The following is a 60,948-nucleotide window of genomic DNA, read 5'->3' as shown; positions in this document are numbered from 1 at the left end:
CTATCTAATCCCCCTTGGGTTGTAACTTCAATTTAGTTGTCATCGCGGTCATCTAACGGTAGACCCAGGAAACGTGCTGTTTTGAAGGGGTCGAACTATAGGGATATGTTTGGTGTGCCGGGGTCGGCCGATTGCCTTGTATGATGCCAATAAGTTTTCTTGTCTTTTGCCCATGAGATGTCGGCGACTTATGGATTTTGTTGCGGCTCTGTACTTTTTCATATACCCGGAGAAATGAAGGAGCACAAATTGTCTAGTATTACACCTAAAATCTTTGAATTATTCACAGTCGCGAATATGGTCGCTGTGGATTTGAGAGAGTTTAGGTTCCGATTGTAGAGAAGAAGTGAGAAAAGTTGGAGAGATAACCGTTTCCTTTGAGCACATGAAGTCGGTTTCACTTCCTCAGCGTACGAGGTGATCCGGCTATAAGTGGTATATATATGTATGTATAAAGAATTATTTCAACGTAAATTAGTCATAAAAAATATACATACATACATATGTATGTATGTATGTATATGAATAAAGCATTAATGCATCCTCTTACATATTTTTTATTTTTATTTGAAATATATTTAACTCTTGGCCCAAATTTGAGCCATAGTGAATTAATAATAATATTTCCGTAACAACTAATATTTATGTATATCTATGTCTTACTTTCGATACCGTGCGGACCCACAATAATTTCTCGCTTAACGTAGAAATTTCCGCAACGTTATCGCCATGCCGCTTTTGTATTATTTGCTTTGTTGAACCTTTCTTCCGCATATATGGCAACACCACAGGCGTGTTGATGGGGAAAAAATGAAGTGTGTTACGATCAGCAGGCAAAGCAAAAAATTTTAGTGATTAAAAAGTTATTCAATTAAAAACTGGATGAAAAAATCGCGCAAATATATAAATGAAAAATAATTGTAGCCGATGAAAGATCCCAGAAATCATATAATAACACTAGAAAATACCGAGAAAGTAAAAAAGTTGATCTCAAGCCGAAGACAGTGGATTGCTCCCCCTTGCTTGTGATAAGATCTGTGCATGATTGCTAAGCGCTTGAGAAAATTACCGAAACTTGTCAAAAATCGTCAGAAAGTGCAATCTTAACGCTTACAAAGGCTATAATTAAGTCACCGCAGTACGGTGTAGTAATAACAAACGTCGAAGTATTAGCAGCAACACGAATGACAGAAAAATTGAAATTAAGTAAAAATGTAAACTAGAAGTAGCGCTCTGCATGCGTACGTGGAGCTCATAATTGTAAAAGAAAAGAATAATAAGTGATTAAAACAAATATTTAGCAACCGGCATCCAAACAACCGTGAGTGCATTTCTAGTCCAGCTATTGAATTAAATATACAACGAAAGAGCGGACGCTGTGTCCCAACGCCATTGCAGCAAAGTGCAGACCAATATAGCATATATGCGATGGAAATACAAATACATCAACACTTCTCAACTGATGATAGCAATAACAACAATAACATTAATACTAACAACAAAAAAAGTAACTTAGAACAAACCCTAGTTGCAGCAACAACACATTCTGTGACAGCCAATAATAGCATTTTAATGCCACCTTTAGATACTAAATTGTTGGCCAACAAACAGGGATTACACACCAATAACGAGGCTAATAATATCAATATGGATGTGGACACCGCTGACGGTGAAGTGTCAGTACTGCTGGCTAACAAGAATTTTCACTATGACGCACTCTCCAACCCAGAGCAGTCATTTGAAGCCGATGTCAACGTAGACGGCAATGGCGGCGCCAAATTTGTAGCCGGTGATGAAGCAAAACAATTGCTCAGTGAGCAAACACATGCACAAGTGACATGGCTAGATAGTGAACAAATTGATGCACTGGATCTAACAACATTGGACATTGGCAATATGTTCTTTAATCGCGTCGATAGTGCGGAGATAATTTATCAAAAGAAAAAGAAGGAAATCAAAATGGTTGGGAAATATGTAATGGGTGATGTGCTGGGCGAAGGCTCATATGGCAAAGTGAAAGAGGTGCTCGATTCGGAAAATCTCTGCCGACGTGCAGTAAAGATACTAACAAAACGAAAACTGCGACGCATTCCGAATGGAGAACAGAATGTTCAGCGTGAAATACAACTATTAAAACACCTACAGCACAAAAATGTGGTGGCGCTTTTGGATGTTTTGTACAACGAAGAAAAGCAAAAGATGTACATGATTATGGAATACTGCGTAGGCGGGCTCCAGGTTTGTGCCGTAGATTCTTCATTTATTATAAATAAAATATACACAAATATTTATGTTTTTAACATTTATTTTTATTTTTAAAAAGGAACTTGTGGATAGCGCACCCGAAAAAAAACTACCTCTATTCCAGGCACATCGCTATTTTTGCCAATTAATTAGTGGCCTGGAGTATCTTCATGGTTGTCGGATAATACATAAAGATATTAAACCCGGAAATCTATTGCTTTCACTAGATCAAATATTAAAAATTTCCGATTTCGGCGTCGCTGAGCAATTAGATTTATTTGCTGCAGACGATACATGCACCACCGGGCAGGGATCACCTGCATTTCAACCGCCTGAAATTGCCAACGGTCATGAGTCATTCTCAGGCACCAAAGTGGATATTTGGAGCTGCGGTGTTACGCTGTGAGTACATTGGAATTACCCATTAAGTAAAAATATAAATCTATAAATCTTGCAATTTTATTGTGTGCCCACAGCTATAACATATGTACAGGCCAGTATCCATTCGAAGGTGATAATATTTATAGGCTATTTGAGAATATCGGGCGTGGGCAATGGCAGGCACCTGACTGGCTATACAAATTAGACGCACAATTAGCGGGTCTCATATTGGGTATGCTACAAGCTGAACCAACCAAGCGATACTCTATACAACAAATACGCTGTGATCCGTAAGTTTTTGTTTAAATATATTATAATTCATATATGATAAAATAATAAACATTTACACACAGCTGGTTCATTTCGGCACCGGAAGAGAAGGGCCCACCAATACCCATACCGCCACTAAAGCACGATGTTTATCGCCGTTCCACGGTACTGCCTTATTTAGATGCTTATCACTATGAAACTGAGCGTGATTTGGAAGAGGTCTACTTTACCGAACACGATCTCAATCGTGAGTACGCGCGCTGAATAAATACAAATTCCTAAAATCGCATATTTATTTAATATTTTTGCTAAACTAGGTGAACTTGCACGTCAGGCAGCCGCTGCCGCTGCCGAAATCAAAGCACAACAGCAGCAAAAACAATTGGCGGCTGCAAATGCAACAGGGCCTTCAACAAGCGCGGACGCGTCTACTTCCAACAGCATTAGCAAGGAGAAAAAATCCTCGTCACTCAAAAGACGCGCCAAAAAACTAACATCATGTATATCTGTAAAGAAGCTTTCCAATTGTCGACCATCGTAATAAGCCGTTATGTATCTGTGCGCACATGCGCAATGCAAGTAGTCATTGGAAATGGAAAAAAAAAAAAACAAACAAAAAATAACATAGTTTTAATATTATGTAAACAAAATTAAGAATTTTCAACTCTGAACATTTCATTAGTTGTTGAATGTCAAGTCAGTTAGCCTTACATGCATATGTGTATGGTGCAGCTTGCAGTGCTGCGGAGAATAATTAAAAACTTCTCGCGCTGCCAAAACGCAAGTCATAATTAATTATTCACATCTTAATTATTGGAACATAGGAACTACTACTTATCTTGAATGAAGTAATTCTTTATTAATTTGTTTTCCTTTGCGTTGTTTTTCGTAGTATTTATTAAAATGAAAATTAATTTTCGGTAAATCTGTATTATTCGTATCCGCTTTTTTGTTGTGTAATTTCTAGGTAGTGCATACGTTTTATTTATTAACTTTTGTGTAAAATATACCCCTGTGTATTTTTGGTTTTTTGTTTACTTTTTTTCTTTCGTTATTTGTGTTGTTTTGTAATACTTTTTGGTTTGGTTTATGTACGTACATAGTTTAATATTTGTTTTTTTTTTGTTGGTTGGGTTTCTTGTTTCTTTGGTTAGGATTTTTGTTAACCAAAAAAAAAAATTGATTAACAAAAATTTATTTAATCTTGTTTGTTTTATTTTTCTATGTTCTTGTTTTTATTTATTATTTTTTAATTGGTTGTTTTTATTTTTTTTTTAATTGGTTGTTTTATATTTTTTTAATTGTTGTTTTATTTTTTATTGGTTTTTTATTTTTTTTTGTTTGTTTATTTTTTTTTAATTGTTGTTTTTATTTTTAATTGTTGTTTTATTTTTTTATTTTTTTTTTAATTATTTTTTTTATTTTTTTATTTTTTTTTATTTTTTTTTATTTTATTTTTTTATTTTTTTTATTTTTTTTTTATTTTTTTATTTTTATTTTTATTTTTGTTCTATTTTTGTGTGTTTACGCCACTAGTCTTTCACATATTTTACAGTGGAAGGGAGATGTGCAAAATTAAAGCATCAATCAATCAAAAATGATTTTTATCGTATAAATATTGCGATTGCGTGTTAATTTTACTTAATAAATCTGAGTGTTGATACTCACACCTGTCTTATGTGTGGTGGCTTTAACGCGTCAAACAAACGTTATCGCAAGATGACACTTATCTTAAGAGGCATAATGAGTTTTTTTTAATGTATGTATTGTATTATTTTTTTGCGGCATAATGAGTTTTTTTTAATGTATTGTATTATTTTTTTTGCGCCGATAACATGTGCAATCACATATAAACATACGTACTTTGTAGAATATATTTTGAAAACTTGAAAATTGCAGTAGCCAAAATCCATTTATATAAACATACAAACATACATAGAGTGCATATAAGCAAATGAAAGAATACATACATTTCCTACCGACAATACAAAAATATTGTGTTTTCGTTTCTTAGCTGAAAAATTAAATATTATTTGTTATGAATTACATACGTATGTGACTGGTTTAATCGAACCAATACACCTATACAGAAAAACAAAAACAAGAGATATTTTCCATATTTTTAACACTTGAAAAAATATAAACCGTTTGTTGTAAATGAAAACTTGCTTCTTGCTTATTTCATTGCCTATGTGGTATACTTATAAATGTGAAAAGTTTTATAACTCCGTTTTAATTAAATCTACTTGACCAACTTGTGGTACATGCATCTCATTCAACTCGGGCATAATGAACATCTGGTAATAATGTTGACCCAATTTCGTCAGCTTTTTCTGCATTAAATTACGTAGTGTATCAACATATTGCGGTGGAATTTTGGACATGTGCGGATTACGCCAATGCAGCTCGTTGTTGTCGACATGAAAGAGCGCCGGTGAGGGCACGTGATCTTTTAAATAATTCCAAATACACTCCTTCAACAGCAAAGCAATCTGTGAAAAGAAATTCGAAAGTGTGAAAATAACCCCAAATAACTGTTGCCTCATGGAAAATAGACTAACCTCTGGCGGCTCAAAATGTTTAATGATTACATGTAGGTTGGAAAGTGGTGGCGGCAGTAACTGTCCCATTGCCAGCAACTGCAGCAGTTTCTGAGTGCAACGCATAAGTTCGTCTTTAGGATCGAAAGGTTGGAATTTGTTAACTGCAAAAAAAAAAAAAACCAAAAGCAATAAAATACAGTATTAAAGGCAATTCTCATCATAATTACCATTTTTCGCGCGCCACTGATGCAAACAGGTGGCACACATGGCGCGCAGCAGTACTGATGAAAAGCATAACGCTGGTCTATGTGCCGCTATAAAGCCCAATAATGCCCAAAGCACTGGAGATGTGGAAAATGCGCGACGTATCATCAGATCACGTTCCATTGTCACTTTAGTGAACTCTTCGTCCGGAAAAGGCAGGCCATTGTACATGACATCCGTTGAGACCATTTCCACCAGCAATAGCGATATCATTGAGTAACCCTCGACGGAATTTTGCTTATCTGCCACCGTGCAGCAAGCATCTAGCGCTTTAAGTAACAGCGTTTGCATCTCGGCTGGACACACTTTTTGCTCCTTTGTTGCCAAATCAGGCCGCAAACCACGCCCAATCACACCGGCATGCAGCACAGTACGATTGGCGTTTGGCCCCAAGCTATGTCGTTGATTTTGTAGCAAAACCATTTCATGTTCTGGTATTTCAAGTTGATCCACTTCTGGTTCGTCATGCTGACCGAATAAATAGCCATAATAGAAGAGTGCGCCCTCTACTAACTCGCGTATGCAAGCAGTGCGCGCCGCTTTACGTGCAACGCATTGCCGCGTCAGCAGTAAGTAGGCACGATTAACTGCAGCGGAACGGGATATTGAACCTGCAATGTGTGAAAAGGGAAAAGCGACAATAATTAGCGATAGACAAACTTTTTTTTTAATGTTGCTTACTCTTTTCGGTGAGCGCCAAGAAGAAATACTTTACGCTTAAAATTGACAGCTTTAAAATCTGGAAGAAAAATATTAGATTAATCAAATATAGTAATAACTGTAAAAAAATGCTTACCTCTGTGGTGCGGATCACCGTGCCTTTCAAGCCAACATCAATCGTATTGAGTAAATCTATGATAGTGTGTGCTAAGATACGTCGGTTGACATCTTTTTCTTCTTCTTCGCTATCGTCGGAATCATGCAGTGGTATGCCTATGATAAGCTTTGTATCCTCATCTGAATTATCTACATCCATCGCCTCCGCTTCAGCGTCAGCCGCGCCAAATTTTACTTTTTTGTTACTACCAAACTCGTTGCCGCCAACATTTTTGTTATTTTGTGCAACTTTAACTGCCTCTGCGCTGTTTGCTTCGGCCAATTTATTCATGTGTAGAATCACTTTAGTTAGCGTAACTTCGAGAATCTGTAGAATTTTCGGTAGACAATCGTTGAGCACATTGGATAGCAGGTTTTGTTTCATATATTGAAATGAATTCTTCTTTTGCATTCTGCACCGACGAAATTACAAGGACACATTATTAATTATTTTTATTTTCCTATTGCTATATATGTATAAGCAAACTTACTTTGTTAGCGTGTTAAGATTTTTAAATGTGTTGAGCGCTTCTGACTGGTCACTGGTTATTAAACGCGTATGTTTGAATTGCTCCTGGAGGAGCACATCTTCGAGGACCATTTGTAAACCGGGTTTAATGCATGGAAATTCAACTACACCACTTTGACCACCAATTATGCGTATGACAGCACCCAAACCATTGGGGTTAGCTACATAAGACTTGCGTAGTAGTTCCGATATCGTCTGATAGTAAATATGTGAATGTTGTGTAGCTGAAAAAATGTAACATTGACTATAACATAGCGCATTAAAATATTCCACGCTTTTTCATACAAACAATCAACAGGAGACGCACGGCAGTTTGCTGTTGAAAGATATTTGCGCTTAAACAATTCTTCCAAAGCAAATATTTCGAGTCCTCTGTGGCCAGGTCATTCATCAGCGGACAAACTGTAGCATTTAGTACTACTTGTTCCAAATCTTGCATAGTATATTCGAGGAAATCCTGACACCAAGTATACTGTTCGGCCATTTGTGACACTGCGATAAGAAGATGTGCACCATTTGACTTTAAACGCAATGTCAGACTGTTAAGAGATGGTTGCATTTCTGCAAACATCTTGTTGCTCATCCAAAGAGGCGTTTTTTGTATTATAGTATTGCGTAGATCATCATTATCTAAAAGAGAAAATATTTCATATTCGGTTAATTTTATAAAACATGTGTCTTTATTATTAATTACTTACACATTTCAAGAAACACAATCACCAGGTTTTGCAGTAATGCATCCGCATAGGCAGCCATCACCAATAGAAATGGTATGATACAGGCATCTAAACTTTTCTTTGGATTAAAACCATCTTTCAGTAGCTCAGTCAATGCTTGCTTAAGCTCTTGTTCGTGCGCAAATGATAAGTAGTCCAATATACCGAGTTCAGAATCGAAATGACAACGGTAATCATCAGAAAAACGTTTGAGGCTGCATTGCAATATCTGGGATATAATGCTTAAGGGAAAGCAACCGCCCAAACGGGCAACGACCCAATCGAAACTAAGCGAGTAACGTTGAAAAGCACCTGAAATTTGAAAGGTGTGTTGAAATTTATTTGTTTTTCCGAAATAAATTGAAAAATGCATACCCAATAAAGTTTCCACACAAGCTTCTTTTTCACTATTTGTTAGTTTACGGAAACTCAAGCTTATCAACGTAAGTAAACCACGCATTGCACCGCAATTGAGCCAATAATTACACGCAGCTACAATAGACATCTTTCTTTTGGTATACCTGTCTGATAACTTTCCTACAAGGTCAAGACTCCACGAAGCTATCACAGGTCCCCAAGCTGATGGTCCTTTAACAACTAAATTTTCGAGTGTTTCTTGTACTGCGGACCAGTTACTATCCTCTATGACCGTTGACTGTGTCGCAGCATTGTTACTTGAACTGGGACCCGCACCTTGTTTACCTTGACGTATTGGTAGTCCAGTGGCGTAATCTACATTTGCATTAGCCAAATAATTTTGCACCGCTACTTCAGCTACAATCGAGAAATACTCTAAGATAATCTCGCGTGCAGCCGGCAGGTCCTCAAGCAGGCGAAAACAACTTCGAAGCAAAGTGCTATTTGTAAGCTTCTTAGGATTGCCATTATGGTTTGTTACTGCTTGAATGAATTGCTTTAACTCCAACAAAACATGTTGTTTTAACATTTTATAAATTTCGGTCAAATTTACAGCAAATTAAAGACCGATCATAACAAAACTGAGTAAATAAAGGAGAAATTTGAATTAAAGATAAAGTAAGAGTTACCATATTTCAAGAATTCCTTAAATAACCAGTAAAAAAATTCAACTTGATGAATTTTTTTTCTAGCTTCATTAATATTGTTATTTTGTTTTTGATTTCCTTTTTAATAATTTTTCAAATATATTTAATAATTTAAATAATATTAAAATTTTTACTTTGCATATGACACAGGAAAATGTAAAACTTGTTTATAGTATGACAAATTTTTTCACCCCAACTCAGCACATGGGTAAATGTTACCGTTCGGCACACAACCTAACAAAAAGAGATTATGGCAACTCGAACCAATTTTACCTCCAACAGCTGATTCTGTTTGTTGTTGGGAATTCCAGAAATGGAAAAGAATTATCAAAAGCAAAACAAACATAAAACAGAAATATAATGAACCTGTCAAAGCAATTTGTCAATGTGAAGAGACTCAATTATTATTTGTTTACCGCTTCGCAGCAAAAGATTATTGGTAATTGGCTCGGTGCCAATTTGCAGCAGAATTGTGCCTATTCTAGTAAAATGTCAAAGTTTATCGAAGTACCAGTGCAAGCAGATAAGTTGCTAAAATTAATCCGTTCCACGGTAGTTCCTAATTTAAATGTAAGCGACGGCAAGGGCAATCGCCGTCACAAAGGTCAAGCTGGACGAATTGGAGTAATTGGTGGATCGCTGGAGTATACCGGGGCTCCATATTTTTCAGCGATTAGTGCTATGCGTGTAGGTGCTGATTTGGCCCATGTCTTTTGTCAACGCGATGCTGCTGTTGTTATTAAATCGTATAGCCCTGAATTAATTGTACATCCTTTATTGGATGCGGATGATGCTGTAGAACAAATTTTACCATGGTTAGAGCGATTACACGTATTAATCATTGGTCCTGGACTAGGAAGAGATCCAAAGATACAGAAGACTGCTTTTTGTCTTATTGAACTTTGCAAACAACTGAATAAGCCTTTAGTTATTGATGCCGATGGCCTCTTTATACTCAATGGAAATATTGATTTGCTAAATGGATTAAGCAATGTCATATTGACGCCAAACGTTATAGAATTTCAGCGTTTATTTAGTACTGATGTCGAAGTAATAAAACAGCGAATGGCACAGTTAGGAGATGGAGTAATTGTACTTGAAAAAGGTGCACAGGATAAAATTTTTATACCAAGTACCTCTGAAATTTACACACTACCATCGGGTGGTTCTGGTCGTCGTTGTGGTGGACAAGGTGATTTGCTATGCGGTTCGATTGCTACCTTTTTCCATTGGGCTTTGGAGTCTAATCAGTCAAATGCGGCCTTTATAGCAACGTTTGCGGCAAGCTATTTGGTGAAGCAATGCAATGCGGCTGGTTTTCAGAAATGGGGTCGCAGTATGGTGGCGAGCGATATGTTAAACGAAATTCATTCGGTTTTTCGCAACATTTTTGAAGAGCCTTAATTTGTTTTGTGCCAATGAATATTTATTCACATAAACGACCACGAAGAAGTTTATGTAAATGGTTACCGAAAACACTTGTTGATTGCATTTTTAAGTTTTCTTCTTTCTCTCTCAACTTATTAAAGTTCGAAGTTTTATAGAAATCAATATTCACTCAGCGATATATCTATTTAGGAAGTTAAGATTTAAAATATATACTCTGATTTTATTGTATGAATTAAGCATTTGAAAATGAATAAATTACCGATGTAATAAAGCAAACTAATAGAGAACACATACATACACGTATAAACCGTTCCCACAAAAGTCGGTCTTCGTGACCGGAAAGAGCCGTATTTTTATTCGGCCAAGGATCATAAAATTTATAATATATACTCAGATATTATTGTATATTTTAATAAATATATATGTATATATAATCCAGAATTAATAAATTGCAAATGTAACAGAGCAAACTAAATGAGAACACTTATAAACTATTTCCCAGTCAATTGGGGATGATAATATAATCGGAACGGACCTTGATTTTTATGTGGCCTGGACTGTGAATTCTTTTCTCTTAATTACTTCAGGCGTGTTTTCTGCCGCTATAACAACAACAAAATACAAAATGGTCAAATATTCTTGAAGTATTAAAGAATTTTATTTTGTAAATATGCTTTACGTTTTGTAATAATTGTATTCATGGCAAGATACCAATTCAAATCAGTTTTCAAGTAAAATTTCATTAGATAAGATAATACATTATCGTACATCGTTCAAAATAACATGAATTAACAGAAAATCATCTAGTTTTGCGAGATTTTGGCAAATAATCTACTCCACGATTTCTCAACAAATTTTATTTGGCTGGCAACACTACGTTTTCCTTGTTTTTTCCCGCTTAAGCAAAGCAAAACAAATTTTTACAAATTACACATGTGAACATAGAAGCTTCAATTTTACACATCTGTCGCCAGTATTCATTTTAATTTCACAAATAGTACCCGGCTAGAGTAAAATTCCAAAATGACGAACACAACTAATCAACAAAGAAATGTAGAAAATGCCGGCAAAGCTAAAAACCCGTTGGAGGCTGTGGAAAATGCCTTCCAATTTACGGCAAAGAATGGAGCAGAATACAAACTTTATTGTCGCACAAAAGGTGATATGGATGCAAAAACATTGAAATGGGCCTTTAAGTTAGCGGAGCGTAATGTGGGTCCATTTTATAAGGCTTTAAAAATGGGATGGCAACCAAAGGTAAAGCAGAATGATTTGAATAAAAAATGGGCACGCTATTTAGTAGCAACAGATAAAAGCGGACAACCCGTTGCCTACACTATGTTTCGCTTTGACATGGACTACGGTAACAGCGTGCTATACTGGTGAGTATTAGTGCTGTTACGGAATTTATAAATTGCATCTCTCTCTATTGTTATAGCTATGAAATGCAGATTGAAGCAGAATCTCAACGCCAAGGACTTGGTAAGTTCATGATGAACTTACTGGAACAGTGCGCCCAACATTGGCACATGGATAAAGTTGTGCTCACAGTGTTGAAAAATAATACCAATGCCACAGCTTTCTTTAAAACAATCGGCTACAGCTTGGATGAGACATCGCCTGACATATTAGAAAAGGCGGAATATGAGATATTAAGCAAGATATTAGTATAAGTTTACCTACTATGACAAAATAAGACACATATTTGCTAAATTTTAATTACAACATTTATTTTACAACTTTAAATATTTAACAATATCAAGAAAATACCACACACAAATTGGAACGATAGCTTAGAGTAGGCGTTTGGCTTGTTCTTCCATGTACTTAGCTACCCGAATATCTTTTGCGCTAAGACCGCCAACATCATGAGTAGACAAAGTTACTTGTACTTTATTGTATACATTAAACCACTCGGGATGATGATTCAACTTTTCGGCCAGCAAAGCCACACCGGACATAAAACTGAAAGCAGCGTTGAAATCACTGAACAAATATTCCTTGTATATGGCATCGCGGTTATCTACTAATGACCAGCCAGCAGCCAGAAGTGGTTGAAGTAGTTCAGATCTTTCCTGCTCGGTGAGTTTTGCCTGAAGATAGATAAGTAAAAAAGTAAATTTTATTTATTCGTACTTTTACACACAATTACACACAAAAAACTATCAGTATGAAATTAGGTACTTAGTGAGAAATTATTCCAAACCAGTTTACACAAAAAATATTTTACACTTACATACATACATATATACGGTAAATTGGCACATAACTCTGCCTTACCGATAGTTATAGAAAAATAATTAGTTATGTTAAAGACCTTGAAAATCACGCACACCTACTTTCACTTGTTACTACTTTATTTAATCTCATATTGATCTCGGAATTGACCTCACGATAAGAGAAAACTTCTACGAGCTTAGTATGCGTGGTGACTCTAATTTTGAAAATGTATCGAGGAAATTCATTATAATTACTCTGCATGTAATTTACAATTTCAACAAGTGTTTTTATATCTATATAAATTCCCCACCCCTTTACACTTTTTTACATTCATAAAGGACTATTTGATATACTCACCATTTTTTTCTTTGCTGGGGTTTTCTGCGCAATCACCGTAGAGTATTGCCTCTCACTTTCAAATGTGTTTACTCGTACTGCTCTTTGCAGACTACTACAAAGTATTTCATTGGATTTGTTTAAAACTCGATTTAGTTATATATACATACGTATAACATTTAATCATCTCAAGCTATATAAACACATACCTACACATTAAGCGTTGTTGGCGGCTCTGATAGGGCCAATATACCGCTAAAATATTACATATACTTAGTCGGTGCAATTCATTTGTTTGTAATTGTGATATACGCAAAAATCTTGTTGGCTGAATTTGTGCACAAAATTTGCTTATATTGTACATTGCTTTTTATTTTTATGATACAAATTAAATAAACACTGCAGACAGTTTATTTGCCGGTCAGCTGTTTTGATGAGGAGTTGCCATTGTTAAAGTTAAATACAAATACAGTTGCTCTTCAACTGTAGTTGCAAAATTTCCGTGGTCGAATTATAACGAAAATTTTAATAAATATTTAATTCATTTCAAGTTTTTCTACTTATTTGCTATATATGCAGGTATATATTTGTATGAAGTAATGTAAAATGTTGTATAATAAGTATATTGTATAGAAAATAAGTTAAATTATTTATGACCTGCATCTTCTTCGTTTTCGCCACCATTACCATAGTAATCATAGTCCAATGGTAAGCCATTTGGACCATTATGTCTTGGATGTTCAGTTGTGGTGCTAAGCGTTTTTTTGGCTGGTTCCTCTATAACTTTTGAACTAGTTGTTGTGGTTTGCAAAGACGGGCTAACCACAACAGTTGTTTCCTCAAATTTGGGCACGTTGCTCAGTGTAGTTGTTTCCCCAGTTTTCAAGTCAACTCCTACAATCATCTGTTGCTCCGTTGTGGCTGTGCTGTTGTTGACATTTGCCTCAGTTGTTGCTATGCGCCAACGTTTGCTGTAACGGCTGCGTACAAATGGCTTAGAAGTTCCATCAGCAATGGAACACTCTATTATTACAAAGAAATAAAGCATATAATCAGTTTCAAACAATATAATTGGAGAATGCGTTGTCTACCAATAGTAAGTAGGCTTAATAAAATCAGTCCTTCGAGCAATATGACAGACTTCATTTTCTGCAGAATTTCACTGTGACAAAACTAAGTTCCGACGCGTTGGTTCTACTTTTATACGGATTTATTATTAAACATCCCAACATTTCTGCTTTGATCTGCTTTTGGAATGGCATCTGGTTTCGATTTATTCGCTCTTGAAACTGCAAGTCCATTATCTCTTTAAAAAAGCGAAAGTGTGAAGCATTATTTTAGATATACAGACACAGTCATGTGTATGGTTTATTGTACATTGTTTGATAATGCGGTCTTTGGGGATTCGAAAGGTTAGTGACCCTCACTTTGATTCAATGTAGGAAATTTTTATTGCACATTAAGCAAAAATACATATGTATATAGATATCTATACCTATTCAATAATATATGTATGGACACTAAATTTAAAAGGTTTGGTTTTAAGACGGTTCTAACCAGACGGAAGGGATCCGGTTTTTATCAGACAAAGGTTGTCAACGCGGTACCATTCCTCAAAATGTTATAGTTGGAACATTTTATGACGCTACAACGACAACAATCCACTTCTTTTTGGTTAGTTTCAGCGCATTTGGGCTATACTATTAGGTTAGTTCCAGCTTTTGGTGGCGTCGTAGAGATCTTCTTGCTTTTCACCTCGCAAAATTTATAAATTCTTTTCGTCGAAATCAGATTGTACTTTATCGGTCTGAGAATACATAGAACTAATACATATCGCACTTGTTACGTTAAAGTGTAACAACTCAAAATTTGAACATTTTCAGTAGAGACGAAAAACTGTTGAGTCGAAAGAAGTCATTCTGAAAACAAAGAGAGAGTCATAACGGTTTTTTTAACGAAAGACTAGACAAATCACTGAACGATTTTTACAGTGGGTAGAGATGACCACTGCACATTATTTTCTTGCAAAAAACTAAAATTTGGAAATTTTGAGTTGTTACACTTTAACGTAACAAGTGCGATATGTATGTATATCTTTGATAATGCGTAAAATTTTTAAAAAGACTTGATGAACCTGGATTTACTTCGCTTTATTGCTTGAATATTAACTTGAGTAATACTACATGGTCAAAGCTTTCAAGAAGGGCTTGTACAAGAGTACACTGTCGGGAACTTTTCATCAGTTTCAGTCTTCTTTAGAATTCCTGACCGCTGCAGCGTCTTCCCAGCGGAGACGACTGCCATAAAGGTAGCAGTAGATCTACTGCTTCGGGGTGCAGCCTCTTTCAGAATGTTGATAATATATTCCGATAGTACGACATCGACATTAGCCTTTAGTTCGCGCACTATGCGCTAAGACTAGTGAAAGGATGTCTAGTCCCCTTATCTCTGGCGTCGAGTTATTTTATGATTATACTGGTTTGGCTGGTTTGTAAGGCAGATGAGCTTGCTAGAATAGGTACCTCAGTCGCAATAACTCTGGAATGGGAACGGGTAGGAGCTCCGTTGGCCTCTTGCGGACTGTTGTGCATCAGATCAGATCAGCAAGTGTTTGCAGTCGCAAGGTCCTTCTGGCCTATGGTAAACCGTAACATAAGCATATGAGTCGACGAGCGATACTAGAATTGAATCCATAGATGTATGTATTTTGTAATTAGATCTAACCTTCAAATTACACATGTTTACGATTTCACAACTGTCCGACAATTTGCTAGTAGGTCTTTTAAAAAACTTAAGGCAGATTCCATAAATGGCTTGCTGGATGTTATCCGGGCTCAGAGGGCCGAAGACGCCGAATCCCGTTGACGTCCAAAGAGACTACTTCGGACGAAAACATCAAAGATGGACTGAATGATTTTGGATGACCCCAAAAATAGGTTGACCGAGATAGCTGACACCCAAAATTAAAAAAAAAAACGTTTTGATCATATCAACCATTATAAATCGGTTATACGCCGCGCGAAATCGCAATGAACAGTGTGTCTTTTCAGTGAAAACGATGTCGAAATTGTATCAAATTGACATATTATTTTTCTCAGACTTTATGAGTATGATCACTGGAAAGAAACGACCGAGACTGAGTACAAATAAAATGCTGAAAATATTTATGACAAATTAATGTTTTAATGACTACAATATATCCAATATAATATTGATGTACGAAAATAAGAATTAAATGCAAAAATACAAAATTCTCTTACTAAAAATTTCGTTAACAATAAATTAAATTAATTCGAGTATTTATTTACCAATAATAACTTATAAGAATTTTCCCAATTTTTTAAAATGCGATTAGCGAACTTTAAGCCTTAAGTAAAGCGGAATCATTTCATCACATTCCATGTTAGGATTTCTGCGGCTTGCCGCCTGATGGTATTGGTGGGGGCGGCACGTCCGGCACAGCGCTGTTCTTGCTCTTCGACGCATTCTTTATGCTGTCAAAGTCGACAGTTGGTGGCGGCGTCTGTGGTGGATCGGCCGGCTGCGGTTCAGGCTCACTCGCTGCTGCTTCCTCGGGCTGAGCTGGTGTTGGATACTGTGGTGCAGGTGGTGGCGGGGTGACTGCTGGTCCAATGGATGCAGCTGTTGGTGGTTGTGGAAATGGTGGTTTAGGCACACCACCAAGAGCAAAATGCTGATGCTGACTGGGGAAATATTGATATGGCGGTAGATATTGTTCACGATAACCCGTGATGGGATCATAGATGACCGGATACTGATTGAAAGCATATGGCGGAAGTGCTACCGGATTCAGGGGATTACGATTTGGGTATTGCTGCAGCGGTATAAGCGATGGCGGTAGGCCATATTCGTTCAAAGGTATAGGCAATTTCTCGTTAGGCATCTGCTTGGGTGGATTCGGTTCGAATGGCGGCATAAAAGCGGGATTTTTCGGTGGCGGTGGCTGAGTTGGTGGCTGCACTGGTTGTTGCTCCTCGGTTGGTGGTGTTGCTGTGGGCGCTGCATCTTCTACTGGCGAACCATCTTGCGGCGGCGGTTGTTGCGCAGCCTCACTGGGTGTGGGCAGCAACTGTGGTCCACTGTTTGGTGGCGGCTGACGCATGAACTGCGGTGGAAAGCGTTGTTGTGGTATTGGATAGGGGTACTGCAAATGCACAGACTTATAGTACAAATTTTTATGAAAAATTAAAAAAAATATGTGGAACATACCTGTGGACTTGGTGGCAAACCCGGCACGATAGGTTGTCCGAAACGCACCACCGGTGGCGTGTAGTAACCATACGGATTATATGGCCCGAAGGGATAGTGCGCCACACCACTCTCGTGTATTGTCGGCTGTATGACGGGATAGGCGCGGCTAGAAGTCAGATTATCGTCGGTTGTAATGAGTGCATTGTAGACTTTTGGCGTGCGCCGCAAAGCTGCGCCACAGCTGGAGTAACAGATGCTGGCTATTACTAGCGCGATTAGTATCTGCGAGACACATGTAAAGTTTCAAATAAATTTATTAGTTCTTTTCTGAATTTTATGATTTATAAATGTTCTAAACTACGAAGACATTTAGCATTCAAGTATGTGTGTATATGGGCCCCTTTTTTCCATGAGTTAATTGACTTCTATTGGTGTATAGTGAGGTATTATGTAGACGCCTTAAGTGAGTCAGCCGCGGATACCGTATACAGGCTCTTGACAGTTGCAGATATGCAAATGAGCTTTATCTAACCGGTTTGCACTTGGCTACGCCATTGAAATGCGCTCGCTTCATGTTGTGCGACTACAAAGAGGGGTTGATCGCTTTGGTAATAAATCAAATCTAGAGCAACACCCAAGTTCAATAAAATGGACAACAAAAGCTGATACTGCTGACCACAGCGGCGCCGCGGTGCAATATGAACGCTACGCTTCTGAAACCGAACTTGTTTCGAGTACTTGATTATCTCTAAGTGACTTGTAAGTTCAGCTATCGAAAGATGTCGATTTTACTAAAGAAGTGGGCCCAGCTGAGAATATTATTGGAGGCTATTTGGTCGAACCATATTTATTTTGCGCTAGATACTATTCTAGCCTCCTCGACATCGCATATAAGGTTCTATCGAGCATACTTAGTGAAAGACTGAAGCCCATTGTGAAAAAGCTGATTGGATCTTATCAGTGGGCTTTAGACCTGAAAAATATGTAGTTAGGCGAATTAAGATATAGCGGCTACGCTGGCTAGGTCATGTCGTCCGAATGGATGAAAACACTCCAGCTCTGACAGTATTCGACGCAGTACCCGCCGGAGGAAGCAGAGGAAGAGGAAGACCTCCACTTCGTTGTAAAGACCAGGTGGAGAAGGACCTGGCTTCGTTGGAATCTCCAATTGGCGACAAACAGCGAAAATGAGGCTCCCTTGAAGGATATGTAGTATTAGTACGGCATGAACTCGTAATCGTTTTGACTACCAAATAGTCATGACCGACTTGTTATACATTGAAAAACCGCTGGCCACAGACAATGACAGCGAAAAAAAACCTTCGGGGATTCACAAAGAGCTCTTTGATTCGAAACGGAACTCATACTTCGTAAGAAAATCAACCCAATTAAAATGAGTATGAAAGCTGTCAGGGAGTGAATCACGATCGATCTTAGTACTGTTAGTTCGTACTCAATCACTGAGGCTTGTTTTGCATATATCTCTTTCAAAGTTGTAACCTGTATGACAACAGAACTAACTGAGACACAGTGTAGAGAGTCAGTTGACTTATCTAATTAAACAAAGTGCAAATATTTTCTCTCAGTGTTCGTTCAGTTGTCTACTCCCTCAGTAATTTTGCGATTCAGTATATGCGAATGCAAAACAAATCTTTTTTATGTCGAAGCTGCCAACATTTTATTTCATATAATGACAGTAATGACAGTTCGGTTGCCTTTGGTTAGCGACTCAACATTATAATACCGTAATTTATGCTACACGCCTGATACGCCTCTCTTCGTCCATAAGTCTTTCTTCGTGTAAATTACGTTTTGTTTATCTTTCCGCATTATTTATGCGCTTGTTTAGTGCATTAATTGTAATTAAAACTCAAATACATATCATAACTTAAGTATGTACAAAGATACATTTATAGGTAAACACAATTAACACACTTCCAATAGACCGTTATAATGTGATCTACTTACTTAAAGCGTGATTAAGTGATATAATCGTAACATAATAAAAAAGATTTCAAGTGCATCTAGCATAGAGATATAGTTTCCACATACATAATTACTTACTATAAATTCTGATTTGGGAAATTCTAGTGGAAAGGGTTTAATATATGCTGGCATTTAGATATTTATACCCTGAACAACGTAAATTAAGTTTGCCAGATGCTTGTAGTCCTCAAAAAGAAACTTCAGTGACCCTATCAAGTATATACTTATGTACATATTTAAATGATTAGTAAGCTGAGTCGTCTTAACTATGTCTATCTTTTTGTCCGTCGGTACAAATAAACGGTGACACATTTCGAGGTTCCCTACTTTTTTTGAAAGAAAAAACACAGTAACTTCAAATTTAATGGCGAATGTTTATTATCATTCGAAAGAATGTTCTTTGGCATTTATTTTTCGAAGATTTTCTCTTTCAAATGTTGGCCGCGGCTCAGATGGTGCATCCGAATGACACGTGTGATATTTTCCTCCAAGGCCTGAATCGAAGCGGGATTGTCCGCATAGATTTTAGACTTTACATACTCTAACAGGAAAATGTCTAACGGTGTGACACGACCTTGGTGGCCAATCGACCGGCCCAAACGAGAAATTATTTGCTTACCGAAGGGTTCTCTCAATAAATCCTTTGATTGATGCGATGTGTAAGAAGTGACTTTTTATTGAAACCAAATTTCGCCGAGATTACGAGCTTCAATTTCAGGAATCAAAGTTATTTATCATTACGCGATAACGATCGCCATTGACGGTTACGCTTTTACAGGCATCGGTTTTGAAGAAATATGGACCGATGATTATACCGGGCCACAATCCACACCTAACTGTTGTTTTTTCTGATTTTCAATTGCGGCAATTTTGCTTGTTTATTTACCCATTGAGCCAAAGATGGGCCTCATTGCTGAACAAAATTTGACCCGAAAACGTCGGATATTCTTGGATCTTGTCTAAAGCCCATAGAGCTAAGCGATGTAGTTTCAGAAGGTCGATCAGTTTCAGCTCTTGCACAAGTTGTACTTTGTACGCTTTCAATTTAAGATCTCGACGTAAAATATGTCAGTACATAGTCCGACTTTCTGCGAACGGCGGTGAATCGATATTTTTCACTGCGTGCTGCGTGCTCAAGATGGGTGATAGTGTTGCGAATAGTAGGCCGATTATGTTGAAGGGTATTTCGTCTTCGGTGTTCCCGAAGTTAACGTGCAGGTGTACTTAAATATTTATTTATCTTAAAGAAATTATCAGAATGTTGCTTTTGAAATAACCGAATTTCATGAATGAGTTTGGAAATACTTAAAGTAGCGGTACGGGATTTTCCAATAAAACAATACTACTTCATCAAAATTTGGTCGGACTGGTCCATTTAAACTCCGCTTGCAAGCCGAATAGATTAAAAATTGTTTACTAGATTGTAACGAATTAAAAAAAAACAAAAGTTTAGCGATTATTACAAAGAAAAAAATTTTGACCAACGAGTTCGCTTGAATTTCAAGTGTTTTCAATCGTTGAAAATGTTGAAAAAGGGTTTTGGGGAGCTCCTTTATTGACGAAAACAACGAAAAAGTTAAAGAAACAGTGCTTGAAAATCGTCATGTTTGGCCACAGGGACTTAGCAGAAGTTCTATGCTAGGCTCGTTGCAAAAGATTTCAATCATTTCCAAAGACAATCGTCGAGCAGCGGTCGCAAAAGAGATGTTTGACAACATAACTTGGGACCCTACATTCATACGACGCATTATTACTGTTGAAAAGACGTGGGTTTATAAATATGAAGTCCAAACTGTCCAACAATCTAGCGATCGCTCTGCAAATATGAGCGGAAACAGAAAAAACCACGTCAAGTCAGTAAAAAAGCAAGATAATTTTCAACGCTTCCTTTGATCACCGTGATGTGGTTCACCATGCGTTCGTAACAGGGTTAAATGGTGAATAAGGAATGCTACTTGGTCGTTTTGAGGTGTATATGTGAAACAATTCGTCCTAAGTTACCCGATTTGTAGGCAGAAAATTCATAGGATTTTCACCACGATAATGGCCGTGGTGTTCCTGCATGATTGTAACTCACTTCTGGACGTGAAGGGAGAGTCATCGCTCAGGTAATGCTTTTGCCAAATCCGGCGATAGTACCATGAGTTAAGGGAACTCATTAAAAGTCATTCGTTAAAGGTACCGAAGGCCATCCGAGTCGCGGCCTAAAACAAGCATATGGAAAATTAAGCGTTGGCAAGCTGGTATGTGTCAAAGGCCGTACCGTGTACTAAATACGCGAAAATGTTGCATTTGTTTGCTAATCCGGGTAAAATTTGACCAGATGCTGTTGTACCATTCAAAACTGTAGAATCTACTAACTGAGATTTAGAACAAACCTTCAACCTATTTGAAAAATATAAATACAAATTAATGACGTCACACAATGCAAAATAATATACTGTCTACAAAGAATTTAGACATAAACTGAAAATTTTCCACCATTTATTGCAAGTTTATGTAGTTTAGAACCAAATCAAAATTGAGGTTATGTCGAATTCGGTTCATAGCTGTGCATAATTGTGTAAGAGCAAACATAAAAATTGAAATAAATAACGGAAAATGACGCAAAAGTTGGCTTTACAAAACAATTAAAATGTAATATGCCTATTCTGGGGAAATTATGAGACATCTAATTGCCCTAAAGCGGAAAGGTCGCCTTTAGTGGGTAACTAGGGCAGCTGACTGTGAGATGGTAAAAGTAGCAAATCGGCTGAGTCACTAGCGTGTTCTAAGTAAGTATGTATATATTTAAGCGCATGTGTGAGAAAAGGTTCTGTTTTAATTTTACTACACGTTTCACAGTTTACTAGCTTTTCATAGCTGTCATATCATATGACGATTTAACAATGGGCTTTCTTAATTGCGGCTTAGCAAAACAAAGCTGTCAACCACAAATTCTCATTTATACTATACTATATTCATTACATGGATATGTGAGTGATTTTTTTGTCATTTAGAAGAGCAGTATCGCCAAGTAAAAGTGTTCACATTTGCCTCGACGCTGTTGCATGCTTTACTCATGCCTTGCAAAGCTTTTTACGAGAAACGGAAGTTGGAGTCATGCTCTTGCTTGTTTGTATGTAGCTGTAAGTAAGTGCATATGTGGGATTTTCCACTTTTCTATTCATACTTTTATTTATGAAAGCCAAGAAGTGTTATTGCTCTTGCTTCGCTTTGGAAATTGGCATAAAAGTGTTTTGGAAACGTAACGAGTAGGTGTCCATTCGGGCCGGTTAAGCTCAGAGGAATAGTACATATAAAGTGTCTACACATGTGTGTGAAAATCCGTGTATGGCTTCATTCGGCTATTTAGCTGCTGATTCGATATTTTCTCTAGATTAGCTGTCAGCTGCTGGGTTACTTTTTCGTTTTGATTAATGATGTGTCACAAATCGTATTCAAATACTCAAATTGCTAATTTCTCATTTAAGCATATTCTACTTATACTTTTGCCAGTTGGTCTGTATTATATTTGACATTATTAAATTCTTTCTTCAATTATTATGTGTATCACAAAGTTTTTATCAAGCATTGCTTGAAGCCATTTCTGCAGGTTGAATGTCACTTTTCTTTGTATCACAATTAATCGATCGATTTCATTGATCAACTATTTGATTGTCATCTTGATGGCTTTCGATTTACAGAACCAAAAAAACGGAATAGTATTCGCATATGCGGGAAATAACAACTTTACCTAAAAGAATATGGGTTTAAAACCGGTTTGGAACCAGCAGTTTTTAGGCGAATTTTATCTTTTAGGAATTGTAAAATTTTGTTCTTCAGACTGCAATTTAATAAATTTCCGTTACTATCGAATATTCATTTTTTTTATTTTCCGGTTGCCTGCCTTTAATTAAAAAACTAAGAAAGAGGAGTGCTCTTTAATATATGTATACTTAACAATGACAGTGAAAATAAAAAAAAAATGGGACAATTATATCACATATCTCCTATAAACTCAATTATTCAGATTTTTTTCGGTATAATGCTATCAAGGAAAGACCTTTATTTGTATCGGTCAATTTGTATGACGCCTTTATATGTGCTATAGTCCGATCTGAACAATTTCTTCTTGCGAAAAATTCCAAATCTTCTTCTTATTTGCGTAGACACTGCTTTCGCGGTTATAGCCGAGTTTGCAACAGCGTGGCAGTAGTTCTTCCTTTTCGCTGTTTGGCGCTAATTGCAGGTTTCAAGTGTTGCCACATCCCTCCTAGTATTTTCAACGAAGTGGAGGTCTTCCTCTTCCATTGCTTCTCCCGACAGGCGTTCCGTCGAATTTTCATCCATTCGGACGACATAGTTAGCCAGCATAGCCGCTGTATCTTAATTCGCTAAACTTTGTCAACGTCGTTACATATCTCGTACAGCTCCTCGTTTCATCAGAATTCACCCTTGCCAATGCGCAAAGGACTATAAATCTTACGCAGAACCTTTCTCTCGAAAACGCGTTACGCAGACTCATCAGATGTTGTCATCTTCCATGCCTAAGCGTCATATACCAGGGCGGGGATGATGAGTGACTTGTAGAGTGTAGTCTTTGTACATCAAAAGATGACTTTACTTCTCAATTGCCTATTCAGTCTGAAATAGCACCTGTTGGTATAAGTTATTCTGCGTTGGATTTCGAGCCTGATGTTGTTGTTGGTGTTAATGTTGGTTCCAAGATAAACGAAAAACGAAATTATCTACGAGTTCGAAATTATAACTATCAACAGTGATATGGGAGCCAAGTCACGAGTGCGACGACTGTTTGTTTGCTAACAGAAGATATTTTGTCTTGCCCGCGTTCACTACGAGATCCCTTTGCTTCGGTTTTTTGTCCAACCTGGAGAAAGCAGAACTAACGGCGTGTTGTTATGGCCAATGATATCGACGTCATCGGCCTGTCGATATCGATTCGCTAGAAGTTTACTGACTCAAGAAAGGAACAGACGGGTTCGTAGATTTTAGAAAAACAGAAAAGGAAAAGTAACAGATGGTGATTCGATTCCATTTTTTGTAAGGGATATTGCACAGTAGAATCAAAGATGTTTCAAAGCTTCATATGATGACTTTTCTCTTCCAATGGTGGATGATGGATGGATTGATAGTCGATTCGGCGCCGCTCGCAGCAACTTGCACTGACGTATGGAACGACTTGGCGTAATTTACGTTGAGATCTTAAATTGAAATCGTACAAAATACAGCTAGTGCAAGAGCTGTAGCCACTCGACCTTCAAAGCGACATCGCTTCACTATCCGACGTTTTTGAACCAGATTTTGTTCAGCGATGAGGCAAATTTCTGGCTCAATGGGTATATAAACAAACAGAATTGTCGCATTTGGGACGAAGAGCAACATGAAGAGATTTAAGAGCTCGAAATGGATCACCATGTACATATCATTGGTATACACCAGAAGCCAAGTCGGAACAGTGGACTTTACTTGATAAATATGCTCCGGTTGAGGACTGAAGAAGATATGTACTTATCGGTCCATATACGTACTAATACGCGGTGTCTACGCCAATTAAGAAGAAGAAGAAGATACGTACTAACACGGGAACATTCCTTAACAGATTTTTATTGGTAGAACTATCTAACGAAATAATATCACTATTGTGTTTTTGTTCGTAAATTTCCGGTCACTTATTGCACAGAATTTGCGCGTGTAAATGCATGATAATAGGACTTCACGCTTGAAATTTCATATCAGCACAATAAATGGGATTAAAATACCTACCACCATTATACTCGAACTCCAATAGTTAAGAGGCGATGGTGGGTCTTGTTTTTGATTGACTTTGCTTGGTATTCAAATATGCACAACTCAAAAGTGAATTACATAGACACAATCATATTGGGCGCGATAAAATTCCACAGACAAATTCAATTACTATTATCACAATTAAACCAAATACAAAGCGAATTAAACTACCGTATTGTATTTCAAATGGCTTTGTTACTTCTTGGAAATTAATTGTCAATTATGATATTAGCTCGCGCGCTTGTTGTTGCTCCCTAAGAATGAAGGCATTTTGTAGCAACTTCCGCATTGAAATGCGGAAACTGGCGGGTGTGAACGTCGCTAATGTATGTTGTTGTTGTGGTTTTTGCTTTATCAATTCAGCAGCCAAATCGAGCTGATTATCAGTGTAAATCAACATTACAGCAAAATAAAGTTAATCGCTATAAAAATAGATTTGCCATTTGCCTACCGGAATTCCAGCTAAACTTACAGCAGACCGTGAGTTTGATTTTTCCGAACATTTTTTAAGAGTTTTAATGTTTGTTGTTGCTAAATAATAATATTGTTACAAATCTTATTGCTTTGGCACGGTTGTCAACATTACATTAGCATGCTCTGCATAAGTTATATATTCGTATATATAATTATGTTTATATATGTATTTATATATACATGCAATGTGTGTATGTATGTTAACGGAACTTGCAAGTCACTCTTGTATTTTACCACAACATTTTAGATTGCATGTAGCATATGCAAATTTTTTTCTCAAACCCTCCCATGTGTGACATTGTGGCGTGGCATGCGGCTTGGGGCTTGGAGCTGGTAGTGTCTGTGAACGTTTGCTCCGAATCGCTTTGAAAATATTCCAGTATATTTCAGTATATTTGTGTATAATTGTATACCATGTATGTGTATCAGTGTGTGTCTGTCTGCAGAGCTTTGGATATTTTGTTTCTTATACAGCTTAGCGCTTAACCCCAGGCGTCCTGAAGCTCAAGGCCAAATGCTTCGTTCTTTGTTCTCTAATAGACTTTGAATTTTGTTATATAAAATGATTGGGTTACGAAGCAAATCCACACCGTTTTAGTTACTATGCAGTTATTGATTGGTAAGTGTGAGGGTATGTTGTCACTGATAAGCAGCTGGTTTGTGGTTACCGTTATTTTTTTTAGCAAATATAAGTAATTTATGGAATATTACAAGGTAATACTGAGATTATTACTTAATTACTATACAAAAAACATTATTTTACTAACACTCAAGTTGTGCGAAAAACCATGAGCATTGGAACAAGTTTGCTGCTTAAGTCTTCTGTGTTTATAAACTCAAAGCAAAGAATCGGTTAAATTATTTAAGATTTATTCGTATAAAAGTCAATAGCTGTAAATTGCTTAAGTTGAGAGGAAATCACATTAAAACAAGAAAAAAGTAATACCCTTCACATTACTTGTACCAACTATATGCATAACTAAAACTGAAAAAGTATCCGGTCAATGGATTGAAGCAAAAGGGAAATGTTTGTTATTTGATTTCCTTCGATTCTTACTTCGAGACGTAGAGATACATAAATTCGGTTACGCTTGATTTTTAGGTAGTTTAAGGACAAGTCCTAATCACACCAGCGACGGTAAAAATTTCATAAGATAAATTAGTGAGCTGTAAAAGCTTCATAATCAATTAGTCATGGAATTAATATATTTGACTCTCTTGAAGACATATATAATTTTGAGAATGGATATTTGGAAAAATAGAGTGATACATCGGTCCATATCTCAAATTGTTACCCTGTTTGGTTCATACTACACTGCTTATATAAGGAAATACTCCGCTGGTTTGTAACTCCTTTTTTGGCAATTACCATTTCTTCCCTACTTTTCCCCCACCATAAATATTTGTAGCGGTTCATTTTCTGAAATCAACTTTCCTTACGCGCTTAACCTCTTGCCAGCGAATAAACGAAATGGAAAATTGTGAAGCATGAAATCAAAGAGAAAAACAACAAACAATTTGACACACTCCTACCCAAAGTAGTATTAACAAATACAAATGCTCCACTTATGCACATGTGTGTGTACGTATTTACATATACGCTACATACAAGCATACCGTTGCAGCATACTCCAGCGCATGCCCACTTATCCGAATTTTTCTCTAGTGCGCTTAAGCAATGTATCGATTTTTACTACTTTGCTCTGCGCATGCGCGCCTACCGGCCATTTGCGGTATTTGCATGTACTTGACCTCAGCTACATACATACATATATCGAGTGGGCGCTAAGTGACTGACTGACTATCTAGCTGGCTTGAGTTGTGAGCAGACAAGCTGTCTGCCCCACTAATTGACTAACGGACTGCTTGAGTGAGCGACTGACTGACAGAAATGTTAGAAAAGTGAAAGTGTAACAAAAAGTCAAAGGAGCGGCAGCAATTACAGATGAAACGGTATGCTCTTAGATGCTTTTGTTATTGGTTTTGTGTATTGTTCATTGCTTATTGTTTATGGTTGTGGTGCTTTTTGTCTTATAATATCGACTATATCTGAATCAAGGTGTTGCAATCGTTCAAATGACTAAGTGCATAGGGACCAAGTTTATATGAATATTGATATGTAATGTTAAGAAATCTGGGCTTAATTTCGCTGGAATATTTGGAAGTATGCTTTAAATGAAAGTTTTATGGTGAAAATGTTCGAAAAGTGAAGAATTTGGTGCTTGAAATCCGTTAGACAAGTGTTAAAGAAATGGCAAGACAAGAGCTCGACATCTCTCGCAAGTCCGCTCCAATGATTTTGGTGGATATTTTTGGCATGAAACGCTTGTCTCGATAAAGCTGAATTTTTTGTCAAAAAGAATACCGAAAACAGGTCCTTTTGGACATGCTTGATCGAGCGAATTCGCATCCTATATTCATGGAGTGCCAATGAGGCATATGTTTATGCGTTTGACATGCGAACAATCAGTCAATGGAAGAGATAAAACAAAATTCAATAAAGAAGCTGCAGGCCATCCAAAAAAGTGCTTATGAAAAGTGTTTCGAGGACTGAAAAATTCGTTGGCATAAATGTATTACATCTGGTGTGTATTACTTTGAAGGCAACCAAATAGATGTTGTTGAATAATTAAATATTTTGCGTTTTACTACCAACCGGGTGCTTTTATGTAAATTACTCTAATAATCGGCAATTCATTATGAGAATTTTAGATCCCATTGATCCTTTAGCCGATTTCCAGGAGGACCCTCAAAAAAGATGTCTGGCGGTGAGAAAGACTTTTATTTCTTTTAAACTATCTCAAATCCAAAAATCGAAGCAATATTATTGTATTATATTAAAGGGTTATGTGGGTTTGAAAATTTCAAAAAATCAATTTTTTGTTTTTTATATTATTAATTAGTACAATATGTTTAAAATATTTTTCCAAAAAATAAAATCGATCCAAGTAAATTTCTAAGAGATAGACCCTTCGGAAGTTGCGCCCATCAGGCCACGTCGGTGTAGCGTACCTACTTTAAATGCGTTTTTCTCAAAACTCCATTTTTGAAGTCGGTGGACACGATTTCCCGAAAAGTTATGGACCGATTTAGTTCGAATTGTGTACACATCTTTAAAATAACATTATCTAGTTATTCAACAAAGGATTTTTTGTTTTTCCTTACACTTAATTTTTGAAGCCAATAAATGAGACAATAAGAAGTTATGCTGTACACGACGAGAACGCTTTTTTTGTGAGACTCTCAGGGAGATGAGGTCTTAACGGCAGAATTTTCAACATTTTTATATCAAAATTTCAGGAGACATTGTTCAAATACCTTTGATATGCCATATTATATTTTTGAACTAAATGATTGTTTATATTACAAAACAAAAATCGAAATAATACTTTTTTTGTATCCTTTGTCATTTTCACTTAATCGCCAATCCGAAATAAATAGCTTTTTGAAAAGAAAAGAGGGTGATCCAAAGGTGGTACTTTTTTCAACAGCTTTTTTTTTACAGATCACGCTTGAGTCGTGTCAAGCTGTCATAATATTTTTGTTTGGGCATTTCATCATGGAATGATCTACGCCCGAACAACGTTTACAGATTGTTCAACTTTATTATGAAAATTCAAGAATGTTTTTCGCGCGCTTCGCTCAACTTATGGTCTATATAATCGGCCAACTGAGCGTACTATTTGCAACACCATCAGTCATCTTGAAACCCAGCCTTCATTATTGAATTCGACCGAATAGACTACGTCCAACACGCAGTGAAGAAAATACAGCAGCCGTAGCTGAGAATGTAGACGAAGACCGTGTAGAGTCGATTCGGTGCTATTCGCAGCATCTCGAACTGAGGTATGAAACGACTTTGCGCATTTTACGTCCACCGCTTACAAAATACAGGTTGTGCAAGAATTGAACTCGATCGACCTTCGCAAGCGTCATAGCTTTGCTTTATGGGCTCTTGAAAAGTTTCAACAAGATCTGACGTTTTCGAGTGAAATTCCGTTCAGCGCATTTCTGGCTCAATGGGTATGTAAACAAGCAAAATGAGCGCAACAATGGCTTCATGTGGTTTGTGGGCCGATGAACTTGTCGGTTCATATTTCTTTAAAAATGATGCCGATGAGAAAGTAACCGTCAATGGCGACTGCTATAGCGGCATGATAACAGACCATTTGATGACTGAAACTGAAGCTCGTGATTTCGGCGACATTTGGTTTCAATAAGACGGCGCCATTGCCCATATAACGCATCAATCAATAGAGTTATTGAGAGAACACTTCGGGTAGCAGATAAGTTTTTCTTGTGGGGATATGTAAGGTCTAAAGTCCATGCGCACAGTCCCATTTCCATTCAGGTAGGTTTTAGAGCAAAACATCACGTGTGTCATTCGACAGTTACCAGTCGAAATGTTCGAACGAGTAATCGAAAATGGGACTCAACGGAGGGACCATCTGCGACGTAGCCGCGGCCAATATTTAAAAGAGATACTCTTTTAAAAATTTATCCCAAAGAATGTTTTTTTCAAATGATAAAAAACATTCCGCATTAAATTTGAAGTTTCTGTATTTTTTCTTTAAAGAAGTAGGTAACCTCGAAATGGATCACCCTTTATATATATTTTATAAGATCTCCGACGTTTTCTTTTGGGTGTTACAAACATCGTCCCAATCTTAATACACCCTTGTAAGTGTATAAATATTTCTCAAACATGCACAAAACTTTTCAATAACACTCACCTTCGCATCCATATTGCAACACTGCGATCGCTTCAGTTTAGTGGGCTGTTGTTGCTTTCGATTTCGTCAACTTCAGCGTACTTCAGCTGTCACTCACTTCTTTCTTTACTTATTATGTTTGTCAATTATTTGTTTACTTATTTAATTCGTGCAATTTATAAGTTATCGTGTCACTTGTTCAAGTTCCCTGTGCCACTTAACGTTTTATGAATTTAAAAATGTGTTTTCAATCTCAACACGATTTTCGGCAAGGTCTTTTCACACACTCACGTTCGCATTCGCCTTCAAAGGATGTTCGTTGCGCATGCGCTGTGCGATCCTCAAGCCCGCGTATCACGTTTCCAAAATATGCGAGTTTATGAATAATTAAACGCCACACCAACGCTCAAGGAGTCGAGTATGCAATTTTTTTTGGTATTTTTGCAGAACACGTGCATCTAGATGTGGCGCAACAAGCGTGAGAAAACGCACGCTCCAACTTGCGAAATTGTCAATAAATTTAATTTTTATTTGTCGCTTTGCTCGTGGGCTGCGTTCTTGTACGTGATTTGCAGAATGTTTCACTTCACTTGTGTAAACTTGAACCGAGTCTCTACAATTAGTACACTTGGTAAAAAGCGCCTTCAAATTTATAATTGCATTACTGTTAGCGCGGTTGAAAAATATTCCCGTTTCGGCTGCTGTCGCCGTCAAACCAAAAGCGCACACGTTTCGCGTCGAATTGAACCGCTCAGCGAGAGCAGCGAACCTTTTATACCTTTTCAGCGTTTTCAAGCGGCAGCAGCCACGACGACTTGGCCAGCGGCAGCTATGACAACAGCAACAGCAACGGCAACAACAACATTAACAAATGTGACTTTGATTTTGTCTTGTACGCTGTTAGAAAACTGTATTGTTATAGTTGTGGCTGCTGCAGCTGCTGCTGCTCCCGCTAAGGCGGCGTTGGCGTAGCGGCTGCGTCAAGTCGTGTCTTGATCTTGCTGCAGCAATTAAAGCTGCTCATGAGCGTTAACCGGCATAAAGTTGGTTAACGGCCTGACAAGCGCATTTGACAGCGGCGGCCAATGTCGGTAGGTCTTTCCTAAACGAGCGTTTTGTTGTGCTCTCAAGCGCGCTGCAAGCTGGCTGGCTGCTGTTGCTGTTGTTGGCACAAAGAGATTCTTGTGCTTGCTGTGCGTAGTTGCCCCAAAGTTAAATACAATTTTTTTTACTGCGACTTTGTTTACTTTTTTAATTTTATTCATATATTTCTTGTGCCTAATAACTGTTAAATGTTGCAAACTGCAAGCTTTTGGGTCAGCGTAGAAATGTGTTATTTGTTTAAGCTTACAAATATTGTTATTTTGAATTGTTATTGAAAATTAGATGCAATCAAATTGATTTAGTGCTGGTATTGTTGATTAAATCTTTATTATGAATTTTAATATTGATGGTCGGAGTATTTTTCTTTTTGTGCAAAAGTGGCATTGATTGTGCACATAATTTGGCACTTGAAGATTGAAAGGTGACTGACAGGCGTTCTGAATAGCCAGCATTTCATGCAACGTAGCAACACTTATTAATAATTTAAAAAATATTTTTTATAAAGATCACTGAAATGGTTCATGTTATATTTGATCGCTGGGACTGTAATCTATCAATTACAAGCGTGGCTCAAGAAGGGCTCTGCTTTTGATTTGGATATGTTATCACTTCCCCGAATTTTGTATAATTAACACACTTAGCTTTGGTGGTATACAATTTCTTTTCTTTGTACTCAAAAAAATGCTTATAAGTCTTTACTTTTTTACTCAGGCTCAGTATTGAGTTTTGAGTTATTATTTGGAATCTCTCTTCAGCAAGTCGTTTTCAAATATCGCAAAATATAGAAACGTTTCTATACCTGATCTGGGAAGGTAAATTTTTATAGAAAATCAAATGTCACCTACTATGGCAGCCAACAATAGCAAGCCATAGAAAGTTTTATTCTATTAAATACATAATAATAGACTCTCATGGGTTTACAGGTTTCCAAAAATATAATTTTTTTATAGTCTTATTACAACATCTCTAGAATGTTGTCCTACATTTTCAGCATACAGCCTTGAGAGCTTGTGCGCTCGAGGCTAGCTAGGCTAAGTGCGCCGTCTTTAAACGCGTTTTTCTCGAAACTGTGTTTTTGAGGCCGGTTGGCAAGATTTATCGAGAACTACTCCAACTTCGTGAAAATTTACACAGGTTTTTGAAATATAATTCTTAAAGCCTTGTTGTTTTCGATTACAACTATTTGAAAAAAAAATGTCGCGAAATTTTAATTTTTTGTAAAAATGTCTGCCAAAAATCCGATTTTAAATTTTTTTTTCTTCGTCCAATTTCTAAGTTAAGGTTTTAACTAAAACACGTATTTTTTCACATTAGATGATCCTGTAAGGAGTGCATCTTTTTTCCGAGAGGTCACCGGAAATGTCGTCGCATTGGCCGAATTTAAAATATGTTTTCAAAACTTTCGGCATTTCATCGTTTATAGTGTATGTTTTTAACAATAAAAAATTCGAATAAAATATTTCATTTTTTTATATGAGAAAAAATTTATTGAAAAAAGTAGGTTTTTTACCTGAGGAAACTCAAGTAACTCCTTAAACAAATAATTAATTTTAGCGGTGTAAACTCCAAGCATCTTACCATCTCTCCTTATCGGTCTACCAAACTTAACTAGCAACTTCTGAGCGGAAGTACTAGGCATAGGGAAGACTGTGAAGTTCTAGTGAATAACTATGGGAAGATAGAGAAATCAATCGTATACACAGATAGCCAGATGGCTTTGCAGGCGTTATCGTCGTCAATGATTAATTCCAGAGTGGCGAGAGCTTAAAGCTCATTGTAAGGTCAACTCCACTTGTGTATAATATGTGTTCCCGGTCACACGAACATTTCGGATTTCGGCAACGAAAAAGCACACGAGCTTTAATATACCTACAATGACTATATTAAGGCTCTAGTTACTTAAACTTATTTAAAATGCTAAGAAATATAACAAATAGCTCAGAATAGATGTATGTATATCCATAACGATAGCGATAACGAAGCATAGACGGGCTAAGAATGACAGGACATAGCGGGGCAGTAGTCTTTGGGAGAACATGCGCCAAAAATGGGTCTGCCATATAACAATTTTTGCTGAAAATGCACATATGGAGCAAGCAATAATGAAACAGGTTGCCACTTTATCTGTGAGTGCATTCAGTTTTATCAAAAACACAAGCCTACGAGTGATGCAAAGCCTTTAAGGATGGTCGAGAAATCGTTGAAGACATGCCTCGTTCTGGATGACGTTCGACCGCTTCAACTGAGCAAAATATTAAAAAAGTGAAGAATATGGTATTTAAAAATCGTTAGGAAAGCATTAGAAAGATGGTAAGAGGGCTCGACATCTCTCGCGAGTCCGTTAGAATAATTTTTGGTGGATATATTGGGTATGAAATGAGTTCTTGCTCGACTCGTCCCGATAAAGCTGATTTTTTTTAAAAAGTACCGTAAACAGATCACATATGTCCAACATATTTGATCGTGCGAATTCCGATCCCACATTCATGGAGAGCATTATAACTGCCAAAAATACATACATATGTTTATGAGTTTGACATGTAAACAAATCAACAATCATCGGATTAGAGGGCAAAAAACGAGTCGAAACCAAAAAACCACGCCAAAGCCGCTCAAAAATCAAGGTTATTTTTTTCTATATTCGTGTTTTGGTGCATCATGAATTTATTCCGGACGGACGGATGATCAATAAGGCCAGTTTGTGTTGAGGCGTTTGCGTGCGAACATCCATCGGAAAAAGTCGGAACTGGGGATTTTACACGATGATAACTCCGTGCGATTTTTTCTTGTTACGTAAGTGTATTACATCTGGTGGAGATTACTTTGAAATAGGTTGATTTCATGAATTTTACTTTCTTTAATTTCTTGCGTAAGTTCTACTTTAAATTCTTTGAAAATGTTTAAAAAAAAGTGTTTTACCCAAACTATGTTTTTTCATTATGTATAACGGAGTTAAGATCTTGTGTAATATACATATATTTTTATAAGTTGAAATATTTCTTCAGAGAACTTATTATTATGAGTCGATCTAGATCATAAGATGAATTACCTGAAGTTGATTCATAACTTTGTATACTGAGTTTGAAATATTTATTGATAATCGAACAGATCGCCACATATTTAATGTGAGCGCATGTCTTCATACTGAGTAGAAGTCATCTGAGTTTTGTGAAGGCGACGACTGAAAAAGTGGAAAGAATCAACACTCAGCTAGTACAGCTTTGGGGTGTATACTTTGGAATCACAAAAAATAATTCTTATTTACGATATTGAAAGAGGAAAAATATTTAACACTGCGCCCGAAATTAATGAAATATGATTGCAAATATTTAAGAAGTGACTTCGAACCTGTATTTACTGCTGTTAAATCTCAAAAAGTAAGCAATGAAGAGTTAATCACCTAGACTAATACTTTTTTTGAAGCAAAATGGTATTTTTTAAAAAGTTGATTTTTGAATTTTTCTTTAAAGCAATACGAACTTTTCAATCTGTCCTAACATTTATAAATATTTTGTGTGACAGAGGCTTTAATATAGCCTTTGTAGCTTTGTTAATCTGAAATTATGAGGAATTTTTTTGTGCCATTTTTTTAAAATGCAAAAAAAAAAAATTTGTTTAATAATTCTTATTTTATCGAATTTAATTTTCTTTAATTTATTTTTTGTTGTAACTCATTCATCATGCCGTAAATACTCGCATTGGCAAGATGTGTGTGAGAAAACTCAATGTGTGGCAATGTGAAAGCGATCTTTCAACAATCAAAGCCTTAAGAATAAGTAAGCCAATTAGAAATGCTCTTGAAATGAATATTGTCTACGTGCTGTGGCAGCGCAATGACAATCGGCGGCAGCACTTTTCGAAAATGACGCGCCAGAATACGACGGAGAAATGCATTAAGGTAGGAAAAAGCGACTTGAAGTTATGTGTAGATATGTAACTCACAAAAGCGATTTGAAATCAAGCAATGAATGTGAAATTTTCGCTTATTAATAATTAATAGAACTGAATGAAGAAAAGCTTTAATGAATATGAAAGATATGTCACTATGCACTAGTATCACATTTGATATACAAAAATGTGTTGTTGTTTTTTGTCAAATGCTCTCTGTGGCTTGGTGTTATTGATTTGCCGTTATTATTATTTTTCGAAAATGATTTATATTGCTTATTTATTGCTAAAATTTTATGAATTTATTTTGATTTGGCTTTCAAGAGCTTTATTAATATCATTACAGTTGTTGTTGTTGCTGTTGCTGTTGGCGTTGCCGTTGTTTGTTTGTCATTTACGTTGACCCAATTTCTATTTCTTGTCGGCAGCGTGTACTTATAGCTTTTTGTGTGTATGTATAGGTGTGTGTGTGCAGCAAAACGACACTGACAGTGGTTGCTGCATTGTCGGTCAAACCAAACAGCCAAATGGACGGACAAACGGCAGGCACGCTTCAACAAGTGGGCGTGTGGACAATGGAGGGGCATGTGCGCAGCACGGTGGGCATGCCAATTGCTGCAAAACAGTCCATAAAGTGCAACAATAAAAGAGTAGCAATAGTTGCAAATTTGCGGGAGTTGCGCGGGCGAGGGGCGGCGGCGTGCCGGTCATTGCATTCACTTGGCAATTTCGTGTGAATATGCAATATGAATATACGCCCGAATGGCCAAATGCACCGTTTGCTTGTTGGATTGCGTTTGCAACTTGGTCCGCATGTCAAGCCATCAGTCAAACAGTCATACGGTATCATATGGGGCATGCATCACCACGCGAATCATTCAGCCAGCAAATTTTGCAATATTTATTTTACTTGAAATTATGAGCTGCAAATATGGAAAATTATCCACTGAAGCTATAATATCCTTCACAGGTAAATTACTTATAGCAGACAAGGGTATACAAATATCTTTAACTTGATTTTGCTAGATCTGATTGTGTGGAAGCTATATGCTATAATGATTCGATTGGAACTATTTCTTCGGATGTTATGGCGCTGCCTTGGAAAATAATTTATGTCGAATTACGTGAAGTTATCTTGTCATATAGTTTTCCATACAAGGACTTTGTTTTCATCGGTCAGTTTGTATGGCAGCTATATGGTATAGTGGTCGGATCTAAACTATTTTTTCGGAGATTGTTCCGTTGTTTTGGAAAATAATCCATGCTAAATTTGATGAAGATATCTTATCAAATCAAAAAGTTGTTCATACAAAAATTTTATTTTGCTTGTTGAGTTTGTATGGCAGCTATATGCTATAGCGGTCGGATCTAAACAATTTATTCGGATAATATAGCGCTGCCTTGGGTAATAATTTATGTCGAATTACGTGAAGTTATCTTGTCATATAGTTTTCCATACAAGGACTTTGTTTTCATCGGTCAGTTTGTATGGCAGCTATATGGTATAGTGGTCGGATCTAAACAATTTATACGGAGATTGTACCGTTGTTTTGGAAAATAATCCATGCTAAATTTGATGAAGATATCTTATCAAATCAAAAAGTTGTTCATACAAGAACTTCATTTTGATCGTTCAGTTTGTAAGGCAGCTATATGCTATAGTGGTCGGATCTGAACAATTTATTCAAAGATTGTAGCTTTGTCTTGGAAAGTAATCCGTGCTTCATTTTGAGAAGATATCTTGTCAAATAAAAAAGTTTCCCATATAACAACTTGATTTTAATTGATCGAATTACATATACTATATGATAGCTTTATGCTATAGTAGACCGACAAACTTGATATGCCTTGTTCAGGGTATAAATATAGATTCTAGCTTGTAAACCAAAAAAAAATTATATCACAACTTTCTCCGCTCACAATTTCATTTGCTAAAATTTTCATTTGATAATTTTTCGCTGTGCATTGCAATTGCACTTTCGCATGCTATTGTCTTACCAAAAGCATATTTCTGTATGTATTTGTGGTTGTGTGTGTGCCGTCTGCACAACGCAAATGCTGGTTTTTGAGCTGCATATCCGCCGCTGCGATCGCTTTTGATCGACTAACCGCTATAATGCGCTGCGGGCGACACTGCTTTTATGGTGTTTTTGTTTTGTATTTTATTGTTGTTGTTTCGGCGACGCGATTATCGCTTTTGTAGCTATTTAGTTGGCGCAATGATCGCTTTTCAATGGGCATTAGGATATTAAATGCTTCCGCTCAGCGTCTGCTGAAGCGAACGACCGCCCGCCCACTCGTTTGCCTGCTGGCTGTGGTCTTTCAGCTGCGCTTGGTTCCTTTGTTTACAACTCCCTTACGGTAGTAAGTGCAGTTGTGTGCAAATCTTTTGTATTCTGTTTTAAAAACTGAGTTTTTATTATGTGTGGTTATAAATTGTTCAAAAGTAAATGGTTTTATTCAGATATTCAGTTTTACTTTCTGAAGAAAGTTTAAAAAATTATTTCAAGATTGCACTTATATGGTGTAGTGGTGGAAAAGTGAGAAAAATTTATTTCAAAATATTTCCTTCTTAGGGACATACATATGTACTTCTGTTCTCCATGTACACAGAAAAATTCTCAAAACATTTCGTTTTCTGTATAATTGGTATGGTGAAGAAACCTTTCTTGAGCCTCTTTTGATTGATTTGCTTCCTTTGGTCCATGCTATAATTTACTGTCCTCAATTTCGTCATCGCAATGCCACTATCTATAGATATTTCTGGGTTTTTATTTGACTTTTAGTTTCGCCTACACTGTTGCAGTTCCTGTCATGCCGATCACTACTTTAAGTCGAATTTTTTAGCCACGAAAGTCGATGGTAATCGTCGATTAATATTTCCCTATGTGTTTTCAATTCATTGTCCTCATTTTTTCAAAAGCTTTTTTTGACTTTTTTCGACGTGAGTCGTGTCAAGCTGCCATGTTATTTTTGAAAAAACTACACCTGAAAAACGTATACAAATCGTTCAACTTTATTACGAAAATTCAGGTTCTGTAAAGAATTTGTTTCGCTCGCTTCCCTCACTTTATGGTCAACATATTCGGCTACTGAACATATTATTCGCAATACCATCATCCATCTTGAGGCCCAGTGTCCATTATTGGATAATATTCTACCGAATAAACCTCGTCCAGCACGCAGTGAGGAAACAATAAAGCAGCCGTAGCTGAGAGTTTACACGAAGGCCGTTGATAGTCTATTCAGCACCGTAGCAACTCGGACTGACATATGGAATAACTTTACGCATTTTACGTCGAGATCTTAAATTGAAAGCGTACAAAGCTTGTGCAAGAACTGAAGCCGCTCGACCTTCCCAAGCGACATCGCTTTGCTCTATGGGCTTTTAGAAGTTCCAAGGAAATCATCGTTTTCGAGCCAAATTTTGTTCAGCGATGAGGCCTATTTCTGGCTCAATGGGTACATAAATAAGCAAAATTAGTGTATTTGGGATGAAGAGCAACCTGAGGAGATTCAAGAGCTGACATTTCACCCAAAAAAAAAACGGTTTGGTGTTGTTTGTGGGTCAATGGAATCATATTTATTCAAAAATGATACCGATGAGAACGTAACCGCCAATAGATCTCGTTACCATGTCATGACAACCGATTATTTGGTACCTGAAATTAAAGCTCGTAATCTCGGCGGCATTTGGTTTCAACAAGACGGCACTTCTTCTCACACATCGTATTAAATTACGGATTTATTGAGAGAACACTTCGGGGAGCAGATAATTTCACGTTTTGGGACAGTTGATTAGCCACCAAGATCGTGTGATATCATACCGTTAGATTTTTTCCAGTGGGGATATTCAGCTATCATTCTCTTAAGCTAAGTAAGTGTTAAAAGGCTTAGTATACTTTAAGATTGCACAATTTTTTTTAACTTTTTGAAGCAAATGAGCTTTTAAGTGCTTTTGAACTAAATTTATTTATTTTTATAAACTTTGCCGCACGTCAATTGAAGCTGTCTAGAGGAAAGCTAAGTGAAAATATTTCGTTTCTCCTTAAAAGTCCAGCCTTCGGTGAGTTAGCTAACTGGAATCGGTTGGAGCCTCAAAATTTTTCATGAATAAACAAGAGTCTCTTGATGCACAAATAGGAGTTTTGTCTTCACAAAAGATCGATGGTCGCGAACTCCCTAGCTAGGCTTAGCCTAACCTAAGTTATTGAAATAAATCATAAATGTTATTTTCAATAATTTTTTTAACTAAAATATTGCTAAAGAAAATTAAAAAAGCTCTGCGATTCTAAAATTTGTGCACTCTACTGTAGCAACTGGCAGCATCAACTTCATATTGCGGCATTGCGGTTATTAAAGTAAATTGCATTTTGTTTTATTTTCACATTCGCTAGAAATTTGTCCCATTTTTACAATTAGACAATGCGCGTCAACCACCGTGAAGCACAGATCTGTAAGTTAGCATGGGTGCATATGGGTGAGCTCATACATATGTTGCAGAGCTGTTTAAGAATGAAAGTTCTGGAAAGTTGTAAATAATCAATGGGAATCTGATGTGATTTCCACAGTGCCGGCAATGTCGCTCGGATTGTGTGCTCAATGAAGGTATTTGCTTTTGAACTTTCGTTTATTTTCTAGGTCACATTTTATGTTCAATCCTTTGGGTTATTCTTCTATTAGTTTTACATTGGTGCAACGACATTATGAATTTGTGTCAATTTCAAGTTTTATTTATTTTTCTTTGGAGAAAAGCAAAAAAAAATTGTGAAATATGAATTCAGCGTACATAACTATATAGCTAATTTGTTTTTAAATTTGCTTTAAGTTTCATGGTAACAATTATTTTACCTTTATTATGACGTCAGCAAAAGTAGTAATTTTATTTCATTAATTTTTTTTGTAAAAATCACTGGACAACACTTGAGAAATCAATTTAAAATAATTTACGAAGTCATTTGAAATAAGCAATACTAATAAAAATATGATCAAATTGCAAACTCCTTTAATAAATGCAAGAGAGTGAAAAATATTGACATGGTTCAGAACGCAGTGTTCTCGACCTTAAAGTGAGAATAATAGGATTATAGAAATTGAAAAAATATACTTTTTTGAGCAACTAATTCCGATCTCATCTTAGACTTCAATGTAATTTTATATTGACACTCTTATAAAAACCTAGGAACAAAACTGTCCGTTTCTGCCTTTAGTAGATGATTCCCTGTCAATTCCGACATGCAGATACATGAGTAATAAACTATTCCTGGCAATCAATCTTAACCTGGCCCTCGCTTGCGCTTGCCTTTCACGATTCAACCATAATTAATCACCAGTAACCATCGTTTTAAAAAATGGTATGATTTTGCTGCGATTTTTACCTTAACTCGTGTGGCACTCATACATCGAGTTTATTTTTGAATCCTTCCTATAACTGATCAACGATGTTTTGTGTTTTGTTTGTCTTCCAACAATAGCTCACAAAACGGTCTGAAAATGTTTTTTTAGTGTAAAATCTTTTCTTTCTAATACCATAATGTGTAATCCAATCGCACGTATCATTGTGACAAAAAAGCACCCGGGAATTGTAATTAAATACCCCAGGTAAATGATATTTCAAACAAATTCATTTTGCTAAGTTGGTAGGACTGTCCTTAAGTCGGTACAGCTCTCAGGAGTCCATTGAAACGATTTCGGTGGATATTTTAAGTATGAAAAGCATTCTTGCTCTACTCGACCCAATAAAGCAGATTTTTTTTAAATGGTACCGTAATTAGGTCTTCTTGGATATGCTTGATCGTGCAATTTTCGATCCAACATTCATAGAGGGCATTATGGGAGCCGTAACTAAAAAAAACACGCCAAAGCAGCTCAAAAATCAGAGTAATGCTCATTGTTTTTCCGATATTCGTGGTTTCGTGCATCATGAATATGTCCCAAAGGGATAAACGGTAAATAAGGAGTTCTATTTGGCCACATTAAGGCATTTGGTGAGAAGATCCGTCGAAAACTGTCGGAATTGTGGAAGAAGCATTTCTCTTTTCTTTCTTGTTCCCCAAAATGAAATTGCCGCTACGTGGAACGCATTTTCAGTCGATCGAAGAGATAGGATAAAGAATTGTATATTTGGCCATAAAAGCATTAGAAATAAAGTACACTTAGCTTACTTCAATTTATTTTGATATCTGTAACAAAATAATAATATACTCTTTCCTGCTCATCCGGACTAAACCGATTATTATCGAGTAAACAAAGTTTTCCCTTTGAAAGAAAATATGTATATCACTGAGAAATATAGGAAGAATTGTAATTTTCGCGCTCGCTGTTCACGAAAAAGATAAAAGGTACGAGTAATATTTTTATTTTTTTGTAAAATTTGGAAAATTTTAGTGAACGGAATCGCTCATAAACTTGTGGATAAAAATTAAGCTGAATGTCAAATGGGGATCGACAGATTCGACCGAAAGGTCTTCAGCAGATTTTAATTATGGCAAATCCAATGACGAAAAAATTAGCTTAACTGACAATAATTGTCAATTTCATTTCGATTGACAAAATCACATTTATTTTCTGTTTTCACTAGACTGCTAATTTGCCTTTAAGAGCGTTCATGATTTGCTGCAAAAACGAAATGACAACATTCCTTATTGTTTGACTACAACAGTCATTATATCCGACTCTTTCTAACTGTGTCATATTCGATCTATCTAAAGTTTAATAACACTTCAAATTTGTGAATCATGTCACAAAACTTTTCAAAAACTCCAATGTTAAAAAAAGTGTGAACTTCAAAATTGGCGTAGTTTTTTATTTAACCAATTGACTAACTGAATTATTCATTGCAGCTTCGTTGATTTTTTTTTCATTTAGTTAAAGCTGTAAATTTGACCCTTTCGTTGCGACCTTCTTTTAATATTGGTTAACACTTTCAATGCTGGATAAATACTCGCAAACTTTCTTCGCGCGCAAATAAAAAAAATTTAAAATTCCAAAAGAACGATATGAGTAATTTAACAGGGTAATTAGATAGTTGCTGTGAATTGTAAATTTGAATATACAATATACATATAGCATATATGTACTTACATATGTATACAGAAGCAAAACAAGAAGCAAACTTTTCATATTAAAATTAAACTAGTCTTAAAATAAGAAGTTTTGTTACTAGTTTTTAGAGATTTAGTTAGCGAGGAGAACTACATAAGAAAATCATGGATGGTCTGAGTAAAATCCATATTACATTTTTTTCTTAGAATTTAAATACAACAAATTATGTTTCAAAATGGTTTTCACTGAACCTTCTGATATTCTAACGTTGCCAGTGAGAACTCTGACTGTTATTCTTCGATTCTCCAATTCTTTTAATTTATTGACGTGTGGATCATCAGTTGATGTGGATAGCCATTCTGGACGTGGTTCGTGGTGTTCGCGTTCTCGACCTCTTTGAATAATTTTTACCAATCAAAAACAGTTGAACGTTTTCTGAACGTTTCGAGACCAAAAAGTAGGTTCCGCATAAAAATTGCCGAATGCACTTTATGTACTTCAGAAAGGCAAGCGTATACTAAACACTAATGATAATTTTGATGGCAGATTTGTCACAGATGTCACTGACAGTCATACCAAACTAGAAAAAAAAAATATTTCGACGAAGTTTTTTCCCACAGGTCTATTTCCGATTGAAATCTGACAGTTCGTCAGAGCGTAGAAAATGCCAATAATAGAATAAGATAGTTGGCCGTTTAGTATTAGTTGGTTTGGTGGTTGATACTAGTTATCAACCGGGTTTATAACTAGTTGATTTCTCCATCGGTTACACATGGTTATAGCGTAGTTCAGATGTTTCTGCTGTGTCTATTTGCACAAGCGCGGAAAAGTGCTGTATCATATACCTGTATGTATGTAAATTACAAACGTACTTATATCCGTAAGTGTCTGTAAATAACTGTAACATATTTCGCTTTTCCCTTTCAAGTCCACTTAAATATTTTTCGACACTCGAAACGGTTTTGGAGAAACTTTCTTTTTCTTTCAAATGCCTCAAGTGTTTTACTACAGTTACTCATTTGAGTGCTGAAGTGATTCTCGTGTTCATTTCATTTTCAATATTCAGCTCGCACTCTAAAAATCATTGATTAATGAACCGATCCGCGAAGTAAACAAATAACACAAAATAACAACAAACAGTTTGTAGCAATCTGCTAAATTTTGGTTTAATATGTGTTTTGTTATGACATCTATGAGTTTAGATAATAAAATTAGTAACAAGAGTACGTGGTTGCCAGCTGTTTGGGTAGAAAGTGGTTTATGAAAAATATTTGAAAATCGAAAATAAAAATGAATTTTATAAATCTTAAAATTAATAATGATAAATATGACTTGCTCTCGTCTCGGATCGCAGCTTCAATGCCGGTCTTACTCAGCTGTCTTCACTTAATTTCCTCTTATGTTGTTGTAGTTTTGCTGAGGCATCGCTTTGCACGTTTACATTTTGGCCGCTGAAGTTGTCCATTGCCCACTTAGCGTTTGGGGGCACAAAGCCGTTAACTGTTTATTTTTTCATTTTCTTTGCTTTCCGCTTCGTGACAGACTGATGTATCATATCTTCACCGATTCGTATTCGGGTGTTTTGACCGGATTACGCATTATTTCTGCGTCATTTTCGCATAAGCGCCAAGTGCGCCCATCTATGGCTGTTGTTACATCAGCGCAGTCAAATAGCGCGAAATCGCCTGTTAAGTGAAATTGCCAATAAGTGCAACAATCGATTTGTTTACATTTCGTATTTATTTTGCCATTGAAGTAGTACATGGCCTACATGTTATTAACAGTTCGGTTGTCAGGTCGGTTGAAGTAGTTGCATGACATTGAAAGTAGTGACGATTTGAACTTTGTTTGGATTTTACAAAATTTTGTTTATGAATATAAAATGTGTTTTAAGAAGACTGAGGAAGAAGTTTCTGGATTTCATACAAAAGTTTAACATTTCAAATATTCGTTTTGTCGTCTCATTACCAATATTAATATTAAATATTTTGCTGGCAAAGTGATTTTTGTTTTGGATTTTTGTAAAGGTGGATGAAATAATCAATTTCATGAAACCATAAAATTCTGCAGAAATATATATCGACCTAGATATCCCGAAATATCTCCTGTCATCATACAAACAGTCGTCGCATTCGCAACTTGGCGCCAACTGTTGAAAGCAATAACAATATCCGCAAACGGGTGCTACTTCGGACTGAGTAGGCAATTAAGAAGTAAAATCCTTTCTCGACGAACAAAGCCCTATTCTAGTGGTGCATAGGCATCTTTTGATGAATCGGCGTTACGAGTTTTCGAGAGAAAGGTTCTGCGGAAGATTTATGGTTCTTTGCACATTGGCCACGGCGAATATTGCATTCCATGGAAAGATTCAACGAATTAAGAGACAGCGCTGGCTAGGTCATATCGTCCGAACGGAAGAAAACACTCCAGTTCTGGGGCAGCAGAAGACAACCTGGCTACGCTGTTATAGCCGAGTTTACAACAACGGGTTATTTATTTTTAATTTTTGCTGTTGAGGATAGAGCCATGTGTAGAAGTTCACGAAAGTCAGAAAAGTTTTCTGAGCACTATTTACTCGGGAGTGGCCAGAAACGATTCTTTTACATATGGCTCAAACAGCTCACGACTACCGGTCTTAGACCTAGCATCTTCTGGGTAGCCGAAAAACATCCGTTTGAATGCGAGCTAAAGTAGAAAGACGAAAAATCCCTTCCCAGGGTTTTGCGGTGGGTTTGGGACCCTCATTTCGTTCCGCAACCACCTTATTCGCCTGTTTTGGAAATTATGCACTTTGCTTTCTGGCGTTATTGAATAGTCAGTAATTGCCCTGCAAACAAAACCGTTGTTAACGTCTGATCAAAATTGACCCGGATTGATCCATTTAAACTGCGCACGCAAACTGAATCGGTAAAAATATTTTCCTAGATTAGTACAATCTCTTTATGTTCATGTGAGTCTACTTTATATCGAACATCAGCATTTGAGTGGCGCAAAACATTCAGTGAAGATCGTGAAATCATCAAAAATTTTCCCCATGCGAGTCGTCCATCTACCTCTGTTAATGACAGTATCATCGGAAAAGTTAAAAAAACTGCGCTTGACAATTGTCATATCGGCATAAGTTTTTCGGAAATTGAGTTAAAACGTTTTTAATCCTTGATAACTCAATCACACTCCTCCTCTTCTTAATTTTGCTATATTCTCTTCCATTTCATCCAAATATGATTTTTTTCTGCTTTCAAAAATTATATACCCTAGTCTATCAGCATTTATCAACTTATGAGTCAAGAAAGCTGACTAAATGCTGCCAACCAAAACAATGGAAATCCCTGATAATCTAAACAGTGTTAATTAATGGGCGTGGCATTATTATGAAGAGCGTGTAAATGGCGTTAAATCAATTCATGGTAAATTGCTCGCTCGCCCTTTTCCAACTCACGTTAACGCGATTATATGGATATAGTATATAGAATCTGTGCATTCCAAAAACAAAGCACAAATCAAAGCAAGATAAGTCAATTTCTGCTGCACAATTAGATATCTAGGCAAATTGTTTATTAATAATTGCTTAAATTATCTGTTAACTATTGGTTTTTGCATGTCAATTCCACTTGTGAATATGCGCCTCACTTAGCTTTATAATCGCTGGTCATTTGCTTAGCCATAACTCACTTGAGAGGATGAGCAGCGCCGAGTTGTTGTGGGAGTTGCGCGGCATGCCGGCGATAATTCAATTTTGGGGCTGGCTTATCACGTTCTTGACGCCAAGCTTATGCGATTAAAAATATTAGCTCCATGCAATTTGATTTCTCTAGTTGTGGAAAATTGGAAAGTAATTTATTTCATTTAATTTTATTGTTGACCATTCGGTATTTCCATAGATGCAGCTGCAAATTCGCTGCTTAATAAATTACATAGGCATTGTTGGTAATAAATCATTTAACTGGTCAAGTTTAATTGCTTTTGACTTGGCTTCGTAGTAAGAATAATTTTTGTTAAAATCACCTACTCACCGCTAGGTGGCTCTGCATCACAAGGTTTTGTTGTTCACTTTTGTTTATTACTCGGCTGTGCACAATTTATCGCATGCGACTTTTTGGCAGTGAAACTGAAACTGTTGTGCATCGGGCGATCAAACTGTTTTAGTTAACCCTTTCTATATGAAAGTTTTATACCAATGCCATATTAGGTACATACCATGTTAGATCATATATAGTCCAGTCATTTAAGCTTAAATTAGGTAAGAATCTACCTAAACCTAATCTGTGGTAGGTATACCCTACCATATGTAGGTTTTGAGACAACTATATAGCCTTCTTGAAATTACCTTGAAATTTGACTACTTGAGAGGAAACGAAGTACAGACAAATTACTATGAATAAATTTAAGTGTGGGGAGACCTCATAAGGGTTAAGGTATCTGTTCGTTTTGCTACTTTCAAATTCTTCGAACGTAAGCAGCTAAAGGGACAATATACAGATTTTTCCTTTACTGAATGCCTGAGAAATTTTGTGATAATATCTAGTGTAACAACCAAAAGTAATCGACATAGGGTTATACTTATAAATAGATTATAATAGTTTTATGCTTAAAAATTTGATAACGACTTGGTATGCGTATATTCTGAGGATTTTTGTTACCACCTATATAAAATGGAAATATAGAAAAGCAAACTTAAAATTGTAATTACCCATCTGAAGAACAACAAAGCGGCGAGGGCTGATGGATTGCCGGTCGAGCTATTCAAATACGGCGGCGAAGAAATGATGAGGAGCATTCATCAGCTTCTTTGTAGAAGATGGTCGAACGAAAACATGCCCGACGATTGGAATTTAAGTGTGCTCTGCTCAATCCACAAAAAGGGAGACCCCACAATCTGCGCCAACTACCGTAGTATAAGTCACCTCAACATCGCGTATTAGATTCTAACGAGGGTATTGTGTGAAAGGTTAAAGCCCATCGTCAACAAACTGATTGGACCTTATCAGTATGGCTTTAGGTCTGGAAAATCAACAACTGGACAGATATTCACCAAATCTTGGAAAATACCAGTGAAAAAAGGATCGAAACCATCACCTGTCCGTAGATTTCAAAGCTGCTTTTGACAGTACGAAAAGGAGCTGCCTTGTCTGAATTTGATATCCCCGCAACACTAATACGACTGTGTAAACTGACGTTGAGCAATATCAAAAGCTCCGTGAGTCAAGGCGGCTCCCTATCGTCCGACCTCTTTAATCTATCTATATTTGATATTGATATTATTGTCCTGAACAACCGCGCCGTTAGTCCTGATTTCCCTAGACTGGATAAGGAAGCGAAGCAAATAGGCCTGATGGTGAACGAGGACAATACAAAATTTCACCTGTCATTAAATAAAGAGCCCTTGCAGTCGTTGAATATCTTATATAGCTCATCGTTCCATCGACTGCGGTATTCGCCGTTGCCAATGCGCAAAGTACCATAAATCTTCCGCAAAACCTTTCTCTCGAAAACTCGTAACGTCGTTCCAACAGATGTTGTCGAATAATGGTTCCAACATAGACGAAATTATCTACGACTTCGAAGTTATGACTATCAGCAGTGACGTGTGAGCAAAGTCGCGAGACGACTGTTTGTTTAATGACAGGAGATATTTCGTCTTGCCTTTGTTCATTTCCATACGCAATTGCTTTACTTCCTTTTCCAGTCTAGAGAAAGCCATACCTTACCTTACCTTAGAACTTCGCGATGTAAGAAGTTTCTCTAAGTTTTCCCGCTTCATTACAGCAAAGAGTTAAAATCATTTTAATCGTGAGACCCATATTATCGACTGGACGAAGAAGTAAAGACTCGAGATGATAGTCGACGTGGTTACAATTTGTTGGTTACAATTCCATTTCATTTATCTTATTTAGAAGTAGAAAATAGTATTTCGGACAATCTCCTGATGTACTCTAAAGACCGTAAGTCCAACGAGTTCTACAAGGTATCATTTAAGGACTGTAATAAGGAACACTCCAAGAAACATTACCGAGAATTCCAGAAATATTAAGAAGACCTTAAAATAAATACGCTGACGAGTTCTGATTTCTGTTACAGTTATAAGCGCGTCCTTTACCTGAAAAGATGTCATACCAGAAGAACCACCCTGTATTTATAAAATATTCGGAAATCGCAGTCATTTCATTTTACTTTTGTTTTTGCAAACCAATAATACTTGCCTCTATCTCATCTCTGTGTTAAGTGCCTGCCAAGAAGATGAGGTCTGTGCAGTAAATATGAAACCCTAACGTATGTACATATATACCCGAGTTAGTTGCTTCGCTGCGAATATAATTTTCATAATTTGTAACTAAGTGAAATGGAAACTTAATGTATTTACCATAAATTATACCGATTGAGCTCAATAAAAAGCGGAAAGAAAAAGGGTAAGTCGGCGAAAAGGCGGTGCCAGCAGCATCTGGTACCAGATGCACTTTGCTTATATTCTCTTTATATAAATATAAGTATAGAGGTGTGCATTTACATTATCACTTTGGCCGAGAATTGCATTTGCCTCTTTTTCCTGTGGAGACCGCAAGCTATAAAAGCCGCGCACGAGCCGTCACCGCTCAACAGTCGCTCCAAATACTTCGCTCAACGCAGCTCGTCCAACAACATTAACTAAATATGAAATTCTGCTTAGCTCTGCTATCGCTGCTCATGGCTGTGGTTAGTAAGAATGCATATTTATTTTAACCAGTTCGATTATTTCCGGTTGTTGTTTCTAGGTCTTCGCCGTCGCAGATCATGCCGGTCACTCCGATTATGTGGTCAAAACCAATGAGGATTTGTTACGCTATCGCGATGAATGTGTCTCGAAGTTGAGTATTCCCTCGGATCTAGTGGCTAAATACAAGGAGTGGAGCTTTCCAGATGATGAGAAAACTCACTGTTATTTGAAGTGCGTTTTGGAGAAGTTCGAATTGTTCGATGCGGCAAAGGGCTTCGATGTGCACAAGATACACCACCAACTGGAGGGCGCTAACGCCGATCACTCAGACGCTACGCACGGAGCTATTGAGAACTGCGCAAAGGAAGCCTCTGAGGCTGGCGATGACGCATGCGTTCGGGCATATCGTGGCTTTAACTGTTTCCTTAAGAACAACATACAATTGGTGCAAGCTAGCGTCGAAAAAAGCAGCAAGTAGTGTTTTTAAATAAAAAAGGTGATTGGTTATTGTGCGAAAAATATATCTTTACTCGCAAATTATTTCTTTTACTTGTACACATACGTTTAAAGGGATGTAAAAACAAAACTTAGCTTCCAACATGTCATTACTCTCTTCTGGTCGCAATCGGTCGAGTATACCATAACTAGTTTTTTATGTTTTCTGGAACCTCTTCGTTCTCTTACCCTAATAAACTGATTCTTATTCCTATGGTTAATTTTCTAATGAAGCTGTATAGAAATATTTTAATAACCAGGCATTTGCTGTCAGAGGGGGTTCCTTTTGTCAGGAGGTCTCCATCCACATCAGCTTCAGATTCACTGATAGTGCCCTCAAGTGTAGTCAAAGAGTGTTTGACCTCCTTATCAGTAGCATCAAGCTATCTTGTCATCTAACGTGTTTGGGTGGCTGGTCACTGCGGAAACTACAAAACCAAGAAGCTTGCTGGGTGAGCACCTTCACTCCAATTTCATCATATTATTAACGAGCCGTTCCATTGGTGTCTTGTTGCGCTTTAGCATTGCATTTATTTACTTCCGCCTGGCATGTGCTGATCAACAACCAAAAGAGGTCCTACTTGCCCTTAGCAAGGTTCATCTCACTGCCATGGCAGGTGTTCTGATTGAACACCGATCAATAGGCTTGTATGAGGTGAGGTTGCGTATCTTGTCGGGCGCAAATTACTAATTCCTTCTCAATTGTCGAGCTATTGCTACATTGAAATCGCAACATCTCTGTAGTTTCATTTTGGGCAAACCTGACGAAGAAGTTTAACAAATTGGTGGTAAGCCCAAAACGATTTTTAGACCTATAAGGGTCTAGTGATCCATACTGTGGAACTATAAAGGACCAACGTCCGCAGCTGCTTAAGCAGGATACTGAGTTACCTTTGTAGCGAAGAATACTCCTACGACTTCACCTAATCATGTGGTGATTCATACCTGTATGTATGTATATCATAGAATCGGTCAATAAATTATTTGTATAACAACCGCTTACTTAATATTTTGCTTTCACTTTGGTGTGTGACTTTATACTGAAATATAATGAAAATGTAAACAAAATTAAGTTGCATTCTAGAAATGTATATATACTTGTATATATATGTATATATGTAAATATAATTGTTCATAATTACAAGTACAAATCGGTAATATTCTCGTTCCGTATGTCTATAAATATAGACATATACATATCTTTATATTTATAAATCTGTATGTATTTACATTGTGACAAAAAACCACCCGTAAATTATAATTTAATCTCCCTGGGTAAATGATATTTCAAAAAAATGTATTTTGCTAAGTTAGTAGCACTGTCCTTAATTAGTTACTATGCCAAATATCAATGCGATCTGTCAAAGGGTTTGTTTACAGCAGCTGCTTAAGTCGGTACACCACAGTAGTGCGTTTCGATTTTTACAATGAATAAAAATCGAACATAGAATTTGCCTCAAATTTTGTATTTCTAATCAAATTCGTGTGCGTAATCGTTGTGAATGTTGGAAAAACTTACGGTTGTTCAGTTTTATCAAAAACACAAGCCTACGAGTGGTACAAAGCCTTCAGAGAAGATCGAGAGATCGTTGGCGACATGCCTCGTGCTGGACGACCTTCGACATCTTCAACTGACGAAAATATTAAAACAGTGAAAAGCATCAACCAAGTGTTAGATTGCCATCTCTCTAGTGTTGGACATCACTCGCGAGTCCCTTCGAATAATTATGATGGATTTTTTGGATATGAAACACGTTCTTGCTCGACCCGTCCCGATAATGCTGAATTTTTTTCAAAAAGAGTGCCGTAAACAGATCTCTGTATATCCAAATGCTTGATCGTGCGAATTCCGATCCAACGTCCATGGAGAGCCTTAAACTGCCGACAAGACATGGGTTTATGAGTTTGGCATACAAACAATCAACAATCATCAGAATGAAGGGGAATTAAGCTGAAATCAAATAGACCACGAAAAGCCCCTCACGAATCAAGGAGATGTTTATTGTTTTCTTTCGATATTCGTGGTTTGGTGCATCATGAACTTATTCCAGAGGGACAGACGGGTCAATATGGAGTTCTATTTTGCCGTATTGAGGCATTTGCGTAAGAACATTCGTCGAAAAGTTCCGGAATTCTGGAAGAACAGTTCATGGATTTTACACGATGATATTGCACCATCGCATCAAGCCACGATTGTGACTGAATTTAAAACCAAAAACGCAATGTATACCATTAATTAAATACTGTATTCACCAGATTTGGCTCCGCGTGATTTTTTTCCCAAATTGAAATTGTCGCTCCGTGGAGCCCGGACTCAGTCGATCAAAGAGATGAAACAAATTTCGCTTAAGGAGCAGAATGTCATCCCAAAAAGTGCTTATGAAAAATGTTTCGAAGACTGTAAAAATGGTTGGCATCGGTATATTACATCTGGTGGTCATTACTTTAAAGACGACAAAACAATATTGATGAATAATTAAATATTTAGCGTTTTTTTACACTTTTCGGGTACTTTTTTGTCACAATATAAATGCGCATACACACATTCATATAACATATGGGAGCGTCAATCAGTTGCATAACTATAAGGGTAACATTAAAAACAAGTAAACAGTTATTAATAAAAAATGTGTTCTTTTCTTTAAGATCGTGGACCTTAGCATTTTGGCGAACCCGAACATGTCGCTATTATCCATATTAGAAAAATCGGAGAACGAGATTTCTTTGCAATTTCATGAAATTCATTTAACGCACGACCCACTGTTTTTTCGGCTTATAAGACAAATGCTGTTCAGTGTAATAACAAAATTAACCACTTAAGTACAGTTAGTAAAATAGATTGACGTAACTAATATGACACTGAACTTATATCTGCCATTACAGCAATATTTCTCGAAAGCTTCAGGGTAATATTTCAAGCTTAAAAAACACGATGGAAAACTGTTTATGCATATCCCTTTTTCTCCTTTTCATCGATATGTTTTAATCTCTTCGAAGTGTCATTTAGCTGCAGTGTAGCTTGATTTGAGGTTGGAGTCATGTGTAGAAGTTCACGAAAGTAAGGAAAGTTCTCTGATCACCATTCACTTGAGAGTGGCCAGAAACGATTCTTTTACACATGGCTCAAGCAGCTCACTACTTCCGGTCTTTAACCAAATATCCTTTGGGTAGCTTAAGAACATCAGTTTGAAGGCGAGCGAAAGTGAGAAGGCGAAACATCCCTTGCACAGGGTTATACGCTAGGCTTGGGACCCGCACACACCCCCAATGAAAATTAGCAATCAGCCTGCTGTTGTTAACTCGGCTATAATCGCGTAAGCGGTGTCTACGCCAGTAAAGAAGAAGAAGAAGTTTGATTTGAGACATCTAAACTGTGTGCTTCATTCCAGCTAAAGGTTTTTAACTGTTTTAATCTATCGATTATTTTTTTCTGTTTTGCTCTGAACAAATTATTTCTTATCGAACAACTAAAAACTCTATCAAATAAAATCATTGGTATTTAACGCTTGCCAATTTTTGCTTTTATTGCCATATCCTTGCTAAATCCCCACCGTATTTTTGGTACGCCCTAATGAACATGTTCGTAGGTCATGCCTACTGAAGCAAGTGCTCGCATATGTTCATTTGTACTCGTATTTACGTATGTGTATAAAATTCAATACAAAATATAAAAATTAGTTACGAGATAAGGTCAGTTATGACCTAATATACCTATATATACAAGTATATATATATATGTAAATGTACATACGTATATATGAATCGATATAAGTATATACATATGTAATAAGCAAACAAATAATCTCATAGCCTCAGTAGCTCTGAGGCACTATTTTAATTACCAGTTTTGTTACTTCTAATTATTCTAAGAAATGTGGCAATAAATAAATTTAGTACTTATCTGATGTGCATATTAAGTAATGGGAAAAGCACCGGTATATGTAACAAGCTGCAATGCGGCTCAGCGCCGTTGATAATTAGAAGAAAATATAAAAACAATGAGTTATTTCGATGGAGTTCAGCTTCACGAAAGCTTTGAAAGTTAAATTCTGACTTATTCATATGTATATAATTTGTACCATTTATATCTACCAATAAATGATTTCTACTACTTTTAGAAACAATTATTATTCTGACCGGCAAAACGTTGTTAAAAAATAATTAATGATATATTTATAGATGGTATTAACGTTAGGTTACTTTGTAATTAATTTAAAGCTTGATTTTAAGTGCTTTGTTTGGATCGAATTATAAACTATAGGTTTGTGCATTTGTTCACGCTTCAAAAATTATTTAAATTTATTCAGTTGAATTATCTAAAACAGTACCGGTGTTTTTATGAATTCTAGCAATTATCTTATTTGAAAGATAGCAATCTTTGAGGCTAAATTAAATATGAATTTTTGGTTGAAGTTCTCTATGTATTGACAAAGCAAGCAGTAGAAACAAGGAATAGTTGATACAAAGTAGAGCTGGAAAAAATATGTCGATATACAATTATCGATAATTTTAGTAATATCTAAATATTTTATTCTGCAAACATTGGCAATCCCGAGCCAAAATCGCCAAAAGGTCTGTATCAAATAGTGAAAACGTTATACATATTGAGGGGGGCGCCTGCTTTAGAGCCTTCAAAAAATCGATTTTTTTTAGATTTTTTTGGGAGTGAAAGAAATAATTGATTAAAGCGAAATTTTTAGGGTTTATAGTTATATATTTAAACATCATTTACAAATTTTTTGGATACGAAATCTTTGATATTCTGCCTTTGGGAAGCAATTGCTCGATGCATCTCGCATGTGCATTTCTCGGACGGCGGACAGGATGCAGGTCCCAATTTAAGTATATCGGAAACACAAAATTCAAAGAGATTCATATTTTTTAATAATTTATCTTCTATATAAACTAAAAAATTTCAAAAAAAAGTGTTAAATTTGACATTTTTTTTTAAATTGAAAAAATGGTTTTTGACCAAAAAAAATTTACTTTATGTTGTTTAAAAATATGTTCTAACTTGACTTTTCCCCCTCGGAAAAAAAATGCGCCCACTTTGGCAGGATTTTAGTTAAAACCTTAACTTACAGCTTGGACGAAGAAAAAAAACTAATAATTGGATTTCAAGCAGACATTTTTCCAAAAAAAAAATGAAAATTTCAGTAAAATTTTTCGACATTTTTTTCAAATAGTTATAACTGAATATAAATCCTTCGTCCAAGACTTTCAGAATTGTATATCAAAGATCTGTGTAAAAGTTCATGAATGTCGGTTGAGTAGTTCTCGAGATATTTTACCAACCGACTTCAAAAACACAGTTTCGAGAAAAACGCGTTTAAAGACGGCGCATTTAGCCTGGTCAGCCTCGAGATCAACTTTAAAATTTAAGACAATATTTTAGAGGTGTAGACAATAGAAAAATCGATTTTTTGAAACTCGTAAACCCATGTAACCATTTAGGAAACACTCTTGCTTTGGTTAGATCGCGCGTTGGCCTGCCTTTCTATGCAGGAGTTTAAGATCACAATTTTCAATTTCAGGCAGCAAATACGACGACGATGACGGCGATTACGTTCAAAATGTTGCCTGATTTTTGAAGAAATATGAACCGATGATTCCGACGGCCCACATGCCATACTCTAACCGCTATGTTTTCAGGATGAAATGGCAGTTCTTGAATCTCTTAAGGTTGCTTTTTGTACCAAATGTGATAAATTTCGCTAAACAAACTTTGGCAGGAAAACTTCGGATCTTCTTGGAACGAAGCGATGCCGCTTGGGAAGGTATCACTGTATGCTTTCAAATTAAGATCTCAACGTAAAATAGGCCTAGACGTTCCATACATCAGTCCGACTTGCTGCGAACGGCACCAAATCGACTCTCCACGGTCTCGGTAACGGATTCACCGATATCGAACCACCATACAAACTGAACGACAAAATCCAGTTCTTGTATGGAAACTTCTGAAATGAAAATGTATAAATAAGAAATACATAAATGTGACAACCACATTTTGAAGGAAAATTGTTGGGTTTATAAACAGATAATTTAGAACTCAGAAAAGAAAAATCTTATCTGTGTTTTCGAAGCTCTCATTTTCGCATAGCAACTCAACTTATTATGTAGGAAGTACAAGATTAACCCTTGAGCCGATGATAGTAAATCCCTTATTAATATTTCTTGTTCCCTACACACAAAACCAAATCTCGAGCGGAATTCAGTTTTATTTTTAGCTAGCGATTAAGTGATACGCCTTTGCTTCGTGTGAACTGCACTCGCTCATCCATATTTACATACAGACAGCATGCACTGTTTATGGTTTTGACATCCAACGGCTCCAGCGGTGACTTTACACTTCTCAGTTGCAATCTGAACTTGGACAATGCCACAAGCAATGAAGTGCACAGCGTTCGTTTTCATTATTCTCTTTGCTGCATTATTCGCGCACGTAAGTAGTCACATAATCGCACCGCAACAATTTAATTTAATTGCAATGTTTACCGTCTGTCTTTTTTGTGCGATCGCCAATGTTTGTGTGACAGATCAACGCCGATTACGAGGAGAAGACGGAGGATGATTTCTTAAGCGCCGGCGAGCGTTGTTTCCAGCGTGAGCGTTTGGCCGCCTCCTATCAGCGTCGCTTCGACAACTTTGATTATCCGGACGAGGAGCCGGTCCAGCGTTATGTGCACTGCATTTGGACAGAGTTGAAATTGTGGAATGATCGCACCGGTTTCAACGTCGAACATATAGCGGCCCTTTATCGCGATAAGGCGAATACGGAAGTGTTGGTGCCGATATTGAGCGATTGCAATCGGAATGCACAGAATGAGCCGACCCTCAAGTGGTGTTACAGGGCCTTCAAGTGTGTGCTAAACAGTCGGGTGGGTCAGTGGTTCAAGGAGGATGTCGGTCGCAAATTGGAAGAGCGGCGTGTGGGAAATCATGTCGCTTGAATTGCTTCGCACACACATACATATATACATACTTACGTTTGTTGTTTATTTGCTGATAAGCAAGCACATCTGTTTGTGTAAAAATAAAACATTTGTTGTTTGTGGTATAGTTATATGCACATACATTTATTAAAAATCAATTTCGAAAATCAGTGAACTGTAATAAATATGATTTTAATCGTAAGAAAATCTATAATACATGAAAGTATGTATGTAAACATGTAATATCAGCAAATATATATGTACATATGTATACCATATACGAACATAAATTTGGTTTCTCTCATAATTTCGCTCTCACTACGTACTCTCGCAGCCAAATACCCATTCGTCCTGCTGTCGCACAACGATACGCCTCGTAAGCCCATAAATCCAAATCCGTTTGCTGATGTTTTTGATTACAGTAGTCCACTACGGTCATCACTTCGTTCTCATTGTGCTCTTTAATGAAGAATTTCGCCACGCGCTTGGCTTGGTAGCCACTGCCATCGGTCCATAAACCCATGTTACTAGCTATGCAGCGTATGTAGGCGGCGGCTTTTCGTTCGGCACTCTGGTACTCCTTGTCCATTGACGTGGGCGTAGAGCTGTTTTCAACACAAAATCCGTGCGCTTTGTAAAGTCTTCGAGAAGCTTCCTCGTGTTCGGAAATCGGTACTGCTTTTACGGGCGTGAGCAGCTGTGATGATGAAAAACAAATTTATTATCTTGGAATTTTATCTACAACTGTATATTTAGATTTGACTTTTAATAGAGAGGGGTTACTATTATAATCAATCCTCAAAGTATTTTGATCAATTCAGAAAGCTCCTACAGTGATGCAGTTTTCGTCATCTCTGCTATTGGGAAGATTGGACACCGTAATCCACGTTATAATCAACACATTATTAAATCTTTCGAGAGCGTCTGAGAGACACTTATACAAGGGTTCCGTTGATAAGATCAAACACTTTAGGGTGAAACTTCGTTAACACACGTTTTTTACGGAAAGCATACGACCATAGGTACCAACTGAGTTAGTTAAGTATTCGTTAGCTTCGTTTTTGCTAACTGGACAATAGTTTTTGAACACTCATATATTGTAGCAGCTCGAAAAACAGTTATCTTCTGGTTTTTACTGTAACTATTGTATTTTTTTTTGTTTTAGCTCGTACTATTTTTATTAAAGCCATTATTTCATATTATTTTTCATTTCTTTGTTCGAATATGACTACTTGAGTCCCTCAAGAACAACATTTGAACACTATATAGGGGCAGAAAAGCTTATGGACTAATAATCAGAGAACGTTTTTGAATGAAAATATGACTTCATCGTACGACATAATATCCATCTATCAGGAAGCAATGTTTCAGCAGAAAACGAAGTTCACCTTTTTCCATTGTAAAAAAACAGTAATGGTAGCATCACTTTGAAACTTTGGGTGAAACGTTGACACCACTCTAGTAGTCTAGCGCGCATCCTAAGAGACGTTGTGCAGTGCGCACTTTATCTATATTTGCTGTAAAGCAGTGTATCGAAGAAGGCCCGAATAAATCCATCCGCCATCGCACGCAACAATTAGAGCTGGGCCCATCCGCCTTACACAATATTTTGCGGAAGAATCTTAGTTTTCGGGCATTCAATATTCAAATTGTACTAGAACTGAAGTCGGCCGACCATCAAACGCCTCACACGTTCGATGAATTGGCCTAACACCAGATGTACGTTTTTACTAGAAAATTTTGTATAACGATGAAGCTCGCTTTTGGTTGAATGGAGATGTTAATAAACTAAACTGTTGCATTTTGAACGAAGATAGCTCTTAACTACATCCTCAAAATGTCGCCATTGGACTATATTTCTTCAACAATGAAACAGGCAATAATGTTACAGTGAATAGTGAATGGGTTTTAGAGCCATATTAATTACTTTTTCATCCATGAAATAGAGGATTTTGATCTGGTACCCCAATCTGTCAACCATCGCGTTTACAGCAGCTTCCTAAGTCGGTACACCTCAGTGGTGCGTTTTGATTTTTACAATGGATAAAAATATTGAACAAGGAATTTGTCTCAAATTTTGTATTTCTAACCAAATTTTGTGTGTGGAATCGTTGTGAATGTTGCAAAAGCTTACGGTTATTCAGTTTTATCAAAAACAGAAGTCTATGATAAAGCTGAATTTTTGTACAAAAATAGTACCGTAAACAGGTTTTTTTGGACATGCTTGATCAGGCGAATTCCGATCCCACATTCATGGAGAACATTATAACTGCCCGTGAGAATGGGTTTACGAGTTTGACATGCAGACAGTCAACAATCATCGGAATGAGGGAAATTAAGTCGAAACCAAAAAAACTACGACAAAGGCGTTCAAAAATCAGGGTGATGCTCATTGTTTTTTTGGATTACTGTGAAGGTGACAAAATAAATATTGATAAATAATTAAATATTTTGAGTTTTATTTTATAATTTTATAGCACTTTTTTCTCACAATGCATGTACATATATATTTACACATTTTTGTTTTGTTATATTTAATAACGTTAATTTATTTAATTATTCACAAATAATTTAAATGCTTACACTGATTTGAGCACAAAACACAATTGTTAGCGGTATTATTAGAAATCTCGGTATTAACATATTTTGGCAATTTATGTATATAATTTCCTTTAAAAACTTAAAAAAAAAATTTTACGCGCGTTTACTTTATATTCGCTGTACCGTTTTATTTTCCACGCATTTGACTCACGACTATTTCGAACAAAACAAATTGCATGTGCTTTTATAGTTAGGTCAACTTTGTTGTTATTACTCAATTACATACATATGTACTCTACATACATATATACATAAAATATGTGTGCATATAAGGTATCTGATTTAGAATAAGTATGTCTGGTTGAAGTTTTTATAGGCAAAAATTGCCACATAAAAATTATAAAAAAAGCCGCGGCAAAAAACCTGGTCGACGCTGACATAATAGCAACACATACCCAGATACATATGCGCATACATACATACATATGTATGTATATGCGAGTAAGTATGCACCATTAACCTAGAATTCAATGGTACCGGCTTTGACAAACTCGTAGTCAGACATGAAGTCTACCATAGAGGTATATTTGTATGTGTTTTTATAAAATATAAACTCTCTATACATATATACATACATACATATGTATTTGCACCCATTAAGCAATGGAAAATAGTTCTTTAAACTTTGAAAAACTTCACTCTGCTTCAATTATATTTACTTAATTTTTTGGGAACCTATAGTACCCAAGTTGACTTAGAACTTAGAACTTTTACCGGGATTTTTATTTATTTTTTTTGAAATCGAGAATGAATATAGCTGCCGTATAAATAATGAAAGATCTGTTGAAAAGGCTATAACTCTCCAGTCCAACTATTTTTTGAAAGCATTATGGAGACTTGAGTATTACGGTTGCCCCCGAATTCAGGGCAACTGTAATTTGACTCAAACCAAAATGTTTGCTGAACACATAAAATTATATTATAGAAATACTACAATAATAAGTCAAATTTCACAACCAATCGAAATCCACCAAAAGCTGTTCAACCGCATAGGTACTGAATATGTGGACCCCAGTATCCATAGTTGACTTTTGACCAAAAATATCGGTCAATGTAAGGGATATACAATTGAAATTCAGAGAAAATCTTTTCCGGATAATGATATCTCTGTGTATTAAAAGTGTGTTGAATCAGGTCAATATTTCCTGAGCCCCCGTATATCTATTATAAAGATTTTCGAACTTTCGGGTGGCTTTATACCGCATTTATCGGCCAATTTCAATGAAAACAAGAAAAAACGTTAACTTCGTTTGCACCGAAGCTAAATACCCTTCACAGGTGCATTTCTGTTAGTAATTATGTGTTCAGTTTGTATGGAAGCTATGTATATGCTATAGTTAACCAATCTGATCAATTTCTTCGGAGATTACATTGTTGCTTTAGAAAATAATATATACCAAATTTCGTGAATATATCTTATCAAATGTAAAAGTTTTCCATACAAGCATTTGATTCCGATCGTTCAGTTTGTATGGCAGCTATGTATATGTTACAGTGGTCCGATATCGGCCGTTCCTACAAATGAGCAGCTTCTTGAAGAGAAAATGACGTTTGCAAAATTTCAAAACGATATCTTAAAAACTGAGGGACTAGTTCGTATATATACAGACAGACAGACGGACAGACAGACGGACATGACTAAATCGACTCACCTCGACATACTGATCATTTATATATGTATATACTTTATAGGGTCTCCGACGATTTCTTCTGGGTGTTACAAACTTCGTGACAAACTTAAGAAACCCTGTTCAGGGTATAATTACAGAACATGTTTTTTTCATAACAGTGTATCTTTGTGCCTAAAATATATACAATTTGACATATCCCTCATATAACTAATATCAGGATTTTCGGTTCACTTTACTCATACTTTACTATTGGTGATTGTATGTGAGGTACTTCATGAAACCCTGGGAACATGGTTTTTGATATATGGCATGTTAATATTATTATTGGATAGAATAGATAAAATCCGTTGCATACCTCCCCAGCTCCCATATACTACTACATATAGTGATTTTCATTTTTCTAACAAATCTTATATCGAATATGTTGGTCAGTGGACGAGTTCTATATATGTATGTATATAAGTAGGTATGTATATAATATATAAAATTACTTGGATTCCGGTTTCCCTGGCTTTGATTCGTGCAAGTTACAAAAATCGCTTCGGTTGCACCCGAACTTAACTCTTCCTTACTTGTTTCTTTTTAGACGTAATATATTTTTGATTTATCTGCATAG

General features: G+C 36.5%; 10 protein-coding genes across 14 annotated transcripts; 5 read left to right on the top strand and 5 right to left on the bottom strand.

The window, feature by feature from the left end:
* The first annotated feature begins 827 nt into the window (after positions 1-827).
* Positions 828-3,820, top strand: LOC120782850 (serine/threonine-protein kinase stk11). 2 transcript variants are annotated; one of them, XM_040115377.1, is made up of 5 exons: positions 828-2,238; positions 2,324-2,646; positions 2,721-2,915; positions 2,979-3,142; positions 3,213-3,820. In XM_040115377.1, the coding sequence occupies exons 1-5, from the start codon at positions 1,429-1,431 to the stop codon at positions 3,434-3,436; spliced, it is 1,716 nt and encodes a 571-aa protein (XP_039971311.1). In that variant the 5' UTR covers positions 828-1,428; the 3' UTR covers positions 3,437-3,820. The 2 variants fall into 2 exon arrangements, with proteins under 2 accessions (XP_039971311.1, XP_039971312.1); XM_040115378.1 differs by having other exon boundaries at positions 2,979-3,146; positions 3,213-3,304.
* A 1,222-nt stretch (positions 3,821-5,042) lies between these two features.
* LOC120781453 (integrator complex subunit 5) lies at positions 5,043-8,760 on the bottom strand. Its single transcript, XM_040113670.1, has 9 exons — positions 8,139-8,760; positions 7,746-8,075; positions 7,333-7,677; positions 7,010-7,271; positions 6,499-6,931; positions 6,384-6,441; positions 5,666-6,313; positions 5,457-5,599; positions 5,043-5,387 (listed from the first exon to the last, which is right to left on the bottom strand). Exons 1-9 carry the CDS (start codon positions 8,707-8,709, stop codon positions 5,115-5,117), a joined length of 3,063 nt encoding a protein of 1,020 aa, XP_039969604.1. The 5' UTR covers positions 8,710-8,760; the 3' UTR covers positions 5,043-5,114.
* A 405-nt stretch (positions 8,761-9,165) lies between these two features.
* On the top strand, positions 9,166-10,691 carry LOC120766401 (ATP-dependent (S)-NAD(P)H-hydrate dehydratase). The gene has a single exon (XM_040091849.1). It carries the CDS (start codon positions 9,188-9,190, stop codon positions 10,229-10,231), a length of 1,044 nt encoding a protein of 347 aa, XP_039947783.1. The 5' UTR covers positions 9,166-9,187; the 3' UTR covers positions 10,232-10,691.
* A 437-nt stretch (positions 10,692-11,128) lies between these two features.
* LOC120782722 (N-alpha-acetyltransferase 40) lies at positions 11,129-11,935 on the top strand. The gene is made up of 2 exons (XM_040115146.1): positions 11,129-11,598; positions 11,655-11,935. Exons 1-2 carry the CDS (start codon positions 11,240-11,242, stop codon positions 11,887-11,889), a joined length of 594 nt encoding a protein of 197 aa, XP_039971080.1. The 5' UTR covers positions 11,129-11,239; the 3' UTR covers positions 11,890-11,935.
* LOC120782723 (pterin-4-alpha-carbinolamine dehydratase) lies at positions 11,926-13,203 on the bottom strand. Of its 4 annotated transcripts, none has more exons than XM_040115147.1 (3): positions 12,982-13,203; positions 12,794-12,887; positions 11,926-12,309 (listed from the first exon to the last, which is right to left on the bottom strand). In XM_040115147.1, the coding sequence occupies exons 1-3, from the start codon at positions 13,134-13,136 to the stop codon at positions 12,010-12,012; spliced, it is 549 nt and encodes a 182-aa protein (XP_039971081.1). In that variant the 5' UTR covers positions 13,137-13,203; the 3' UTR covers positions 11,926-12,009. The 4 variants fall into 4 exon arrangements, with proteins under 4 accessions (XP_039971081.1, XP_039971082.1, XP_039971084.1 ...); XM_040115148.1 differs by having other exon boundaries at positions 12,794-12,884; positions 12,982-13,200; XM_040115150.1 differs by having other exon boundaries at positions 12,986-13,028.
* A 215-nt stretch (positions 13,204-13,418) lies between these two features.
* Positions 13,419-13,918, bottom strand: LOC120767614. Its single transcript, XM_040093772.1, has 2 exons — positions 13,864-13,918; positions 13,419-13,795 (listed from the first exon to the last, which is right to left on the bottom strand). Exons 1-2 carry the CDS (start codon positions 13,916-13,918, stop codon positions 13,419-13,421), a joined length of 432 nt encoding a protein of 143 aa, XP_039949706.1.
* Positions 13,919-15,955: 2,037 nt separating this feature from the next.
* On the bottom strand, positions 15,956-30,677 carry LOC120766438 (extensin). The gene is made up of 3 exons (XM_040091947.1): positions 29,968-30,677; positions 17,003-17,266; positions 15,956-16,937 (listed from the first exon to the last, which is right to left on the bottom strand). Exons 1-3 carry the CDS (start codon positions 29,977-29,979, stop codon positions 16,176-16,178), a joined length of 1,038 nt encoding a protein of 345 aa, XP_039947881.1. The 5' UTR covers positions 29,980-30,677; the 3' UTR covers positions 15,956-16,175.
* Positions 30,678-48,560: 17,883 nt separating this feature from the next.
* LOC120766325 (general odorant-binding protein 99b) lies at positions 48,561-49,210 on the top strand. Its single transcript, XM_040091749.1, has 2 exons — positions 48,561-48,672; positions 48,732-49,210. The coding sequence occupies exons 1-2, from the start codon at positions 48,631-48,633 to the stop codon at positions 49,149-49,151; spliced, it is 462 nt and encodes a 153-aa protein (XP_039947683.1). The 5' UTR covers positions 48,561-48,630; the 3' UTR covers positions 49,152-49,210.
* A 6,285-nt stretch (positions 49,211-55,495) lies between these two features.
* On the top strand, positions 55,496-56,205 carry LOC120766522 (general odorant-binding protein 99a-like). The gene is made up of 2 exons (XM_040092092.1): positions 55,496-55,610; positions 55,705-56,205. Exons 1-2 carry the CDS (start codon positions 55,545-55,547, stop codon positions 56,116-56,118), a joined length of 480 nt encoding a protein of 159 aa, XP_039948026.1. The 5' UTR covers positions 55,496-55,544; the 3' UTR covers positions 56,119-56,205.
* Positions 56,206-56,223: 18 nt separating this feature from the next.
* Positions 56,224-58,839, bottom strand: LOC120766521. The gene is made up of 2 exons (XM_040092090.1): positions 58,684-58,839; positions 56,224-56,797 (listed from the first exon to the last, which is right to left on the bottom strand). The coding sequence occupies exons 1-2, from the start codon at positions 58,741-58,743 to the stop codon at positions 56,402-56,404; spliced, it is 456 nt and encodes a 151-aa protein (XP_039948024.1). The 5' UTR covers positions 58,744-58,839; the 3' UTR covers positions 56,224-56,401.
* Positions 58,840-60,948: the final 2,109 nt, after the last annotated feature.

This window comes from Bactrocera tryoni, chromosome 1 (genome assembly GCF_016617805.1).
Source record: "Bactrocera tryoni isolate S06 chromosome 1, CSIRO_BtryS06_freeze2, whole genome shotgun sequence".
NCBI lineage: Eukaryota > Metazoa > Arthropoda > Insecta > Diptera > Tephritidae > Bactrocera > Bactrocera tryoni.
Note: the sequence above shows the minus strand (reverse complement) of the source record. Positions and strands in the feature narration are given on the sequence as shown.

Excerpts from the sequence above, each read along its gene's own strand:
- LOC120782850 (XM_040115377.1), top strand. The coding sequence starts at position 1,429 with ATGGAAATACAAATACATCAACACTTCTCAACTGATGATAGCAATAAC. Across the intron at positions 2,239-2,323 it reads ACTGCGTAGGCGGGCTCCAG|GAACTTGTGGATAGCGCACC; the intron begins GTTTGTGCCGTA and ends ATTTTTAAAAAG. Across the intron at positions 2,647-2,720 it reads TGGAGCTGCGGTGTTACGCT|CTATAACATATGTACAGGCC; the intron begins GTGAGTACATTG and ends GTGTGCCCACAG.
- LOC120781453 (XM_040113670.1), bottom strand. The coding sequence starts at position 8,709 with ATGTTAAAACAACATGTTTTGTTGGAGTTAAAGCAATTCATTCAAGCA. Across the intron at positions 7,678-7,745 it reads GATTGTGTTTCTTGAAATGT|ATAATGATGATCTACGCAAT; the intron begins GTAAGTAATTAA and ends TTTCTCTTTTAG. Across the intron at positions 6,932-7,009 it reads AATCTTAACACGCTAACAAA|AATGCAAAAGAAGAATTCAT; the intron begins GTAAGTTTGCTT and ends TCGTCGGTGCAG.
- LOC120766401 (XM_040091849.1), top strand. The coding sequence starts at position 9,188 with ATGAACCTGTCAAAGCAATTTGTCAATGTGAAGAGACTCAATTATTAT.
- LOC120782722 (XM_040115146.1), top strand. The coding sequence starts at position 11,240 with ATGACGAACACAACTAATCAACAAAGAAATGTAGAAAATGCCGGCAAA. Across the intron at positions 11,599-11,654 it reads GGTAACAGCGTGCTATACTG|CTATGAAATGCAGATTGAAG; the intron begins GTGAGTATTAGT and ends CTATTGTTATAG.
- LOC120782723 (XM_040115147.1), bottom strand. The coding sequence starts at position 13,136 with ATGTACAATATAAGCAAATTTTGTGCACAAATTCAGCCAACAAGATTT. Across the intron at positions 12,888-12,981 it reads CAACAACGCTTAATGTGTAG|TAGTCTGCAAAGAGCAGTAC; the intron begins GTATGTGTTTAT and ends AATACTTTGTAG. Across the intron at positions 12,310-12,793 it reads CCCCAGCAAAGAAAAAAATG|GCAAAACTCACCGAGCAGGA; the intron begins GTGAGTATATCA and ends ATCTATCTTCAG.
- LOC120767614 (XM_040093772.1), bottom strand. The coding sequence starts at position 13,918 with ATGAAGTCTGTCATATTGCTCGAAGGACTGATTTTATTAAGCCTACTT. Across the intron at positions 13,796-13,863 it reads ATTAAGCCTACTTACTATTG|AGTGTTCCATTGCTGATGGA; the intron begins GTAGACAACGCA and ends TTGTAATAATAG.
- LOC120766438 (XM_040091947.1), bottom strand. Across the intron at positions 16,938-17,002 it reads GTTTGCCACCAAGTCCACAG|TACCCCTATCCAATACCACA; the intron begins GTATGTTCCACA and ends GTGCATTTGCAG.
- LOC120766325 (XM_040091749.1), top strand. The coding sequence starts at position 48,631 with ATGAAATTCTGCTTAGCTCTGCTATCGCTGCTCATGGCTGTG. Across the intron at positions 48,673-48,731 it reads TATCGCTGCTCATGGCTGTG|GTCTTCGCCGTCGCAGATCA; the intron begins GTTAGTAAGAAT and ends TGTTGTTTCTAG.
- LOC120766522 (XM_040092092.1), top strand. The coding sequence starts at position 55,545 with ATGCCACAAGCAATGAAGTGCACAGCGTTCGTTTTCATTATTCTCTTT. Across the intron at positions 55,611-55,704 it reads TTGCTGCATTATTCGCGCAC|ATCAACGCCGATTACGAGGA; the intron begins GTAAGTAGTCAC and ends TTTGTGTGACAG.
- LOC120766521 (XM_040092090.1), bottom strand. The coding sequence starts at position 58,743 with ATGTTAATACCGAGATTTCTAATAATACCGCTAACAATTGTGTTTTGT. Across the intron at positions 56,798-58,683 it reads TGTTTTGTGCTCAAATCAGT|CTGCTCACGCCCGTAAAAGC; the intron begins GTAAGCATTTAA and ends TCATCATCACAG.